This window comes from Primulina tabacum, chromosome 6 (genome assembly GCF_025594145.1).
Source record: "Primulina tabacum isolate GXHZ01 chromosome 6, ASM2559414v2, whole genome shotgun sequence".
NCBI classification, from domain to species: domain Eukaryota; kingdom Viridiplantae; phylum Streptophyta; class Magnoliopsida; order Lamiales; family Gesneriaceae; genus Primulina; species Primulina tabacum.
Genome location: NC_134555.1, coordinates 15810253 through 15872263, shown reverse-complemented (window position 1 = coordinate 15872263; position 62011 = coordinate 15810253). Strand labels below are relative to the sequence as shown.

General features: G+C 35.3%; 1 pseudogene; it reads left to right on the top strand.

The window, feature by feature from the left end:
• The first annotated feature begins 3248 nt into the window (after positions 1 to 3248).
• Positions 3249 to 42986, top strand: LOC142548314 (uncharacterized; annotated as a pseudogene).
• The last annotated feature ends 19025 nt before the right edge of the window (positions 42987 to 62011 follow it).

Below are 62011 nucleotides of genomic sequence, written 5' to 3'. Positions count from 1 at the left end.
GGGATAGATTTTATGGATCCATTTCCATTTTATTCGTTGTTGATTATATTTAAAATGGATTGAAGCAATTGCATGTAGAACTAATGATCAAAAAGTTATTATAATTTTTTTTAAAAAAAAAATTTTTGTGGGGCCCCTTGTCCGACATCTAATATTACTAATTATAAATGTAACAAACCAAACGATCTAGTAAAACACATAATCTGTGGTTCACAACTCGACATAAATATCGTCAAAATAACTTAAAGGTCTCAAATTTTTGAAATATAAGTTTTCACATGCCAAAATAACTAGCGAGCCAAAATAATCCAAACATCATCAAATAGCTCCTAAGACCCGAGAATCCTACTCTAACTCATATCTCCTCGCCTAGAGCTGGACTCTGGCATCCCAAGCCTCGCCTCACCTATCGTCAAGAACATGAAAAAAAATGTAGCCGACGTGCTGTGAGTTAAAATATGAGAATTAAAATAACAAATATTTCATATGAATTTCATAAAGATGCAATATAATAAAATGCATGATCAGAAGCTGTGGGCTATCAATAAATCTCAAGATCAAGTGAATCATCTGGTCAGAGGGTACCCAAGGGAAGAGAATCCCCCAGCAATATCCACCGACTCATCCGCTCGAGGTGGGGTGTTGTGTTTTACAATCTCAGGACTATGGTGTGCCTATAGAGAGTGTTCAGGTCATAGCAGCGACCTCCGCATACATTATGTCAACTCAACTATAGCCATATATGTCCAACAAATCAATGAATCAAGGCGACCTCCGCCATATCAAATCTGAATCGACAAGTGGATCAATATGCAATGTAATGATGCAAATCAATATCATCATCTCGATATCATAATTAACGCATCTTAAGACAACAATCATCCTCAAATCACAAGTAATTTATCGAACCATAGAATTTTAAATTTTTTAAAAAATGATAATTTTACCTCGTATGTTACCGACCGTAACATACCTTTAAAATATTACCAAAAGGAGATCAAAAGGTGTAGTTGAGAAGTTTTGAACCCCTGAAGTCTACTATGGTGTAGTTGAGAAGTCTTGAACCCCTGAAGTCTACTATAAGTCAAGAACTCAGATCATTTATCAAAACAGAGCAGTTTCTGTACAAAATTCATAATTAATTAAATACTGCTTCAAATCAAGACCTGCAAATTGGATATGCACGAAAACTCAAAGCCAAAAATTAATCTTCACAAAGTTTTGTCGAATAAAGTCATTTATCCAGTCGTTCATAATCTGAAACATACAACATAATTTCCACGAATTCTGCGTCATTGCATTTCTGGCACGTTTTAGTATTTTGAGCATAACTTTCTCAATATCCAATGGAATCATGCCAATTTTGTATCATTTCGAAGCCAAGAAAATTTTCTATAGCTTTAATTCAAACATCAGATTCAGAATCCCAAACAATAAATCCCAGAATTTGAATAAACAAAAGGCATGTACACAAATCTGCACTAACTTTGATTTCCAGACCAGTTTTACTACAAATCACATATCTCTTTCATTTATTCCTAGAATTGAGTGTTTCAAGAACCAAATCAAAGCTAACTCAATCATATACAAGTTTAATGAAAACCCTGACATCAAAAGCGAAATACAGATGGTGTAAAACTGCTTATGCATTGAAAAAGAAACCATGCTCATATCCCTTTTAAATTCAAACCAATTCAAGTACAACATCTTCAACATCTTAATATCTCAATATCAACTCAAATATCAATTCTAAATTTCAACCCATTTCCGAACTTGAATTAAAATGGGAAATACTTACATTATCTTGAAGCCCGTGATGAAATTATAAGAATTCTACCTTTATTTCATAATTTTCTTGGGCAAATCTTCCATAAAGTGAGGAAAAAAATTTCGATGATGGAGAGGAGATAGATGAGGGTTTGCGTGAAGCAGGAGGAAAATCATTTGTGGAGGTGAAAGCGTGCCTTCATATTATTTTTTGCTATAGCTCCAGTGCATAGGCGTTACTATTCTAGGCAGCGCTTGAATAGTAACTCAGCGCTTGAATAGTAACTTATGAACAATATTTTTTTAATTTTTTTTAAAATTCTGGCACGTGCGACTCATTCTTCAACCTCACCGCTGTCAAGCAGTTCTTTGCATCCACCAGGACTGAGCACATCAACATCAACTGAAATGTCGGAGGAACCAAATACATAATCTCCCAATAATTTTTTACGATTCACTAGAATTTCCTACCACCAGTTTGATAAAAGTACTAGATATTGACGAATGGAATGCTGATATCTGGAGCACTGACTTTTCTTTCCATGCAGTGTATTTCATTCCCGATGAGAAACAAAGCTTGAAGGTGCAGTACCGATTGCTGGCCAATATTATGGCCAATGCTTTATTGGTCAAACCTAGAGCATACGATAAGACCACCCATGAAAAATTCAACTACATGGGAGTGATTTCTTCTAAGATCGGTGTCAACTAGTCTTGCATACTATTTTGCACCCTCTGTAAAATGATCAAAGGGAAGGGTCACTCGGAAGGGTTCGCACTACAGATCTGTTATCTGTTTGTCTTGTTGAATGCCAAATTTGGAATTCCTGAGCAATTTCACCTAAAGAAATGGCTCAATGATGCGTCTGTTACTGAATTTCTGAAGAAGAACACTTCCGCCGCCACTGATTTGAAGCAGGTCAAGGTGGAGAAAGGTTCTGATCAAGAGTCTCGAAAGAAGAAAAAGGCACCGGCTAGAGCACCAATGAAGAGGAAGATGGTCAACATTTAGACTGATGATGAGGACAACTCTAAGGATGTTCCACTTAATCAAGTTTTTGCTAAGAATCCAACCTTTGCATCCAAATTTATCGGATGCTGAGGACCCAAAGCAGCTTGAGGATGATAAGCAGCCAAAGTTGAGAAGACAAAGCTCGTGAAGTCTTTTCTATAGTAGCTCAAGCAGAGCCAGTCCTAGAGATCCAGCCTATTCGACGGTGACTGGCATTTGCATCTTTGAAGATGATGATACTTCCACCATTTATGTTGGTCCACAGGTGGACCCCAAGGACAAAGGCAAAGTGAAGATGCAAACGAAAACAAAGCATCCTACAGTCGTCCATACGGGTGATGAAGGCTTTTCCCCGAAGGATGAATCAATATGATAGGTGGTATGAATATCGCACCTCCATCCACTTCCGGACCATCCTTCATGAACATTCTCTTGAGCAGGTGGCCACTCTTGAAGGTCGCATCCTGGAATGTCCGAGACAGATGATAATGAGGTATCTCCTGGCCGGCCGCCCTTTATTGAATTCTTGATGAAGGAAAGCCTTCTGTGACTGATCATCGCTAAAAGGAAGAACAACTTTGATCAACAAAGATGCACCGCTCCCGATGATTATACAGTCATCTTTCAATTAGAGTTTTATGCTCTAACCATCGCATCCAAGATTCAGGCCAAGAGAAGGGAGTTCAAGATGCCCGAGCAACCTCTGGCCAAAACTTTTGAGGTTAACACCAAAGAGGCTTTTGCCATTTTTAATGTGTTGTGCACGTAGGAAGAAGATGGAGAGGAAGAAAAGAGAGAAAAATGGTATGAAATATTTTCCCAAAATATTATTGGCCTTAACCGGTCGCATGAAGACATCGGACCATCGACAGATGCTGAGCAACTGGTGATCGAAGAGCCATTTTCTACCGCTGACACCAATCCAACCGATGTGCAACCCCAGCTCAAGGTATTTTTCTCTTATCATATCTCAAATAATCTTGAAATAGGTCCTCTCTCTGCTGCTAATCTAGATAATATGATAAAGTCTATGACGAACTTCGACCTCTCACATGGACACTAATGAAGATACTGGTCCAAAGATTCAATCTCCTGAGACAATCTTTGAAGAAGAATATCTGAAGTCCCCACTTCCTCAGTCAAATGCTGAAGAATCTTATATTCTTTCTCCTCCACCGATCCAGTCTGGTATTCCAAAAGATGCCTCTCAATTTCTTTTTGGTCGTGAGTTCACCACAGGAGCCGCTGACATAGAAAATGTGGAGATGGAGAACGAAAGTAAAGATGGCCAATCGGGACATAATGATAAGAAGAAGTTTCTCTTCCTTGTTCAAACCATGTTTCTCACGTGAACTCAGCTCTATTCACTTGATGTACAAGGCCTTTTTCATTAACAATTGGCATCTTTTATCTTTTCTTTCCTCACGTCAAGATTGTTGGATCTGGTTTTCTACGCACCCAAACGCAGCGAAAGTTTTAAAATTTTATTTATTTTGACAATCAAAATATGATTTGTTTGGGCGCTCGTATGATTTTATCATAAACATTCATAGGATGTCAGAAAAATTATACATTTGTGAATTAATCACGTGGCTCCAACTAATCCGGTATAAACGGATTAGCTCTTGATGAATCCCTACGAACTTTCTTCAAGAACTCCTTTCTTCTAATCAGGTCCACGACTAGATGATTTGTTATTCCTCTAATTCGCACTAGAAAATTAGAAGAAGTTTTTACGTTGGAGATTGAAAATTTGAGAGATGTCTCAAAATCTCTTTTCACTTGAAAAGTGGTCAAAATTTTTGGAGAATTTGAATGCAACTCTCGTGAGTCACCTTGGAAGAATGGGTGGTGGCTATCCTTTTTTTTATCTATATATAAAAGACAAGAGCCTTTAACCTAATTTCCATAATTATGGATTTAGGTTCCTTAATTAAATCCAATGGGCTTTGTTAATTAAATGGACTAGTCAAACTAGTTTAATTAATTATATTAAAGTCCATTAAGAACTTTAATCATTTAATATGTTGGACTTGTACTCCTACAAGCCCATTAAACATATCTCCCATCATATTTAATTTAATATTTAATAAACTCAACTTTTGAGTTTAATAAATTAAATTCATTATAAATTCAACATTTGAATTTATTATTAAAATTATAAATTCAACTCCTTGAATTTTATCACCTACAAAATTTAATATTTAATAAACCCAACTTTTGAATTTAATAAATTAAATTATCAAATTTTATAAATTCAACTCCTTGAATTTATTCTCTCCAAATTTCATAAATTCAACTTCTTGAATTTACTATATCATAAATTGAACTCCTTGAATTTATTTTCTCAAAATTTAATTATCATAAATTCAACTCCTTGAATTTACTATATCATAATATAAATTCAACTCCTTGAATTTATTCTCTCAACGGGAACAAACGACCCAGTGCTTGTGTGACCCTCAATGGTTTAGGGATACAGCTAGCCGTGGGTTCACAACTCTTTGTGATTCAGAATAATATTTATTCTTATTCGGGCTTACCCTAGTTAGCCCCATTCTTTTCATCAACACCTTGATCAAGAATGTCAGAACTCATTTCTGATTGCACCCATCGGATCATGGTAAGAGCGTCTAGTAGCATCGCCCCATGATCCCCTAGGTATCACTGATAGTACCTGCAAGAACCAGTCGATTTTTATTAACGTACAGTACGGTCCCTTCATCTCAAATATCCCGATCGAATCTGCAACCATTGGTTCATCGAGGGTTGCATATTAATTCGATAACTATGTGATAACTATAATAGTGGCATCGCGTGTACTATTGGAGAACTCCTTCTCCAACGTACATCTTATACTCTGGCCAGAGATTCCATGCACTATTATTTCATTAGATCACATAGGATATCCACACCCGCAGGTGAGCGGTGAATCCCCGACTACAATGCACTGGCTCCTATATGTGTCGCAACTATACCCAACCTCGCCACCTGATGACTCTCATGGAGCCGGTAAACGAGTCAAAGCACAGCCCTAGCATATAGAGCCTCAGTGTTGTCCCGGGTCGTAAGGACTAATGGTGTACAATCATAACCACGGACTTATCTTCTCGATGAATGATAACCACTTGAAAAGTCCGAGGGAGGGTTGTTCGGTATAATCATCATATGACTATCCATCTGTATGTTTTGACATCTCTATGCCCTTACCAAGAAACGCAGTACACAACATCACAGATGCCAGTCTCGAGCTCAAGCGGCCTTTATCCCTGATTTAGGCGGCTGAATCGACTAGGAACGAATTTAGAATATGCAGTGTTTACAAATGAGTTTCAACATCGAATTACGATTCATTTGTATTAAAGCATAATCAAGGACTTTATCTATGCTGATTGCATGGGTATACAGATAAAGTATAACGAAGACCATAAAAAGTTAAATTATATTAAAATAAAGATTGTTTATTTCACTTGAGTCAATAAATTCCCTAGCCAACCGTTGGCTTGCAGGGCATCTACTCTAACAAAGATGTCGTCGAATGACGCCAATGAACCAAAACTATGAGGATACTTTCATTTTTCCAAAATTTCAACTCCACTTGCTCGATTTCACCCAAACATCATCAAAACACATTATTATGAACTATAGACATCAATTTAACCATCAAAATATAACAACTTACTATCGATTAAATCAAATATACCTTCTCAAAATACAAACTTATCAACCCCTCAAAATTAGCATTCGATCATCCTCGAGAAATTTTTAAAATAAAATAAGATAAGTTCAAATTTTATAATATAGTGAATTAGTTTGTACACTAATTATTGTCTCAAAAATCTCGCTCACATACAAACATGAAATCTTCAAAAGATTATACAAGACATGATCTATCCAAAATCAAGAAACACATCACAAAGTCATAACGTGCGCGAGCTATTGTCAATCTCAAGTCTCATGCACACTTTATAGACCAAACAATGCAAGCCAATAACCACCAAGATCATCTACAAGTACTCCATAAGCCTATTTTTCAGACAATTCTCCAATAATGTAGTTACTTACCAAATTTAGATCAATATGTCTTTATAAGGCTCGAGTGTTGGCTTCAAAAAAAAGGATAGGGTAATAAAAAAGAATAGATCATAACATCAAATAATAAACTTTTGCACTTCTTGAGTTTTTCTCATCTTCACTTTTTTCCATCCTTGGTTCAGATTTTTTTTCTTTTAATTCACAATGATTTTCAATTTTTTCTTATGCCAGCCATTTGGAACATTTTTATTTCCATCCTTTTCTTATTCATCTCATTCATCAGTTTTTTTCAAAAAATCTCAGCAAGATATAACAATATTATGTGCATCAATGAACTCTATTATACTCCTTTAAGGTTTGGATAAAAAATTTAATTTATGTTCATCAAGTTAAGTATAATCAGTTTTTTTTAAAAAAAAATTCGAATGGAGGTCTAAAAGTACGTAATGCATACATCATTCTTTTTTAAATTAGGCTCAACATTAACACTAAGGATTAACATATAAAAAGGTAGGCTTAAAAGACTCAAATAGTTCTTGATTTATAGTCTCAAACTAGACTTCTCACCCAATTCACTTTAATGGCCAAGATAAATAGTGGTACAATATTTGATGTCACACATGTCTTCCTCAACAAATTCCCTTTTTATGGATACAAGCATCAAGCCGTTTTTTGTGTTTTCTCCTCGTAGATCTTAGCATTCTCATATGCTTGATTCCTAAATTCCTCCATCACATTATGTTACAACAACCTCTTCTTACCTGCACAATGAAAATCAAACTTTAGAAATTTTATTGACCAATATGCATGGTGTTCAAGTTCAATAGCTTGTCATATTCGCTCAGAAGGTTTTCAAATTGTTTATTGCAAAAATGTGTGTCACCTTAAGTAATGATTGCTTGAGAGGTGCCAAATCGAATAAAAATGTGCTTTTAAAAAAAATCTCACCACAACCCTAACATCATTAGTATGCTGTCTCCACCCAATTTGATACATAATTCACAATAAATATATATTTGTTGAAAAAGAACTCGGAAAGGACCCATAAAAGCTATGCCCAAGTATAAATTTTCACATTCAAAAATGTTATTTTAAAAGTTGTACATGCTTCTTAGAAATATTACATGTTCTTTATCCTTATCGACTATTGGTGTTTCGAATTTGATTAAAGATTGTTGTTTTTCTGGATTAGCATTTGAAACAGATTATAGACCGTTGAGATTGTATACTATTCAAGTCGAACCAGAATTGATTTTGAGAATCAAAGAAACACAGAGGGTTGATCAGAATGTTCAGAACTCGATTTCGATGGTCAGAGCAGGGCATCGATCAGAATATCAGGTTCATAATGATGTGTTGTATGTGAATAATCGTCTTGTTGTACCAGATGTTTAAGATTTGAAACGACAGATATTGTCAGAAGCGCACAGTAGTCGATTTAGTATTCGTCCTTGTGGCAGAAAGATGTATAATGATTTGAAAAGACAGTTTTGATGGAAACAGATGAAAGCAGATATTGCAGAGTTTGTGTCAAAATGTCTGAATTGCCAACAGGTGAAAGCAGAAAGAAAGAAACCAGGAGGTTTGTTGCACAGCTTGTCTATTCCTGAATGGAAATGGGATCACATTACTATGGATTTTGTGACGAAGCTACCACGATCCTCTCGAGGTTGTGATGCGATTTGGGTTGTGATTGACAGATTGACCAAATCATCATGCTTTATTTCGTACAAGATGACGTACAGACATGACCAGATGGCAAAGATTTATGTCAGAGAAGTGGTCAGATTGCATGGAGTACCAAAGTCGATTGTATCAGACCGTGATCCTCGGTTTACTTCGCACTTTTGGCACAGTTTGCAGCAAGCTCTAGGTACGAAGTTACATCTGAGTACCGCATATCATCTTCAGACTGACGGACAATCAGAGCGGACTATCCAGACATTGGAGGATATGCTTAGAGCTGTAGTGCTAGATTTTGGCACTAGTTGGCAAGAATCTTTGCCTCTTTTTGAATTTTTGTACAACAACAGCTATCAGACGAGTATAGAGATGGCTCCATTTAAAGCGTTGTACGGCAAAAAGTGCAGATCCCCTCTGTATTGGGATGATATCTCCGAGGTACTTGAGATTGGGTCTGATATGATTTGAGATATGACAGAGAAAGTGAAGCTGATTCGTCAGAAAATGAGAACAGCTCAAGACAGACAGGCCAAATATGCGAATATTCGACGTCGACCTCTAGTGTTTGAGGCAGGAGACAGAGTATTTCTGAAGATTTCTCCTTTCAGAGGTGTTGTCAGATTTGGCAAGAAAGGAAAGTTGTCTCCACGTTATATCGGTCCATACGAGATTCTCGAGAAGATAGGAGATCGTGCCTATCGACTCGCTTTACCTCCGTCTCTATTTCGAATACATGATGTCTTTCATGTATCTTTATTGCGGAAGTATCTTCCTGATGCATCTCATATTCTTCAGCCAGACGAGGCAGAACTTGATGAGACTCTGAGTTATTTTGAGAAGCCGATTCAGATTCTTGATCATAAAGAAAAACAACTCAGAACGAAGACTATTCCGCTTGTGAAAGTTCAGTAGAGTCGTCATGGCATTGAAGAAGCTACCTGAGAGACTGAATCAGATATGAGACATAAATTCTCAGAGTTATTTCATTGATGTAAGTTTACTGTTTAGCTTCTATTCTCCATTTCTTATTGTATCTGATTTGCTATCTGATTTGATTGCTTATGATTTTGAGGACGAAATCAGATTTTAGAGGGGGAGAATTGTAATGCCCGAGATTTTATTATTGTAATCTGAAATGAGTAATTGATAATTGATGTGATTATAGACGAAAAAGATCAGACTGGGGAAGACAAAAGAAGACATGTTATGTGCGAGGACTGAACCCCTCGCGCATATGCGCGACCAAGCAGGGCGCATAAGCGCGAGGCAGGCAGAGATCATCGCGCATATGCGCGACAGGATGCGCGCATATGCGGGAGCATGGAAGAGAACCTCGCGCATATGCGCGAGAAGAGGGCACGCTTATGCGCGAGCAGTTGCAATGAAGAATGCCGAGACAGAGTGTCTCGCGCATATGCGCCGGGGGGCCGGGGGAGGTCGCGCATATGCGCGAGACGTGCAGATTGAAGAATAAGCCACATGTCTTTGGCATGCAGGATATATATATCAAGCCTTCATTTCCATCAGAACTCCAAAGAAAGAACCGAGGAAGCCATCAAAAGTCTTCAGCTTTTCATGTGGTAGAATTGTGATTTGTGAAAAATCCGCCCGTCCGATTTTCAATCCAAGTTCAGTACCGTGTTTCTATCGACAAAGGCTTCAGAAGGACGTAAGTTTTATTACTTTCTAATATGATTTGAAAATATGATACGGAGAAAATCCTGATATGATTTATATTATCTGTTGCTGAGATTGTTATCATTGTATAATCGAAATCAGATTGAAGAACGGATACCGTTTGAAATTGTTATAATTTTTCAGATTTGATTTGATTGATATTATACAGATTTGATATCAGATTGAGTTTGTTATCGATTATGAGTGGTTGAGATTGATATATGTTGATATTTGTATTGCTGGGTATATCGAGATTGTGCAGTTATGCCGTTGAAACATAATTAGATTGAGTTCTGATTATATCCTGTAACGATTGGGTTGTATATTGATATTGTACTCATCAATATTGTCATTGTCCAGATTGAGTATTGACAGTCTTCGAATTCGAGACTTCGACTTCGTCAAATCGACAAGAGAAAGGTATAAATCAATGTTGAACCGGGAAGATACGACTCGAGTTAGATCCGACTTGAGTTTCCCAAAACCACATACTTTATTTTATTGCATTGATGTTTGCAATTCATGAGATTGATATGCTTAGTCTATTGATTTATAGCATAGAATGTATTGAGTCATGGGCTGATGTGCCTAGTCATTGGCTGAGGTGCCAAGTCTTTGGCAGAACCGCAAAAGCACTAGACTTTTGGTGTATCGATGTTGCTTAGGAGTAGATCGACTTCTATCGCTGAGATTCGATACAGAATGCCAAAGTCTGGGTTCGACCGGGATCCCTAGATTAGGAAAGAGTCGAGTCAGAGATTATGAGTCAAGAGTTTGATTTACAATTTTATATCGATTCATGTCTTTTAGATTATGATACATGTTATTGATAACTGTTTCATGCTTTTATATCTGTTATATGATTGCATGTATACTTTGTTTATACTTGGAATATATTTTTCACCGGAGTTATCCGGCTGTTGTTGTGTTTGTATGTGTGTATGACAACAGGTGGGACAGGATCAGGGTCGAGAAGAGGATGAGAGATCAAGATTAGCGTGGAGATCCGGACTTAGAAGTAGATTTGATTTTCAACACTTGATGTAGTTGTTGAACACTAGTTGATCTGAACATATGTTGTACAAAATGATAAACATAAAAATTGTACATTAATTAAATGTTTTATAATATAAATATATAGTTTTTGTTTTATTAAATGTTTAAATATTATATGTTTTATAATAAATTGTATAAAATATAAGTTGTTGTGTAATTACAAGTTTTTACTATTTTTTTTACAGGTTCGATAAAACAAGAATAAACTTGGCGTTGCAAATGAGATTAAGATGATTCTTGGACCTGTAGAAAGTTGATGTTAATATCTACAATATTGGTGGCAAGAATGAGATAAAAATCCTCTCACAATTGGGATCAAATTAAGCAACAAATAAAGTTACCAAAGGAGTGGCAGTTTTACCATGCTCTAGTATTTTGACCATATCTCTCAAATTACTTAGTCAAATGGTTTGAAAAAAATACCACAACTAGACAACTCAATTATCCACATGTTTCTTTTTATGTGAAGAAGCAAATTCGGAGAAGAAGATTTTCAAAAGTGATGTGTAATATAATATAATATCTTGGAACACCAATAAAGACTTTTGTGTAAAAAAATAATATTTTATTTGTGGTTGTCTCCCCAAATTTGGCTATAAATAGGGGTGAATTGTAATGTATTGGGATATCCCTCATTCTATGAACAAACCTTTTAGTTCATAATATTTCTCTCTATATTTTTTCTTTGTTTCTTCATTTAAATATAATTAGCATGTTAATTTCATATTCAAAGTTTTACACTTTGAATAATGAATAGCTAACTTCCTAAAGTTGAGATGAAAAGGTGAAACTCTTGGCATGATAATAAGGTTACTAAAAGGTAAGAATCTATGTTTTATATTATTTAATCATTATTTATTGTTTATGTTATATTTATTTCTTTAAGCATTTTTATACCCTACTTATAAGTGAGAGTTTTGATTTATTGTTGCTATATGTTACACTAAATTCTTGGAACCATTTAAATGTTATTTTAGTATTACCAACCATTTAAAGTAGATGCCTTGATTTATTATATATAAATATATTATAATATTAAATTTTTGGAACCATTTAAATGTTAGTTTGGTTTTAACAACCATTTAAATTGGATTCCTTGATTTATTATATATGAATATATCATAGTATTAATTTATTGGTACCATTTAAATATTTGTTTGGTTTTACCAACCATTTAAAGTGGGAACCTTGATTTAGTGTTTACAAATATATAAGCACAATAAATACTTGACAACATTTATAAGTTTTGGTATATATTATATAATTATAAGATAATAATATATGACATAATATAAATATGATTATTTAATATATTGGAACCATTTTATTAAGTGGATTTCAATAATTTTCGTTAATGTTAACTTTATTAAAATACCCAGAATGGATCCTTTAATCTCAACTACTTAAATTAAATTTGAACAATTAAAGATTCAAACAACTAAAAGAAAAAATAAATAAAAAGATATTGTAGTGGACTTGTAATTACCTTAGATTCCTCGTGGATACGATATTCGAACTCATCAAATTATACTACTTGTGGACAACCTGCTCTTGGGAGTACAACAATCAAAGTCGCAACAAGTTTTTGGCGCCGTTGCCTGGGAAGTATAATTTAATTTCAAGTCTATTTAATTTTGTTTATAGTTTATTTTTCTTTATTTAAATTTTTATTGCTTTTGTGTGTTTTTATTCTTTTGGATTTGCATTTGCATGAGCATTTGGTCACGTACACTTAGTGGTCGACTCATTCGAAATAACCCTTTATTTTTACAAAACATGGCGGAAGAACCCATCAAAGAAAATGAAGATGAAATTCAATCTCAACATGATCATGATAGACGAAGAACACTTAGAGATCACATGAATCCTACACGTTCTAGTGCACCTTCATGTCTAGTTTTTCCCCCTGATGCATCTCATTTCAATTTTAAGCCTGGTATTATCCAACTTTTACCCAATTTTCATGGCTTAGATTCTGAAAATCCATACATGCATTTATGAGAGTTTGAAGAAGTGTGCAACACATATAATGATCTAAATTGTAGCACGAACACCATTCGACTTAAGCTTTTTCCTTTTTCTTTAAAAGATAAAGCTAAAACTTGGCTACAAAATCTTAGATCGGGATCCATTCGAACTTGGGATGAATTGCAACAACAATTTTTGAAAAAGTTTTTTCCATCTCATAGAACAAATTCTTTCGAAAGGCAAATCATCACTTTCACTCAAAAATAAGGAGAAACTTTTTATCAGTATTGGGATAGATACAAAGAATTGCTTAATCTTTGTCCACATCATGGTTTTGAAATTTGGAGAGTTGTTTCTCAATTTTATGAAGGCTTAACACCTAAAGATAGGCAAATGGTTGAATTTATGTGTAATGGAACATTTGAAGATAAAGATCCAAACGAGGCAATTGAGTATCTCGATTCATTAGCTGAAAATGCTCAAAATTGGGACACTATAGGTACAATCGAACCATCAAACAAGATTCAATCTCCTACATCTGGTGGAGGTATGTACACTCTCAAAGATGAACATGATCTTCAAGCTAGATTTACCTCTTTGGCAAGAAAAGTTGAGGCACTTGAATTGAAAAAGAATGGTCAATTAAAATCTGTTCAAGAAATTGTGTGTCACATCTGTGATACAAGTGATCATTTTACAAAAGATTGTCCCATGTTGCCCTCTTTTAAAGAATGTCTCCATGAACAAGCCAATGTTTTGAACAATTTTAAAAGGCCAAATTTTGAACCTTTTTCTCAAAATTACAATCCGGGTTGGCGAAATCATCCAAATTTTAGTTGGAGGAATGATAATGCTGCACAATTTTCACAATCAAATTTCCAAAATCAACAAAATTTTCAAAATTATGCACCTTATGTTCCTCCACCTAAAAGAAATTTGGAAGATACATTGAATTCTTTCATTGCAAAGCAAGAATTTATCAATACTCAAACTGCTCAAACCATGACAGATTTGAAAGATACTCTTGCTAAATTTGCATCTGCACTTAATGTTCATGAAAAAGGTAAATTTCCTTCACAACCTCTGCCTAATCCCAAGGATCATCATTCACAAACTGGAACTTCTGGAACTCAACCGATGGATCAGGTAAAATCTGTTATTACCCTTCGAAGTGGTAAGGTTGTGGAAAAATCCATTCTTGAACCTTGTGAAGATGATGATAAATCAACTCCAAAGGGTAAGGAAGTGGAACCCATAACTTGCGAAGAGGAGGTTCAACAGACAGTGTCACCACCATTCCCTCATGCATTGAAAAATACAAAAAAATCAAATTTGAATATTGATATATATGATGTTTTTAAACAAGTAAAATTTAATATTCCTTTATTAGATTCAATAAAACAGGTACCATCATATGCCAAATTTTTGAAAGACTTGTGCACTATGAAAGAAAATTGAATGTGAAAAAGAAATCATTTTTAGCCGAACAAGTAAGTGCAATCATTCAAAATAATAATACTTCGAAATACAAAGACCCCGGTTGTCCTACTATTTCATGTATTATTGGAGAACGAAAGATGAAGAAAGCCTTGCTTGTTCTTTGAGCTAGTGTGAATTTACTTCCATATTCAGTTTATCAAGAACTCAATCTAGGCGAGTTAAAATCTACTTCGGTAACACTTTTACTTGCCGATAGATCTGTTAAAGTGCCAAGAGGTATGGTAGAAGACGTATTGGTCCAAGTTGATAACTTTGTATATCATGTCGATTTCATAGTTTTAGATACACAACCTATCGAAGCTTGTAATGCAATTCCTGTAATTCTGGGTCGTCCATTTTTAACAACTTCTAATGCTCTTATAAATTGCAGGAATGGAATAATGAAGTTGTCATTTGGTAACATGACCTTGGAGCTCAATGTTTTTAATCTTTGTAAGTAACCACATGACAAAGGAGATGAAAGTGAAGATGAAAATCTTATTGAAACTCTTGTGGAAGAAAACATTCAAGAAGGGAGTACTCGTGATCAATTAGATATTTGTTCAGTTGAAACTGTTAAAGAAAATATTGAAATTGATCTTGATGATTTTATCATGTATCACTCGTTACCAGGATCAGAGAAAGAATTTGATGCAAAATATGAGAACAAAGACGAACCACCCATATTGGAGTTAAAAGCCTTGCCAGAAGAATTGAAGTATGCATTTCTTGGAGAAGATGAAACATATCCGGTGGTAATTTCTTCCAAACTAGAAAGTGATCAAGAAGGTAAATTAGCTGATATGCTTAAAAGACATAAAAATGCAATTGGTTGGACACTAAAAGATCTCAAGGGCATTAATCCACTAATTTGCACACACAAAATTCATTTAGAAGAAAATGCTAAAACATCTCAACAACCACAAAGGAGATTAAATCCACACATGAAAGATGTTGTGAAAACTGAAGTTCTCAAACTACTTGATGTTGGGATTATCTACCCTATTTCTGATAGTAAGTGGGTAAGCCCAACACAAGTAGTTCCAAAAAAATCTGGCATCACAGTGATAAAAAATGAAAAAGGTGAATTGTTAACAAGTCGAGTCCCATCTAGTTGGCGGATGTGTATTGATTATAGAAAATTAAATGACGCCACTAGAAAAGATCATTTTTCATTACCATTTTTGGATCAAATTTTAGAAAGAGTAGCAGGTCATCCATACTACTATTTTCTTGATAGATATTCAGGTTATTATCAAATTTCCATTGCACTCGAAGATAAAGATAAAACTACATTCACATGTCCTTTCGGAACATTTGCATTTAGAAGAATGCCATTTGGATTATCCAATGCCCCAGCAACATTTCAAAGATGTATGCTAAGCATTTTTTGCGACATGGTTGAAAATTGTTTGAAATTTTCATGGATGATTTAACTGTCTTTGGGAATACATTTGATAATTGTCTTGAAAATTTGGAAAAAGGTTTAAAAAGATGCGAGGAAAAAGTTCTTATTTTAAATTGGGAAAAATGTCATTACATGATTACTTCTGGAATTGTTTTGGGACATGTCGTGTCATCTCATGGAATTGAAGTTGATAAAGTAAAAGTTGATATCATTGCCAATTTACCCTCTCCAAAAACCATTAAAGAAATTCGTTCATTTTTGGGGCATGCTGGATTTTATAGGAGGTTTATAAAGGACTTTAGTTTAATCTCTAAACCCATCTGTAACCTCTTAACAAAAGACACTGCATTTGAGTGGACTCAAGAATGTCAAAATGCTTTTGATAAAATTATTCGACATTTAACATCAGCTCCTATCATGCAACCTCCTGATTGGTCTTTACCATTTGAAATCATGTGCGATGCGAGTGATTATGCAGTCGGTGCAGTACTGGGTCAAAGAAGAAATGGTAAGCCTTATGTGATATATTATGCAAGTAGAACTTTAAACAATGCTCAAATGAATTACTCCACAACTGAAAAAGAACTACTTGCTGTAATATTTGCATTAGATAAATTTCTTTCTTATTTGATTGGATCAACGACTATTGTTTTTACTGATCATTCTGCTATTAGATATTTGTTGACCAAATAGGATGCAAAGCCACGACTGATACGATGGATTTTGTTACTCCAAGAATTTGACATTGTGATCAAAGATAAAAAAGGAACCGAGAATGTCGTAGCCGATCATTTATCGAGACTAGTAACATGATCATCTTGTGAAATGACACCAATTAACGATAATTTTCCTGATGAACATCTATTTTCAGTTACTACTACACCTTGGTTTGCTAACATAGTAAATTTTCTTGTGACAGGAAAAATGCCACCGCAATGGAGTTCCCAAGATAAAAGAAAATTTTTGAATGAGGTAAAAAACTTTTATTGGGATGATCCGTATCTGTTCAAGTATTGTCCAGATCAAATTTTTCGACGTTGCATACCCGACAATGAGGTAAGTAGTGTCATTAAATTTTGTAATTCAGAAGCATGCGGAGGACATTTTTCTTCAAAGAAAACGGCTGCAAAAATCTTGCAGTGTGGATTTTATTGGCCCACTTTGTTTAAAGACACCCACGAAATCTGCAAGATCTGTGAAAATTGTCAAAAATTGGGTGCGATTTCAAAAAGAAACATGATGCCTTTAAATCCTATCATTGAAATTGAAATCTTTGACTGTTGGGGAATTGATTTTATGGGACCTTTTCCATCGTCGTTTGGATACTTGTATATTTTAGTTGCAGTTGATTATGTTTCCAAATGGATAGAGGTAATTCCATGTCGAAAAAATGATCATAAAATCGTCATTAAATTTTTAAAAGAAAATATTTTTAGTAGATTTGGAATTCCTCGAGCCATGATAAGTGATGGGGGAACTCACTTTGTTAATAAACCATTTGCTTCATTAATGAAAAAATATGGTATTACTCTTAAAGTAACTACTCCTTATCATCCTCAAACAAATGGACAAGTTGAATTAGCTAATAGGGAGATAAAGCAAATTTTGGAAAAAACTGTTAACTCAAATAGAAAAGATTTGTCTCTGCGACTTAATGATGCACTTTGGGCATATCGAACAACTTTTAAAACATCATTGAATATGTCTCCCTATAGGTTGGTTTATGGAAAACATTGTCATTTGCCTGTGGAATTGGAACATAAAGCTTATTGGACGATCAAAACTTTAAATTCAAGCATTGATGATGCCAACAAATTGCGTAAATTGCAACTTAATGAACTTGATGAACTCAGAAATGACGCGTATGAGAATTTCAAGGATTTATAAAGCAAAAATCAAATCATTTCATGATAAAACAGTTCTTAGAAAATCTTTTGAGATTGGTAAAAAAGTTTTGCTTTATAATTCTCGCTTCACATATTCCCAGGAAAATTACGATCAAGATGGACAGGCCCATATGTTGTAAAGCATGTGTATACTTATGGAGCTGTGGATATTGAAAATCCTAAAAATGGTGATATTTTTAAAGTAAATGGACAAAGGCTTAAACCATTTTTAGAAAATGAAATCTTTCAAAAAGAGTTTATTTCCCTTTCTGATCCTTGATTTTTTTTTTGTGTTGCATTTTAGTTTGTTTGTTTTTATTTCAGGTTTTCTTAATATTTTTATTTTCCCGCTTAAATGGTGGATAACGGTACTCCGTGACTCTCATAGTCGGTTAAATCAGTTTCCCACAATTGCTGATACAAAAATAAAAAAAATTATTTCTTTTCTTTTCAAAATGGATGAAATTCTCTCAAAAATTTGTAAATATTTTCCCTCTGTTTCTGAAAATGTTCTAAGAAAAATTTATGCAGGAAGGTGTGAAAGATTGAGATTGCTAATGCAAAAAAGAATTCCAGAAGATATTTGTCTTGTAATAGAAGTTAAGGTCCGATTTGGAGGAGAAGTTCCACAATCATTGCTCATTCGGTATTTGCCTGGATTAGGAAAAAGCACTTATGCAAAAAAACGAAGGGCCAAAAGTTTAGGAGTTTGTCATAAGTGTGCAAGATGGACTTGTGACAAACGATGCAGATCTTTGGGATGTGTTTCCAATAACAGAGAAGATAAAATTGGTTTCATTAAGAGTGAGCTGAGTAAGGAGTCTTTAGATAACATCTTATTGACTCTTGAGACGCATTCTAGTGGACATGTGCATATTGAACTTCTCCGTTTATGGAAACAATTCCAAGATGAGCGTCATAGTCTTGGGAATCCGACTAAAAAATACCCTGTTTGCCAATTTATAAGAAAATTGGATGGGAAGCATATCCTCGACTCATAGATGGCGTTGAAGCCGTTTCTGGACGTAAAACCAGAGGAAAATTGTGAGCCACAATCACACTACTGTTTATATGCATGTGTGTCATTATTGTTTTTACTATTTATTCTGTTTACAGCTGTGACCCATAGTTTTGTCATTATAACATATTACCCCTATAAAATCTCTCATCTTTTTTTCTATTTTCACAGAAGAAAAAGAAAGTAAAAACATGGCTGGATCCTCTGCACAAACATTGAAAATATTTGTGTATTTTGTGGGTCGAGTCCTGGAAAAAATGAAGTGTTTGTAGAAGCAGCGAATAATCTTGGAAAGATATTGGCTGAGAGAAAAATTCACTTGGTATATGGGGGAGGTAATATTGGGTTAATGGGATCTGTTTCAACATCTGCTCATCTTGGAGGTAGTCAGCTTTTGGGTATTATTCAACTAGCTTTAGCTGAAGGAAATATTACAGGTGTTACGATTGGGGAGGAATTAAAAGTTTCTTCTATGTATGAAAGAATCACTCAAATGATTGAAAATTCTGATGCTTTTATCGCACTACCAGGTAGGTTTTGGTACATTAGAAGAAATTTTTCACACTGTTTCTTGGGCACAACTTAATATCCATAATAAACATGTGGGCTTGTTGAATATCAATAATTATTTTGACAGTTTGTTGACATTTCTTGATAAAGCTATGGAACAGAATTTCATTTCAGAAAATTCACGACGGATGCTCATCTGTGCTTCGACTGCCGACCAATTAATTGATGATTTGGAAGCTTTTGTTCATAAGCTTGATCCGATTATAACAAAGATCAATTGGTCGCAATCAAGCAGTAAGAAAAGGAAGTTGGATCATTGATTCAAAAGTCGTGGATTGGTTTGCGTTTGTTTCAGTTTGTTATCTTCAATAAAATTCCAGGTGATATCTCTTTCCAGGTGATATCTCTTTCATTATGTACTCTTTATTAATAGTTATTTTGACATTAGGGACAATGTCATATTCTGATTGGGGGGAGAACAAATTTATAAAAAAAAAATAATGTATATTATTTTAAAATAAAATTATGTTTATTGTTTGTATCTTAGTAATTTTTGCAAAAATGTCATACATTACATGTTTGAAAGATTTAAATTAGAACATGCATTAATCTATTTAAGAATGTTTAAATTTTTATTTGAAAAAAAAGTCAATTTTAATATTCTGATCAATATAAAAATATGATTTATGAAATCTTTTTGAGTGATTAACCATTGTGATAAAATCAGGTATTAAAGTATATGGCCCAAGATATATCTTTTAAGAGTGCCTATAATTTTAAACTCACACATATTTTGTGAGTGAGTGGAGAGAACTGAGAAAACAGCTTTCGAGCCTTTATTGATCATGAGAGAGACTATCTATTGTTTAGATCTTGAGTTCTTATTTTGAAGAAAAAAAATGATATTTCCTGAAAAAAAAGGAGAAAAATACAAACAAAAGATATTGAAGATCTATATAATTTTTAAGTTATATGCTACGACCCATATATCTCTCATAAAAAAAAAAACAAAAAACAAAAAAGAGAGAGAAATTTATTGTACAAATTAAATAAATATGTGGTCAAGAAGCATAAACTTAGTCTGATTCCATGATGTTATGCAAAAAAAAAATATCAGGAAAAAATATATAATAAGAACAACTAGATTTTGAATCAATGGATTTTCTATCTTTTGATTAGTTTGGCTCGTTTGTCTGTCTGCATTCTGTAAACCATTTTTCTGAGCATTTATCTATATTCCAACTCCATGAGAGAAATCGTTGCCATAAATTGAAACATTTATTAACCTGTGAGGATATGGAGTTGAGACTCTTACTAGGAATTTCTGAAGGCCGTGTACATTTAACTACCTGAAATAAGCTTTGAATTGATCATCTCAAATTATTTCATAAATTATAATTATGATGATCTTAATATAACTTTGACAGTTTTCAAATTTAATTTAAACACTTAGATAGTTTTGATTACATTTCTATTTAAATTAATCAATATATTTTGTATTGCTATTAACGCTTAAATTGCTAGAGACTAGCAATAAGCTGGTTGGGAGGTGTGATAAACATAAAAATTGTACATTAATTAAATGTTTTATAATATAAATATATAGTTTTTGTTTTATTAAATGTTTAAATATTATATGTTTTATAATAAATTGTATAAAATATAAGTTGTTGTGTAATTACAAGTTTTTACTATTTTTTTTACAGGTTCGATAAAACAAGAATAAACTTGGCATTGCAAATGAGATTAAGATGATTCTTGGACCTGTAGAAAGTTGATGTTAATATCTACAATATTGGTGGCAAGCATGAGATAAAAATCCTCTCACAATTGGGATCAAATTAAGCAACAAATAAAGTTACCAAAGGAGTGGCAGTTTTACCATGCTCTAGTATTTTGACCATATCTCTCAAATTACTTGGTCAAATGGTTTGAAAAAAATACCACAACTAGACAACTCAATTATCCACATGTTTCTTTTTATGTGAAGAAGCAAATTCGGAGAAGAAGATTTTCAAAAGTGATGTGTAATATAATATAATATCTTGGAACACTAATGAAGACTTTTGTGTAAAAAAATAATATTTTATTTGTGGTTGTCTCCCCAAATTTGGCTATAAATAGGGGTGAATTGTAATGTATTGGGATATCCCTCATTCTATGAACAAAACTTTGAGTTCATAATATTTCTCTCTATATTTTTTCTTTATTTCTTCATTTAAATATAATTAGCATGTTAATTTCATATTCAAAGTTTTACACTTTGAATAATGAATAGCTAACTTCCTAAAGTTGAGATGAAAATGTGAAAATCTTGGCATGATAATAAGGTTACTAAAAGGTAAGAATCTATGTTTTATATTATTTAATCATTATTTATTGTTTATGTTATATTTATTTCTTTAAGCATTTTTATACCCTACTTATAAGTGAGAGTTTTGATTTATTGTTGCTATATGTTACACTAAATTCTTGGAGCCATTTAAATGTTAGTTTGATATTACCAACCATTTAAAGTGGATGCCTTGATTTATTATATATAAATATATTATAATATTAAATTCTTGGAACCATTTAAATGTTAGTTTGGTTTTACCAACCATTTAAATTGGATTCCTTGATTTATTATATATGAATATATCATAGTATTAATTTATTGGTACCATTTAAATGTTTGTTTAATTTGACCAACCTATTTAAAGTGGGAACCTTGATTTAGTGTTTACAAATATATATAGCACAATAAATACTTGACAACATTTTTAAGTTTTGGTATATATTATATACTTATAAGATAATAATATATAACATAATATAAATATGATTATTTAATATATTGGAACCATTTTATTAAGTGGATTTCAATAATGTTCGTTAATGTTAACTTTATTAAAATACCAAGAGTGGATCCTTTAATCTCAACCACTTAAATTAAAATTTGAACAATTAAAAATTACCAATTAAAGATTCAAACAACTAAAAGAAAAAATAAATAAAAAGACATTGTAGTGGACTTGTAATTACCTTAGCTTCCTCGTGGATACGATATTCGAACTCATCGAATTATACTACTTGTGGACAACCTGCTCTTGGGAGTGCAACAATCAAAGTCGCAACACAAAACTTATACTTTACTTTCGATGTTTATATCAGATTGAACATCATATATTGTGCACTCATGTACTTAAAAAAATAAAACAAAATTTAGACCCAGATTAATTAATTGATCCTAATGATGATTAAGAAAATGAATTAGGTTCGGGTCCCCACAATTATATTCCACTAATAATTGATTTTACCCTTTAAAAACTCAAATTTGATAATAATTAAATGAAAGAATATTGATACATATAATGAATGTGAAACGTCTGCTATTCGTTTTTCTTTAAAATGTACTATTTTTTTTTCCTCCTAATCTCCATAATTCAAAATATGCATATATATACTTTAAAATACCTTGACATCATTTCAAAATAAAACAACCAACTACAATTTGAAATTCCAAAGAAAAATAGTTCAAATCGTAACATCGTCAAACGTTTTACCAAACCTAAAAACATTATTTGAAAAGTAAAGCCTATGCTATAACCTCTCAAAAACTCTCATAAAAAGTCATAAAATATCTTTAACATAACTTAAAATCATAAATCATAACTAGTGCAGAAAACTAGCGTCGGTCCTTGGGTTATGTGCACCTTCAGTCTAGCAAAGTCAACCCTCAAGACCTCCATTAACATTATTATCATAATCACCTGCATCAATCACACCTAGTGAGTCTAAAGACTCAACACATCATAATTTTGATAACAAGTAATACATATATAGATCACATACAACAGAAAAAATATTTCTACTTAAAATATCGTTTTTGTGAAGATGCATAACTTTAAACATGAACATTTTCGTAAACATTTTCATATCATCACAAACATATTCATATGAACATGATAACTTAAACATCAACATTTTCCTTTTTAACCTTTCATATCATATATCCTTTCATCATGAGCATTTACATTTTTCTTTTTATTTAATTCAGATAATTAATTGTGACTTTCCTTTTCCTCATAAAATCGATGGATCCATCTACATGTAACCATAATACTGAGCGCCGGAGACATCAGCGACACTCTCACCCGTCAACTAGGCCTTGGCCTATCCTCATCGAATAGAAATACAATCGTCGGCCTCCCTCTGGAACTTTCTCCCATAGACGGGCTCCCTCTGGGGCCTTCTCCCACGAATGGGCTCTCTCTGGGCCTTCTCCCGTAAATTGGCTCCCTCTGGGGCTTTTTCCTTCCAGACATCCCCATTCATATCCTCTTATCCTCAATAGTCACAATTACTTCACCTTCTCCAATATTTCACATTTTCATCAGTTTATAAAATCATGCATTTTAATATCATTTTCCTTTTAGAACAAGCATGCATCATATCTTTTAACGTTATCGTTTTATCATAATTCCGTTTTTGACTTTTACTTAATTCCGTCAACCCTAGACTATCTCAAATAATTATTTAAGCTTACATAAATTTTCTCAAGCTTTTATTTAGCTTAAATCGAGGAATTTTAAATTAATCTTTAAACATAACATATTAATGCGTTTTAAATCCCGAATTAAACCAAACCTTAATATAAAATTTTCAAATTAAAAAATTAGACTTTTAATAACTATTTGAGCTTAAATAAAATTTTTCATAATTTTATAAAGCTTAAAAATAGGCTTTTTAATTAATTCATTAATTAATGTTTCGTGCGGCGATTAAATCTCGGTTAAATCCAAAACTCAATATTTTGATCTCAAATTTTAAACATATTATTTTATTTATTTATTCTACCCTTGTGATCTATGAATCACACCCGTGGACCCATGGTTCAAATTTTAGTTCTTTAATTTTCGTTTTTGACCCTTAACTGATCAATCTGAGCCATCTCCTATTTTAGTCGAGCCACGCCCAAGCCACCTCAAGCCAAACCCTAGCTAACCCACCTAGGCACCCTCCTAGCCAACCCCAGCCCATAGAACCAGCCCTGGCCCGACCAAAAACCCCTTTCCCATAAGACCTAATTGCATGCATGTGTGTATGAGTGTCCCCTAGCATATCTAGGACTCCTACCCCAACCAGGACACTTCCAGCCGAGCCACCACCGAGCCCACCTGACCTTAACCATCCCTAGACTACGCCCAGACCCAGCCAAGACTAGCGGAATCCCTAGAACCCAGCAGCAAGCCACCTCAATCCAGAAGCACAACCTGCGCACATGCTGCCTCCATAGTGCCTCCCTCACGTTTTCTGTGTTTGGCTCAAGCTGCGTCAAGCCACCCTGCACCAACTCATGACCAGCCCCTCTAGGAACTCTCCTAGACCATTAGAACCCATAGGACTTGACCTTGGCCCCAAAACCGAAGCCACATCTCAGCACCTGTCATGGCCGAGAAACCCACATGCACTATAACAATTTTTTCTTGCTTAGCCACTTACCCAACGAGCCAGACCTTGAACCAGACCCTCATGCACCCTCCTAGGACCCTAATGAGTCGACCTAGCCCAGCCTGAAGTTCCCTCGGTCGAGCCCCTTAACCCTGCACAAAATGAACATCTGCGCAGCCCCTTGATCACCTCTCGGGTGGGAGTCCTAGCTTGCTAGGACTCCTCCCAGCCTCTGGTGCTCAAGTCCTAGCGTGACTAGGACTCCACCCCTGACTCATAAATGACCCTGGCTAGCCTTGGTCGCAAGACAAACCCATGCCAAGCCACAAAACATAAAAGCCGAGCCCCTAAGATCACAACCAAACAGTTTTGGTTCCAGTTATGTTAGTTCATGATGTGCACTGTTTCAGTTGTTTTCTATGACTCTAAAACTTGTGTAAATCATCCTTGATCATATTCTAATCATGGCAGCCCCATTAACAACATAATAAACATTGTTTTGGATGAAAATACAAGTTTTAAAAATTACATAAGATGTCTATACGAAAATATGACATGATGCACTTGTTTTTCATGCAAAACGTTTTTAAATTAATATTATGGTGTGATAGATGTTTGAAAGAAAGAATCTGGCGTGCTTTTGCGTAATTTACGCATGAATATCCATTGACGATTGAAGAACGACGACGAGGAGTCGACGGTTTCAAAAATTCTAGCAATTCGATGCTTTTCCTTCTATTTTTTATGTGTGTGACGTGACTTTGTGTTGAGAGGAGAGTTTTAATTGAGTTTGGGAAGGGGGCCGTGGGGTTTGAATGCATGGGGTAGGGTTTTAGCATTTTTAATATTAATAAAAATCCTAATCAAACTATAATTGCTAGCTTAGGCCCATTGACCATGTTAATTAGGATAATTTAGCCCATTAGCGTTTAATTAAAATTTTAAAAATTATTTTTTTAATAAAGTTTGTGAATTTATTAGGCGAGTTTCCCAAAACATTCGTATTTTTGTTGAAAATCCAACACCAATAGAAATTACATCCCGACGTATAAAAATCGCCTCGAAACTCTTTATTTTCAAAAATAAGATAAAGCATCAACCATATTTTAAATAATTAAAAACAACTATTTAATAAAAATATTTTCTATTTTTACCCAACGGTCTCTGTTCCTCGATCTCAACTCGAATAACCTTGAAAAATACATTTTAATGCAATAATGTAGAAAATTATATTTTAAACATGTCAATATGCACCACATAATTAATTTATGAAATTAAAACAATTAATTTAAATACACAATGAATTTAATAACTTGTATGCATGTGGTTCGCCTTGAACTTCTAATTTTCGGGATTTTACAGAATGATTACCAATAAATATTATGAATGAATACTAATGAGGATGATATCAAATGAAGTATTGCTTTGTCATTTAATGAATACCAACAAGCATTGTGAATGAATATTAATGATATTGTAAATTAATATAAAGAAGTATTATGTCAAATAAGTATAATTTGAATATAAAAAAGTATTGTAAATTAATATTGATTAGTATTTTATAAATTATTAATCCAAGAATAGATATGCTTAAAGTGCAAACTTCAAGCTCATTTACGAACTATGTTCATAATGCATATCCAAATTAGTCCATGATGAGTAATGAACTATGTTTATCTATTTAAATGACATGAATAAGTATCCTAATGAATTTTTCATTGAAAGATTGCCTATTCGAATATCCAATATTTTAATGCATATTGTGAATATCTCATTTATAAAATCAAATATTTGCAAACTCAAATTAGGTACTTCTCAAGTAAAACTAATTACTTTAAAATTTTCATGCTTATTTGAGATTTTTTCCAAATTTTTTTTTAAATAAGATGAATATGTAATCCAAATGCATCTTCCATTGAAAGACCAATACTTGGTTAACTTACGTTGCATATTCGAATATCCAGTAGTCTATTACATATTATGAGTATCTCGTGTACCAAATCAAGTATTTGCAATATGAAATTAGGTACTTCTCAAGTAAAATTAAGTACTTTTAAATATTCATTCTTTTGTGGGAATTTTTTTTAAATATTAAATTATATGAATATATCATCCAAATGCATCTTCCATAGAAAGACCAACACTTGAAGAACTTACGTTGCATAATCGAATATTCAGTATTCTATTACATATTATGAGTATCTAATGTACCAAATCAAGTATTTGCAAAATGAAATTATGTACTTCTCAAGTAAAACTAAATACTTTAAAATTTTCAAGCTTATTTGGGAATTTGTATTTTTTTAAATAAAAAATATATTAAATGAGATAAATATGTCATCCAAACGAATCTTCTATTGAAAGCCAACACTTGGTAAACTTACATTGCATATTCAAATATCCAGTATTATATTACATATTATGAGTATCTCCTGTACCAAAACAAGTATTTGCAAACTCAAATTAGGTACTTCTCATCCAAATGCATATTCCATGGAAATATCAACACTTGAAGAATTTATGTTGCCTATTTGATTATCCAGTATTTTTATACATATTGTGAATATCTCATTTACGAAATCAAGTATTTTTCAACTCAAATTAGGTACTTCTCAAGTAAAACTAAGTACTTTAAAATTTTCATGCTTATTTGGGAATTGTTTTTTTACAAAAAATATATTTAATGAGATGAATATGTTATCCAAATGTATCATCCATAAAAAGCCAACACTTGCTAAACTTACGTTACATATTCGAATATCCAGTATTCTATTACATATTATGAGTATCTCCTAAATCAAATCAAGTATTTACAAATTCAAATTAGGTACTTCTCATCCAAATGCATATTCTATGAAAATACCAACACTTGGAGAACTTACGTTGCCTATTCGAATATCAAATATTTTAATACATATTGTGAGTATCTCATTTACGAAATCAAGTATTTGCCAACTTAAATTAGTTACTTCTCAAGTAAAACTAAGTGCTTTAAAATTTTCATGGTTATTTGGTAATTTCTTTTTTTTTTTTACAAAAAAATATATTAAATGAGATGAATAAGTCATCCAAATGCATTTTCCATTGAAATATCAATACTTGGTGAATTTACGTTGTTTATTCGAATATCACATATTTTAATACATATTGTGAGTATTTTATTTACGAAATCAAGTGTTTGCAAACTCAAAATAGATATTTCTCAAGTAAAACTAAATACTTTAAAATTTACATGCTTAGTTGGGAATTTGATTTTTTTTACAAAAAATATTAAATGAGATGAATTTGTCATCCAAATACAATTTTCATGAAAAACTCAACAATGACTGAATTTATGGGGATCATTCGAAGATCCAGTATGTTTTTAAACATTTGGAATATTTAAATAGCCAAATCAAATATCTAGAACTTCAAAATAGATACTTTATATGTCAAAGTAAGTACTTAATCTTATTTTATGATGAGTGAGAAACTATATTTTTAAAAAAATAAAATGACATGAATAAGTCATCATAATGCATTTTTAATGAAAAACCAACAATGACTGAATTTATGATGATTGTTGGAAAATATAGTGTTTTTTTATATATTTGAAGTATTCAAATAGAAAATCAAGTATCTGAATCTCATAACAGGTACTAATATTTTGGTAGATGGAAAACACACAATTAATTTGATAGATAAAATTATTTATTTATTTAAATAATAAAAGGGAAAAAATGTAAATTTATCTTTATAGGGAATTAAAACTATATTTGTAGTGTTTTCAGGTATTGATTTGTAAAAGAAATCATCTAGGTATTTAATCTTAAATCAAAGATGTACAAATGTAATTTTTTCAAATTTGCCCTTAAAATATGGGCAACTTATTTAAAAATACCCAATTCCCTTTTCAACTTTTTTTTACTACACATCCCTTCAAAACTTAGTTTTAACTATCCCATTTTTTGAAAATTCAAAGAATACCGTTATTCCTTTAAATTTGGTACGTGACATTGTTATACATATCGAGTCTGTTCCTAAATGCATATAGCCCCAAGACATGCAGCTACGCAAGATTTTCAGCCAATATAGTATACTCAAATGATCGAATTTTTTTAAAATTAATGGTCCATCAAGCTTCTGTATAATAAATTGAACAGTTTACCTCTTTGACCAACGTGCCATCGGGTTATATCCACCGAGTTTTACAGACTACTCCTCACAACCTAACTACGCAGTCGCAACAGATTGTTCCTGACACAATTCCTTCAACAGCACTTAGCACAACCCTATTTCGTTTCCTACCTCAGTGTGTATAGTAAAGTAGTTCAATTTGAAACTAATACATGAGAGGGGCAAAAGCCTTGGTTGTTTTATTCAAGCTATTATTACATAGTAACCTCTTGTAGAGGAGGAGAAACTTGTTTAACTACTAATAGTAGCTGAACTTACATCACACATAAACTTGAAAGAGAAAATATTACAAATATTTTGAAGAAAAACGAAGAGGTTGAGTGATGCCTTCATCTTCCTTCTGCCTTCTTATTTATAGAAGCCCTTTGCAGATTTGAATCCCAGACTTCAATTCTTGGCATAACTTTTCTTTAATGCCTTCCAGCTGTGGTTGGCACTATCTCTTGAGTGGGTCGAGTGAGTGGTTGAGTTGTCACTCCACTTGAGTTGTCTTCTTCCTAGATTATTAATCTAGAAATAGCTCGTTCTTCAGATCTTATCTCGTGGCATAACCAGTTGATATGTGTCTGAATTATATCAGCTGATATCTCATTTCCTACTTCTTTTAGCCTTTTGTGGTAGGCTTTGAAATTCTTCAGCTGTTCTCTGATTTTCTTGATGCGTCTTTTAAAACCTTCAAAAATGTATAATACATTTTCTTTAGGTTTCGACTTTGTGTATTTTATTAGTTCCCAAATTCTTGCTCTTTTTGGTTTGGGCATTGGGCAGATCTGCTCTGACCATCTTCCGACATGAGCCACATTGCAGAATTTCCGACGAGTTTCTTTACTCCCAGGCAGCTTGCTATTCCACAGAAGATTTCTTTTCTTTTCGAATATATCTTCTGCAAAACTTTTGGTTTTTCTTGTCATAGTATTTAACAGAAATGATCCGTTTACCGAATTATGATAAAATTTAAACGGAAACTTGAATTTTTCCATCTCAGTAAGACAGACCCATAGACCCCATGCTCTTCTGGTGGAAATGTCATATTCAGTTATTGAAGCAACACGGGGTGTTTTTTCTGACAGAAGATCTTTGATAAATTTCTGAGTATTTGTATCTGACCTCTTTAGCTTGACAAAATGAAAGGTTTCATGTGAGACTTTTCCTGTTGGTTCTGGGGATGTACTCAAGAAGTGTAACTCCAGAATATCTCCTCTGGACAAATAATCATTATTTGCCCAAGTTTCATGAACAGTTTCCTGGATCCATTTCGGTAATCTTGAAATTTTTGGGAAGCTGGGCGATGTGGTATAAACTGAGGTAAGAGTCCCGAATTCATACCAAGCTTTGACCTCCTTTGAATATTAATTTGGTTTCATCTATACCCTAGGATATTTTTCTGAAACTTCAATCTTGATAGTAGATGGGTTAATGCCTACTCTTATTTTTAATTTTACCCAATTTTGTTGGTAAACCTGAAATGGAGAAATTGCTGCTTCATTAGTATCAACCTTAGATTTCCCCTTGTCAGTATTAGGTATAAGGTTGATATTATACTCTTCAATGCCCGAGGTGAAGGATTGACTTGAGGACTCGAGATAAGGATCTGAAGTCTCAATTTTTGTTTCAGCTGACTCTTCTAGAGATGTACCCGACTTAACACTTGTGCTAGGGTTATTTTAATCCCCTGCTCCAGTTATGGAGTCCTGTACTAAAAAATTCTCTATTTGGGAAACCAATGGCTTCTCAATGCCTTGGAGAATATGCCTTTGCATTACAGACCATAATTGAGTATATGCATGTAAACATCATGTTATTCGATCAAATACAATTCTCTTATCAGCTTGTTGTAACCTTCCCTCAACTTCTTCGTTTAACACCATCTTGTTGAACTCGGTTTGAAGCATTTTAAGGTGTTCCCTCAAATGCCTCTGAATTTTTATGATGACATCAATATCACCAGTGTCCATCTCTTGTTAAAAAATCTATAAGAATATTTTTATGAGATTTAATTATCACAATATAAAAAATATAATTCTGACATAATTCTTGTCATCTTAATAATCTAGCTTTTTCAGGTTTAGATTCTATTATATTCCTTAAGAAAGCTTTCACCTGTGTATTATCAACTTTTAAAGTGAATTTCTTTGCGAGTAAGAATAATGGCCATTTTTCAAAAACTCTTTTTACTGCATATAATTCCTTTTCGTTGATATGCCATCTTATGGCTTCTGCATCCGAGAAAAGACCAATGCAATATCTGCATGGCTGTTCTCCTTCTGGTGTGAGCTTGGTTAATACTGCCGCCCACCAATGATCACTAGAATCTGTATACAATACCAGATCATCTTCATCCTGAGGAATAGCCATTTTCGGAAGATTCTTACAAACCTCCTTTAGTTGACTAAGTCCCTGTGTGTTCTTTTGTCCATATAAATTTGAATTTTTTTCAATAATGAATTGAACACTTTCCTATATTTTGCTAGATTTTTAATAAACATCCTAGCGAAATTAACAAATCCCAAAAAGCTTTGATGTTGTTTCTTTTCTTTTTGTTCGTTTGGAAAATTTTGCACTTTTTCTATTATATGATCTTGCAAACTTATTTCAGACTCATCGATTTCTATTCCTATAAATTCAATCTTTCTTGTGGCAATGACTGCTTTCTTTTCTGATAGAACCAGTCCTTCATTTTTACAAACATCAGAGAAAATCTCTAGATGCTTAATATGTTCTTCCATATTTTTAGATGCGATCAACACATGGTCAATATAGACAAACATATATTTCAAATAATCTTTAAATAGATTATCCATTTTTCACTGAAATATTTTTGGTGAATTAACCAATCCCATTGGTAATACCTCCCAGATATAGTGTCCTTGTGGTGAAGAGAAAGATGTGAATTTATTGCTTTATTTCTGCATTCGAATCTGATAAAAACCAGACTTACAATCAAACTTTGATAATATCTTTGCATTGCGTATGCAACTAATTAGATGTTCTCTGCTATATATGAAATACCCATCAAACTCCATTATCTTATTAATCTCCCGATAATTAATAACCAGTCTGGGTTTGCTCTTTTTTATTTCACCATGATTTCTCACCAGGAATCCTGGGCTGCTGTATGGTGAAATTCCTACTTTGATCAAACGAAGGTCCAAATGTTCCTTGATTATAATTTGCATATCCCTTTGATCAATTATGTTCATTGGGATAGGCTTGCAATGGACAAATTCATACTCTTTGCTTTCCTTAATTTTAAGACAAGCTCTGAGTTGATTTCTTTTCCACCATGCCAAGGGATCTACATTGTAATTTTATTTAATCCTTTTCTTCACATCTTCTAAAGATACCTTAAATTCAAACTCTACCTCATTTTTATGTAGAGCTATCTTGAGACAATCTATTTCTTCTAGTTGAAGCTCTTTACCTGCTCTTAGTTGGAGCATTGTTTATCAAAACCGTCAAGAATCCTTCATTTTTTGGTTCAGAAGTTTTCCTTCACAACCACGCTTTTTGCGAAACTGGATTGGCAATTTTCTGTTAAATGTCTCTCTTAGTCCCTGGACTATGATTTTGTGATCACAAGGTGTTGTAAACACTAATCTTCTAGTCTCATTTTCTTGCGTATAGGACTTAAACATTTGTAGGAAATTGTTTCCTAGAAAAATGTCAGCTCCTGTATCATGAAAATAAATTAGGTGGTTTTTTTTACTTTATACCAAGGTGTTTGTCCAGCACCTGTCAATTACGATTTCAGTCATCTTATTCCCTTTGCATAAGATTAAGATTCTTCTAGAAAAATATCTTCCAGCAATCTTTGGTAATTCTTATTCCAAATTATTTGGAAAAAACTCCTCTTTGTTGTATAGATTCCAGCCCCTGAATCAATATAAGCAGCGAAATATTCTGCCTTGTAATGTTCGTATAACATTCATACTGTAATATATATCGAGAATGGGCTTGAGGTCATTGGATTTTCCACATCCTATCGTCTGCCATAAACTCCATTACATACTCTAGACATTTCCAAGGTTTATATTCCTCGAGAAACTCTAGTCCAAGAATCAATCGATCTGGTTCTTTCCCTGGAATTCCTTTGATATGAACTTCCAATTCTCCGATATTGATCGTTCCTTTGTAAGTTCTTATCATAGGTTGTTCTAAATAGTATATGGTATTACAAGGAAATTGATTCATTTGTTTCGTAATATCAAATACTATTTCTACTTCCTTCCACCCTTCTGGGCATCTAAGCTTTCCTATTGTGGAAAAGCTTTTTGGATCCTGTTGAGTTTCTTGGATATGTTTTTTTCCCCACCTGTAACTTGTAATTCTATTCCCTTGAAAATATAGTCTTCTTGATTCCAATCTAAGACTTTGATTCCTCTGTAGAAGCGGTTTGTCTTGTATTTGGATATATGTTTCCTGTATTAAAAGAAAATCAACTCTTTATGGATAAATTGCCTGAGCAACTTTTCCAAATATTTCAGGTACTTCAATGAACTCATTTCTAATAAACAATTCAGAATGATATATATTAGATAGAGGATATGAAATCTGATAAGTAATAGAATATGGCCTATTACCTTCTTTCATCAGTCTTTTTTCTTTGAAATTATGATGTAATTTCAAGATTCGACTGAAATCTCGATCTGCTAAGTTTTAGGCAATTCTAGGATAAATTACTCCTACAATCTCTCCTGCGCAGAGATTTCCTGAGATAGTTCCTAGTACTGAATCTTGAAGGTTCCCCATTCTTTTATCGCATATAGCAATATCAATTGGTGAATCTATTCCTTCTTTGAAAGTAGCTTTTATCATAATTTGGATTGCTCCAATATAAATCCAGGACATGTTACGTGCTACTCATATCTTGAGTTTTTGTAATTCCTCCTTAATTTCTTCAGAAGGAATTAGCTGCATCTCCATTCAATTTCCTGTAAGTTCCATAGAAATTGCGTCATTTCCCTTCTAGAAACTTTATAGATTAGATGATGTTTTCTGTTTCTTAGGTCAAGACTTCCTAAAAACTTTCCTACCTATCCTGCAGATGATCCTTGATATCTCTGTAGACTAGGATTTTCTCTCATATTTCTTTGAACTATGTTATGGAGATATTGTTGTCTGGCTAAAGAAACCAGATAAATCTTCATGTGTCTCGTGTCGAAACATCTCGTCTTCAGTCAGATTCTGATTCAGTTCCATCAAATTCTTCCTGACTTAAAACTTCTTCTTCTTCATTTATACTTTCTTCTGAGGCGATATCCTCAAACTGGTATACTTGAATAAGATCCTTGTAATAAACTGCTTCTTCAATATCCGGGGTTGGATCGAATCATTTTATTCCTCATTTTTAATTTTCTGGACAATTGGTCAAAATATGACCTCTTGATCCATATGTCCAGCAATTACAATCCTTAAAACTTTCATTAGCTCGATCGATCGAGTATTAGCTCTTCTGAAAGTTTTCTTTGTAGGTGTTCTTTCTGTGCTTCGAGATGTACTCGATACTTGAGATGATATCCTACTTCTTGATGGCCCACTTCTTTGTCCAGATTTGTAAGATCTGGATTTCTGTCGAGACCATACTATTCTTGGTTTCCAAGAACTTCTTCCACTTCTAGCGTAAGGATGAGATCTAAAATTCTTACTTTTATGCCTTTGTGGTTTACTTTCAATGATGGTTGGAAGATTATATTCTTTACGACTAAGGATGAGATCTAAAATTCTTACTTTTATGCCTTTGTGGTTTACTTTCAATGATGGTTGGAAGATTATATTCTTTACGACACAAAGGAGTTCTGTAATTGATACCCCTTAATCATTTGTAATTCTTTTGTAATGTTGTCATATGACACCATTCTGCCAATTTTCCTTTTAGAAAATAGGTTCTTCGTGCCAACGTATCTGGATTGTCTGGGACATATTCCCTTATAAGCATTTCTCTCCAGGGACTTGGCATTTTGGCGAAGAAAAGCTGCATGGCTATATTTTCTTCGATCCTTGAATTCCATCTATATTTAGTGAATAACATAATATATTCATCCACTAAACATATATCATGTAATTCAAGTCTATACAGAGCTTGAGTATATTTGTTCCTCTTCTCTGTATCATGACTGTTAAAATAGTCTACCCCTATAAACTGAGCTTTAAATAGGGTAGCCATTTTTTCAGCTATTTCAATAAGAGATTCTCCAGCTAGAACTGACTCTTTAGTTTCTAATGAACTCATTTCCCAAACAATTTTAACTGATCCCATAAGACTCATTTCTAAAAGTTTAAAGAATCCTTCTTTGTTGAGATCATGTTTTCTTGCAGCAATTCTCATAGCAGATGTCCAGTCATCTATGAGATCTTCTATGTTTTTGAAATCTAGTACATCAATGTTAAGTATAACCCCATAAGGATGTATAGGTTGTAAAACAGTTTTCCCATAGGGTGTTTGGTGCAAGGAATTTGGACTTCTCATTGTCCTTGTTCCCGGTGGGTGTGATTCTCCACCAGTATGGAAATTGGGTTGCGATTATCTCATATTTATATTCTGAGATCTCACATTTTTTCCCGGTGGTTCCTGAGAAGATGACCAGGTTATAGAAGGTTGTTCACCTCCCGTTGTGTTAATCTTCAGATCTACGACCTTGAGATTTCAAATGATTCAAAGAGTTGTTGTAAATCCTCGAGACCAATCCTTTCTAAAGTTGTAATCAGATTAATTTTTTTTCTGAGAGAAATTTAATTAGATTGATCATTTTCTCTTCTTCAGTCAAAGATTTTGGCACTAATTTGGCCTTCCCTTGTTGGTGTAACAAGGGTTCAGTACCAAATGATGGTGATAACCTTCTTTCTGAAGTTCTCTTACTAGAGCTGGGTTGTTGTTCTAGGACTTGAATTCTTGTTCGAATATCCTTTAATATTCCAAGAATTTCTTCTTGGTTTTTAAGGATTTTCTCGAAATTTTGTGGTACATAATACAACATATTGCCATAATTCAGTACAATTTTTTGAATTTCTCTAAGATCTCCAGAGAGTTTAGAGGAATCCGGTACAATTTATAAGAACCTGTTATTTTGAATCATAAGTTTACCTTAGGATTCTGATAAGTTCCTTCTTGATATCTAACCTTGGTTAGATCTTCCTGTTTCAAATATTTCAAAGTTCTGGAATAAATCCTGTAAATAAATAATCTCGAACCTGGGTTCGGATTCATGCAATTTGAAAAAATTATCCTCCTCAATCATTTAACTACTTCATAATAATAAATTCGTATTTTGGTATAATTTTATCTCGGCTCTGATACCATTTTCGGCCCGAAAATCAACTATTTGAACTTTTCACATTTAAGTATAAATAAGGGTATTTTTGTCTTTTTAAACTCTTTTTAGGTAGTGGAACCAAAGTTTTTAGCGTGGGTATTAAATTTAAAGTTTAGTTTGGTTTGAGTATTTTTTCACAATTTACCCTTAAAATATAGCCTATTAAGTCTTGATAAAATGTGATATTGGTTTATGTAATATGGAAATATTCATGATAAATAATTTTTAAAAACCTTGCACACAAAGTAAAATAAGATTGATGCATAATATTCTCAAAATATATGTATTGATTCGAGAACCATGATTGGCATGCAATAAAAACATTTCATTAACTTAATTAACCCAATTTAATTAACTAAATGAATGATTAGTATTAAAATAAATAATTTTTATCCTTATTAAAGAGCATGCATTCGGTTGGAATAAAAGGAATGAGAAGAGGACCGAAGCTTTGAGAAGAAAAGAAAAGAAAAGAAAAATTCGATCGGCTATTCTTGCTCTCAAAAGCGTTTAAACCAATTTGTTTTCTTGATCTCAAATACAAAAAATTTACTATAGTTTCTAATGCAAGTTAAAAGAGGAACAAATATTTCAGTCGTGGACCTGATTCGGAGATAGAAGAAAGTTCGTAGGGAAATTCGATAAGAGCTATGTCCGCTAATACCAGAATAGTTGGAGTCGAGTGAATTAATTCACTAAAGCTATAACTTCTAACATCTTATGAATATTTATGTTTAATTAAAACCATACGAGTGTCTAAATATTTTGATAGTCAAAATAAAGAAAAAATTAAACTTCCGCTGCGATTTAGACACGAGAAAAAACGAGATCCCAACAGATGACACTAACAATATAATTTGCAAAATCAATGTACCAAGGCAGTGCAAAAACTTGAAACAAATTCTCATCGACAAATTTCTCATTATTCTAATCTACATCTGTATCTATATCATGCTCATAGGTTAATTTTTCTATCCTAGATAAATTATCAGCCACTACATATTCTATACCCTTTTTATATCTAATATCCATTTTATATACTTTCAACAACAAAATCCATCTAATCAAACGAGGTTTAGCATTTTTCTTTGCCAAAGGTATTTAAGTGCAAAATGATAAGTGTAAACAATAACTTTAGCCAAAAAAGGTAAGAATCAAATTTATCAAATGAAAACAATTGTAGCTAGAAACTCTTTCTCAGTGGTAGCATAATTCTATTGCGCCTCATTCAAAGTACGACTAGCATAGTAAATGATGTGAAGTTCTTTATTCTTCCTTTGGCCAAGAATCGTACCTATCACTATGTCACTAGCATATCACATGATTTCGAATGGAAGCTCAAAGTCTGTTGCTACCAAAATGTTACTGTGATCAGCTTCTTTTTTATCGTTTCGAATGTGTGCGCACAACGAGAAATAAAATTGGATGGTGCATCTTTAGCTAAAAAACTAAATAGGGGCTTAATTATAAAACTTAGAAAAATCTTTAGAAATGATTCTACGATGAAAACCAGTATGTCCTTTAAAAACTCCAAACTCCCTTCACTGATACTTGTGGATGTAATTATTTTATCACATGAATTTTTGCTTGGTCAGCTTCAATATATTTTTGGGATATTTTATGTCCCAAGACTATATCTTCCTGAACCATAACGTGACATTTTTCTCAATTAAGAACCAAATTAGTCTCCTTAGACCTTGTCAAAACAAGATCCATATTATTCTAACACACATAAAAAGGTGCACCAAATACCGAGAAATCATCCATCAAAATTTCTAAAACATCCTCTATCATATCATGAAAAATAGACATAATGAATCGTTGAAAAGTTACATGTGCATTACATAAACTGAAAAGAATTCTCCTAATGAAAATGTGCTATAAGGACAAGTTAATGTGATATTCTCTTGGTCCTTAGGTACAATTTCTATCTGATTATACCCATAATAAACATCCAAAAAACAATAAAAATCATATCTTGCATGCTTTTCTACTATTTGATCAATAGAGGGAAGATGAAAGTGGTCCTTACGTGTAGCATCAATCAATCTCCTATAATCTATACACAATCTCCATCTAGTGATTGTCCTAGTACGAATCAGTTGGTTAGTTACATTAGGAACAATAGACATACCTTTCTTCTTTGGCACACATCAGACTGGACTTGCCCACAAACTATAAGAGAGGATAGATAATACTTGCGTCCAATATCTTGATGACTTAAGCTTTTATCATTTCTTGCATCTTTGGATTGAGGAGTATTTGTTCTTGAACCAAGAGATTTTATTTTTCCTTTACCAAAATTTTATGCATGCAAATCAAAGCATTAATCCCTTGATGTCTACTATCTGTTAGAGCAGATGCCCTGTAAGCCAACTGTTGGCTAGGGATTTTATTGACTCAGTTGTAATAAACAATCTTTATTTTAATATAATTCATTATTTCATGGTTTGTTATTTCTTTATCTGTATACTCATGTGAACAACATAGATAAATACCTTGATTATACTTTAATACAAATGAATCGTAATACAATGTTGAAACTCATTTGTAAACACTGTATGATCTAAATTCGTTCCTAGTCGATTCATCCGCCTAAAACATGGATAAAGATCGCTTGAGTTTGAGACTAGCATATGTGATGTTGTGTACCGCGTTTCTTGGTAAGGGCATAGAGATGTCCAAACATGCAGATGGGTAGTCATATGATGATTATGTCGAACAACCAGCCCTCGGAATTTCCAAGTGGTTATCATTCATCGAGAGGATAAGTATGTGGTTATGATTGTACACCATTAGTCCTTACGACTCGGGACAACATTGAGGCTCTATATGCTAGGGCTGTGCTTTGACTTTTTTACCGACTCCAGGAGAGTCATCAGGTGGCGAGATTGGGTACAATTGCGACACATGTAGGAGCCAATGCATTGTAGTTGGGAATCCACCGCTCACCTACGGGTATGGATATCCTATGTGATATGATGAAATAATAGTGCATTGAATCTCTGGCCAGAGTATGAAATGTACGTTCGAGAAGGAGTTCTCGAATGGTACATGCGATGCCATTCGATCGAAATATATGAGATGAAGGGACCGTACTGTACGTTAATAATAATCGACTTGTTCTTGTAGGCACTATTAATGATACCTAGGTAATCATAGGGCGATGCTAATAGACGCTCTTACCATGATTCAATGGGTTTAATTAGAAATATGATTTCTGACATTCTAATGATCAATTGTTGATACATAGAATGTGACAAATTAGGGTAAGCCGAAATAAAGGATTATGTCCTGTATCACAATGAGTTGTGAACCCACGGCTAGCTGTATCCCTGAACCATTGAGGGTCACACAAGCACTGGATCATTTGTTCCCGTAGAGAGAAAATAAATTCAAGGAGTTGAATTTATATTATGTTATAGTAAATTCAAGGATTTGAAATTATGACAATTAAATTTTGAGAAAAAATATTCATGGAGTTGAATTTATGAGATAGTAAATTCAAGAAGTTGAATTTATGAAATTTGGAGATAATAAATTCAAGGAGTTAAGTTTATAAAATTTGAGGATTTAATTTATTAAACTCAAAAGTTGAGTTTATTAAATATTAAATTTAATATAGTAGAAAATATGTTTAATGGGCTTGTAGGAGTACAAGTCAAATATACTAAATAATTAAAGTTCTTAATAGACTTTGATTAATTAATTAAATTAGTTGGACTAGTCCAATTAATTAATCAAATCCGTTAATGTTAATTATGATTATTAGGTCATGGCTTGATTAAAAATAGTGGAAAAAGCCATAACCCTAGCCACCAAGCAAGCCTCCACTCCCCTCCATATTTTCGAAAAATCCCTTTCCCAAAGCCTCAAAATTTTCCGCCATTCACTTTGCAAAAGGAGATTGTGCCGCCTCTCGAATTTTGATCTTCTATGTTGAAACTTCTTTCAAATACTCTATTGCTATTTGGAAGAGGAACAAACTATCTAGTCGTGGACTTGATAGGATGATTAAATAAATGAGATTTGAAGAAGGTTTGTAGGGAATTCATCAAGAGTTATTTATCTCCGCTAACCCCGGAATAGTTGGAGCCGTGTGAATCTTTTACCAAAGGTATAAAAGTTAAACTCCCTATGAATGTATAATCATAAAGACCATACGAGTGCTAAAAAATATCTTGAATGTCAAGATCTAAAAAATTTTAAACTTCCTCTGTTTTGGGCATGAGAAAACCGAGATCCGACGGTGGTATCAGAGCCAGTCTTTTCTAAATCGTATGGTTTTTTGATATTGAAGAATTTGTTTCTAACCACGCAAGAAATTTTTCTCAGAAAATTGTAGCACCATAAAAATTTTTATTTTCATCAGAAAAAAATTTCGGATCTGTTCCGGGCATACCTACACGCGTAGGGCTACGTGCGCAGCGCCCTACGCACAGTTGGGCGCGCCACGCGCACCTGTGCATGCCTTGCGTGCACAGGACTCCTGTCACTGTCCGAAACGTTCGGGCCTCTTCCTGGGAGTGTCTCGGGAACCGTGCTGGATAATGGGCTTGAATTGTTTGGGCCTAAGGTGCGATTTTATGATTTTTCAAAACTATAGGTTTATGAAAATTAGTTCAATTTTTTTTAGAAAAATTAATTTTTGGAAAATTAATAATTTTCTTGTAAAATAAATTATTAGAATATGATTTTAATTATTTATTGTGAAAATGAGTTTTACAAGAAATCAATTATTATTGAATTAATTGAAAATTAAATAAAGGTGTTTATTTAATTTATTAAATTTTTTAATAATTGTGGTGATTAGTAATAAAATTATTAGATACATGATTTATCAATTAATTACATTTTTTTAACTAAATTGATGTTAATATTTGATATTAAATGCATGAAGATGATCGAGAGCCTTGACCAATGTGTTAAGTGTATGTTAGGATATTTAACTGTTTTATTCATTCCGTTAATATTTAATATTATCAAAGCGGGCCTGGTTTATGGCCCGTTCCCATTCCATGAGATGTATCTCTTATGTGCCATGAATATTTAAATGTAAATATTAGAAATAGTGGGAGATCAAGACTGGAAGATGGTGGGCCCGATGCACAAGATGAAGACATGTAAAATATCGGAAGCACTTGTAATAGTTGCATTTGCATCCCTGCATTCACCTGTGTTTTGGGCCTAAATCCATGTCAGGCTCATATGGATCTAATAGTGTTGGCGACCGATCATCCTTATTTATTGTTGAATGTCATATTATGATATATATGTTATATATAGTAGTATGCATGTATGTATATTATTAAATAACATAGTTGCATGAATCTGGCAAACATACAAACTCGTGGCACGCGATTTTAAATTAAAATGATGAGACAATTTTAAAATTAAAATCCCTCATTTTGAATAAGATTCAAAATTTTTATCAAATCGAAAAATTAAAAATTAAAAGAGTTTAATTTTTTCCTTGCCTTCCATCAATCGTAGTTGCATGTTGATCGCTACCCGCAGACAGTGTATGGATCATATTATTGGAGAGGCCTGGATGACGGAAAGTTTTGACTTCCACCGGACATATGATGTGAATTGAGTGGAACTCCCATGACTTCGCTCATATTATTGGGGGAACTCGTGGCGAACGTCCACTACAATTCAATATTGATGGGTCGGTTTGACACATGAAAATAAACGGCGTCATATTATTGGGTCCTTATTAAACGTGAGGCGAAACACGCGGAGGTTGCATAGGGATGCAATTGGAATGGTGAGACATGGTGAGACCATGATCTTCAAGCTAAGAGATAAATGTTGGCTTCTATGTCGAATGAACTTCAGAGAAGATTCGAGGAGGCGGTGAATGCTGCTGACATTCACCTTCATTTGAAAGAATTATATTCGGTACAAACTCGTTCAGAGAGACATGCTACTGTGAAAGAACTCATGACTACACACTTGAGAGACGAGGCTTCGGTCCATGGGCATGGTGTTAGGATGATTGGGCTCATCGAAAAGTTGGTGGGACTTGACGTGGTTGTTCCTAGTGAGCTCTCGACTGATATTCTCTTGATGTCTTTGCCTGCCTCGTTCGATGGATTTGTGGTTAATTTTAATATGAACAAGCTTGAGGCCACCCTTGAAGAGTTGGTCAAAATGCTTACTAATTATGAGGCCACAATGAAAAAGGAAAAGCCTGTTCTTCTAGTGGGTTCTTCGTCTGGTACGAAAAAGGAGCCCCAAATAAAGGCAAGAAGCGTTCTGCCCCTCTGAAGAAGAACAAGCCCAACAAGAAACCAACTCCGGGGCCAACAAAGCCTGACAAGTCAGAACAAGTCTGTTTCCACTACAACAAGCCTGAACATTTTGGAGGCGTAATTGCATGGAGTATCTTGCCCAGAAGCGTTCTGGCCATGATATGTTTTATATTGAAGTTAATATTTCTATTAATTCCTTTTCTTGGGTATTGGATATCGGATGTGGTTTTCATCTATGCAATGATTTGTAGGTGATAGGAAGAAGCAAGAGGCTTAGAGATGGTGAGACATTTCTAAGACTAGGAAATTGAGCGAGGGTTGCTGCCACTGTCATTGGAGACGTTACTTTAATTTTGGACAATGATTTTAAGTTATTTTTGAGAGACTTTTTATATGTTCTCGAATTGGTTAAAAACATTACTTCTATTTCTATGTTTAATAGGGATGATTATTCTTGTGTTTTTGATAAAGGTGTTTGCAATTTATACAAGAATATGAATGTTTGATTGGAACCAGCGAATTAACAAAAGATCTATATAACTTAAAATTAAAATATATTCCGTTAAGCAATATCCAAGCGCATACGAAAAGAACAAAAAACAAAAGAAAAATTAAAGATCCAAATCCCGCACAAATATGACACGCTAGAGTAGGTCATATTTCCCAAAGAAGGATGCACAAGCTAGTGGGAGAAGGCATGTTTCACTTGTCAGACATAAATTCTCTACCTACTTGTGAATCCTATCTAAAAGGAAAAATGACAAAGACTCCATTCAATGTAAACGTGGAACGTTCGCATGGTCTACTGGATTTGATCCACAGGAACATTTGTGGTCCGCTAAGCGTTAGCACAAAATTTGGGCATTCCTACTTCATTACCATTACTGATGACCATTCGAGGTATGGGTACGTTTATTTGATGAAACACAAATCTGAAGCATTTGAAAAGTTCAAAGAATTCAGATATGAAGTAGAAACCAGCTAGAAAGAAGTATTAAGGCACTTCGATCTGATCGAGGTGGAGAATACTTGTGTGCTTAATTTTGGGTTATCTAAAAGAGAATGATATTCTCTCACAGTGGACTCAACCAGCAACACCACAATTGGATGGTATTTCTGAACGTCAAAATAGAACCTTGATGGACATGGTTCGATCCATGATGTGATTCACTGAATTGCCTACATCGTTTTGGAGCTTTGCGCTTGAAACTGTGAAAATGTTGTTGAATAATGTCCATACTAAAGCAGTGGATAAAACATCATATGAGATATGGATGGGAAAAACTCCCAAATATTCTTACATGAGAATAAGAGGATGTCCTGCTTACGTGAAGCAGACAGTGGAAGACAAATTGGATAGTAGATCCACTTTGTGCTACTTTGTAGGATATCCAAAGAATTCTGTTGGATATTATTTCTATCATCCCAATGAAGCAAAAAGTGTTTGTTTCAAGAAATACCACCTTTTTGGAAAATGAATTTCTATTAGATAGAAAATGCAAGTTGATAGAACTTGAAGAAATTCAAGATACTCCCTCAACTATAGAAGTTGAACCCTATCCCCAACAACAAGTAGTTGAAGTACAAGCTCGTAGAAGGTCTGATTGGGTTATTAGACCACCTGCAAGATATACGCTTCTTCATAAACAAAGCCATGATGAGGTTTGTGTTGGATGTGATCCAATGAATTTCAAAGAAGCAATATCTGATATTGATTCAACCAAATGGCTTGAAGCCATGCAGTCTGAAATGGAATCTATGTATTAAAACCAATTTTGGACATTGGTGGATCCACCTGAGGGAATCGTTCCCATAGGATGCAAATGGAACTAAAAAATAAAGCTTGGGGCAGATGGGAAGGTATTGACCTTCAAAGTAAGATTGGTTGCAAAAGGTTATACTCAAAGGCAAGGAATTGACTATGAAGAAAATTTTTCACCAGTTGCTATGTTTAAGTCCATTAGAATACTACTAGCCATAGAAGCATGGTATGAATATGAGATATGACAAATGGATGTAAAGACTTCATTACCATTGGAGACATCAAAGAAGAAATTTATATGTCTCAACCTGAGGGATACATATCAGTAGGAAGTGAGCATAAGGTATGCAAACTTCAGAGATCAATATATGGTCTCAAGCAGGCGTCAAGGAGTTGGAACCTCAGATTTGATAGTACTATGCGTGTACAGGAAAGTTAGTTGGAGTGCAGTAACATTCCTAGTACTTTATGCTGATGACTTCCTACTCATTGGGAATGATGTAGGATTACTGCAATCAATTAAAGTATGGTTAGCAAGTAAATTCTCAATGAAAGACATGAGTGAAGCATCATATGTATTGGGAATACAAATCTATAGAGATAGATCAAAGAGGATGCTGGGACTGACCCAAGCTACTTATATCAATACCATTCTGAAGGGATTCTCTATGGAAGAGTCCAAGAGAGGATACTTACCAATGTGTCATGGTGTTACTCTATCTAAAGTTATGTGTCCCAAAATTGATGAAGAGATAGAGATGATGATACGTATTCCATATGTGTCAGCCATTGGTAGTATCATGTATGGTATGATATCGACACGTCCCGATGTTGCTTATGCTCTGAGTGTTACAAGCAGATATCAGGCGAACCCTGGTCCAATGCATTGGAAGGCCGTGAAAGATATTCTTAAGTACTTGAGAAGGACTAAGAACTTGTTCATTGTCTGTGGGGGTGGAGAATTGAAATTGAAAAGCTACACTGATTCTAGCTTCCAATGTTACGTAGATGATTCGAAATCGGCCTCTGGCTTTGTATTCATGCTTAATGGTGCGGCTGTCTCTTGGAAAAGTTCCAAGCAAGACACCGTTGCAATTCCACCACTGAAGCTGAATACAATGCTGCATCTGCTGCAGCCAAAGAGGCAGTTTGGATGATGAAATTTGTCCAAGAGTTGGGCATTATTACTAATGGAGTTGATCCAGTCCCAATGTACTGCAACAACACTGGTGCCGTTGCGCAAGCAAAGGAACTAAGGTCTCATCAGCGATCCAAACATGTATTGAGGAAATTTCACATCATTCGGGAGATTGTGGGAAGAAGAGATATATCAGTCGAAAGAGTCCCCTCTGTAGATAATGTTGCCTATCCACTTACAAAGCCCTTGCCAGGACCATTGTTTGAGAAGCATCGCGAAGCAATGTGATTAAATTTAATGGGTAGTTGGCTCTAGGACAAGTGAGAGATTGTTAGAGTAGATGTCTTGTAAGCCAAGCTTTAGCAGGGATGGAGACAAGTATGAAGGGGGATCTTTTCATGGAGATCGATCCTCCGTTCAAGGAAAGTCCCGCTACCGTCGAGGACTGGCAAAAGGTCCTCAACAAAGTGGTCCCAGCAGTCGTCGTACTCCGCACCAATGCCTGCCGTGCCTTTGATACCGAGTCCGTCGGTGCCTCTTATGCGACCGGGTTTGTTGTCTACAAGAGCCGTGGTATCATCCTTACCAATCCCCACGTTGTTAAGCCAGATTTGAAAATTCACGATTCTTTAGTCTCTGTCTGTTTGTTGCCCCTGAAAATGGTTTTAAGTTCAGTTTCTGAGATAGTCGTTGTTGCCGTTTTTTGTTGAAGGTCCGGTGGCTGAAGCGATGTTTGTGAACCATGAAGAAGTTCCGGTTTATCTCATTTATTGAGACCCCGTGAGTTGTGATTAATTATTTTAGTTTATGAATGATCTTGTATATTTCTCAAAAATAAAATATAGGTATTGATGAACATTGTAGCTCGGGTTTATCCAACTTATGACTTGGATGTCCTAGGTTCACGATTTTGGCTTCTTCCATTATGACCCTTCTGCTATAAAAATCTTGAGCTATGCAGGAGATTCCTCTTGCACCTGAGGAGATTCCTCTTGAGCTATGAGGAGATTTTTCTTGCACCTGATGACAACCACGAATTTTAGAGGGCTTCTCTGGTATTTAATGAGCTGGGCAATAGGCTGGAAGGAAATTTTATGCGGCATAAATCCATGATATGGATTTTTTTCCGAGGGATGTTATAATCATTTGCAAAAAATGTTAACAGAATGTGTGCTAGATGATCAGTTCTTTTTTTGCATGACTCTTTGAGTTCTTGTCTTGTTGTAGTTGCTAAATTATCTTTGAGGATTACCTTCTTTGTTATCTATATTCAAGGAAGACCAGCATTTGCCATCACATTTGACTTTGAGTTGACCATATGTGCAGGGATGGCTACAATGACTTCAATACATTTTACATCCAAGTAAGCGTTGTGATTTTTGATGATTTTTAATTGCACTATGCTTGATACTCTTTGGGACCATGAAGTTTTCTTAGCGTCTCATTGTGATCCTGAATATTTTCCTGTTTCTCGTTTGATATAATCACGTTTGGAATGATTTGTTATTGTTGCATGGCTTTCTAGAATGATATACTTGATTGTAAGTGTGAAATAACCAGATCTCGATAGAAATTGTAATGAGAACTCGTGAAAGTATCCGCGGCACGCACTTTCATGCGGCGCACATGCGCATGCCGCAGATAATAGTATTAACGACGTGCGCATGTGCACCATGGATAACAGTATCCACGGTGCTCATGTGTACGCCGCAGATATTATTATTAACGGCGTGTGTTATATGCCGTGGATAATAATATTAATAGCGTGCACATGCGCACCATGGATAATAGTACCCACACGACGCGCACCCGCACGGCGCGGATAATCTTGAACTTTTAACTGCTTGCAGTTGTGCAGCGTGCAATGTGCGCCACGGAAAAGGAATTTACACGCTACGAAAAGTCATTTTTGTTGTAGCGATAGTTTGATATTATTTTGGGTATGGACTGGCTTTCCTTGAATGGAGCTATCATATATTTCCGACAGAGATCAGCATCTTGACCGCCCAGCGGTAAGCCATTTATTTTTTAGGCAGCCAGACATAGCAGATGTCACACATCATTACCTACATGTGTGCGAGGAAGCTGATAAGTGCAATTTATTGCACTTTTATATACTTGTATTTAACTTGGAATTTTGTGATTATTGAGCAGGTTTTATGCGATTTGTTGTTGTTTTTGTTGTTGTAGTTCGGAAGCTTTTGATGAGAGTTTGGAGTATTAAAATGTTGAATTAGAAAGTACAAAAAGATGCAAAAATACAGAAGCTACAGCGCACCCGCGCTTATACATACACCGCACCCGCGCTAGAAAGCATATCGCACCCGCGCTCACACACCAGTAGAAGCACGGCACCCGCGATGACTTCTTAACCGCACCCGCGGTCCTTGCACGACAGAATCCGAAAATCTGTATTCTGGTGTGCTACGTATGGAAGTCCAAGATTTTGGTGTGCTGCGGATTGAGGCTTGTCCTGGGACTATAAAATACATCATTTACTTACCATCTAGGGTATTGGGGAGCCAAGGGAAGAGTGGAAGCTGCTGCTAGAAGATTGAAGACTCAAGTTCATCAAGTTTTTGGGAAATATTTTGCACAACTCCGGGGACGGAATCAACACTTCAAACTCTTGTTCTAAGTTCTTCTTTCTTTTATTTTTCATTTGATATGTCTGGTTTTAGAACCTTGTTTTGTTGTTTTGCTTGTGTTATTATGAACTAAATTTTATTTCTAGAGGAAAGAGGGAACAAAACTAGAAAACATGTGTTAGAATCTATGAACTAAGCTATTTAAGTTCTTCACATTGTTCATTTACGTTGTTTTAAGCTTAATGCTTTCAATTTATTGGCCATAATTTGAATGATTTAAATGTTTACAATTTATCACTCAGAAGAGGAAATTATAAACAAGAAATGAGAAAATACATCAATGGTATTTATAGAGTTCGGGAGGGCCTATAATGCTATCGAAGCCCATAGAGAATCTAGTGCTTGATGTGTTATTTATTTGTAGATTGTTGATGGGAACGTTGCAATCCATTTTTAGATAACTAATATCTACTTAAAATTTGGGAGAGGAGAGTAGATAATTATAGGATTCTTGGCTAATGAATAAGAAGGATTTTTATAACATAGCTGCAAGGAATTACACATGGTGGACAGTTGCGTGAAATCGGACCTCTAGATCTTTTATTCCATTGTTATTTGTTACAATTTAGTGTTACATTTAAATCTATTTTCAATTTAGTTATTCTTGCAACCAAATCTTTGAATTGATTTTTCTAAATAAAATCGAGATTATTTTAATCACAACCATTAATATACATTTAGATACATACTCATCGTGGAATCGACACTTGTACTTAAAATTACATTTTACTATAACTTGACGTCGTGCGCTTGCGAGCAATTAAGAAAACACGCAACAAGTTTTTGGCGCCGTTGCCGGGGAGTGTTTATTTTAAGTTTATATTAGTATTTTTACCAATTAGTCTAGATTTTAATTTAGAGCTGCTTTTATTGTACTACATTAAACATTGATTTGTTTCTTTTCTTTGTTTGATAGTGCATGCGAAGATCGCAAAATCTTGACTTGCTTATCTTTAATCCCGAGATCAAAAGAACCACAAGAAGATTAAAAAAGGCAAGAAGAGAAGCGATTCAAGCAATGGCTGACAACAGAGATAACGAAAATCCACCCCCTACAATACCCATCAGAAATCAGTTTAGGCCAGTACGAAATGCTCATTATTCGGACATAGCACGAGGGACTATTAATGCAAACAACTTTGAGCTAAAGCCCCCGCATTGATAAACATGGTTCAACAGAACCAGTTTGGGGGAGCCGTTACTGCATATCCTCATCTACATCTTAGAACATTCCTTGAAATCACTGACACGTTAAAAATAAATGGTGTTTCTGATGATATAATTCGATTGCGCTTGTTCCCCTTTTCGCTTAGGGACCAAGCAAGAGGATGGCTTCAATCGCTTCCTTTGGGGAGTATCACTACATGGCAGGAGTTAGCAACCAAGTTCCTTGCTAAATATTTTTCACCTGCGAAGTCTGCACAGTTGAAGATTGAGATAAGTACTTTTAGGCAGACTGACTTTGAGCAATTGTATGAGGCATGAGAATGGTATAAGGAGTTGTTGAGGAGGTGTCCAAACCATGGTTTTGAAGATTGGATACAGATTGAATTGTTTTACAATGGTTTGAATGGACAAACAAGAGGCACTGTGGATGCAGCAGCTGGTGGCACGATATTTGCCAAATCACCTGATCAAGCATATGATTTGCTTGAACATATGACCATTAACAGTTATCAGTCGCCGTCTGAGAGGTCGGGAGTAAAGAAGCCAGCTGGAATTTATGCCGTATATCTTATTACGTCACTCACCGCACAAGTTTCAGCTTTAACAACTCAAATTGCAGCTATGAATAAAGCTAGTACATCAGAGGTTGAAAATGTATCAGTTGTTATTGAAGAACCACATATTCCTGATGAGGCTCATTATATCAACAATAGGAATTTTGGTGGCTACGAAGGATATCGAGGTAACCCTCCCCCTAACACTTATCATCCTGGTTTGAGAAATCATGAGAATTTTTCATATGCTAATAATAAGAATGTGTTGAATCCTCCACCGTGGTTCAATACATCGTAGGGGGAAGGAAAACCTTCACTTGAGGATCTAGTTGGGACATTTGTTGCTGAATCTAGTAAAAGGATCGCTAGAATTGAATCTCGTCTTGACGGCATGGAAACTCACATGGGAAATATGGGTGCCACAATGAAATCATTGGAGACACAGATTGGACAGTTGGCTAATGCATTGAGAGATCAAAATAGAGGTCAATTCCCAAGTGAAGTGAATCCAAAGGAGCTATGCAAAGCTGTAGCTTTGAGAAGTGGAAGAGAACATTGAGGTTAAAAAATCCAAAGAGAATGAGGAAAATGAGAAGAGAGTTGAAGAAGATGACTGTGAAAATGGAAAGGAGAACAAGGTTGAGGAGTCTCGGATTGAAACTGAAGTTGAATGGATTCCTACACTGAAACCGACTCTTCCATACCCATAGAGATTTAGGAAGAAGATTATTAATGATCAATTTGGAAAATTTTTGGAGATTTTCAAGAAGATTCACATCAACATTCCATTTGCTGATGCTTTAGAGCAAATGCCGAACTATGCGAAGTTCATCAAAGATGTGATGTCAAAGAAGAGGAAGTTGCAAGAGTTCGAGACAGTGAAGTTGACCGAAGAGTGCAACGCCATTCTCCAAAAAAAATTACCACAAAAACTAAAAGATCCAGTGAGTTTTACTCTTTCTTGTATTATTGGTGGTACTCATGTTAATAAAGCTTTATGTGATCTTGGAGCGAGTATTAATCTTATGCCATTTTTTATTTATAGGGACTTGGAGCTTGGGGAGGTAAAACCAACCACTATAACTTTGCAACTTGCAGATAGGTCACTCACCTATCCTCGTGGAATTGTTGAAGATGTTTTGATAAAAGTTGACAAGTTTATCTTCCCTGCTGATTTTGTAATACTTGATATGGAGGAAGATCAAGATGCTCCATTGATTTTTTGGGCGACCCTTCTTAGCCACTGGAAAAGCATTGATAGATGTACACAAAAGAGAACTCACCTTGAGAGTTGGTGGGGAAGCTGTGATATTCAACATCTATAAGGCTATTAAAGGTAACGACAAGGTGAGTATTTGTAAAAGTATTGATATAATTGACTCTTGTGTTGCTGAGATTGGTATAGGTCATACAGTAGAAGATCCATTAGAAAGATGCATTTCTAGTACTGTCAGTAGAGTTGATGATGATGATTGGGAATTGAAAGAGCAACTTTTAGCTCTTGAAGAGTTGCCAAATGTGAAGAAAGCCGCACAGGAGAAGTTGGAAGAAGAAAAATGTTCTGAGATAATACATTCATCCCCTGTTTTGAAGGAATTGCCAAACTATCTTTGCTATGCTTTCTTGGGTGAGAAGTCGACATATCCGATAATTATCTCTTCCTCTCTTACTTTAGATGAAAAAGAGAAATTGTTGAGAGTGTTGAGGAAATTTAAAACTGCATTTGGGTGGTCGATTTCTGATATCAAGGGGATTAGTCCCACCATATGCATGCATATGATTTTAATGGAGGAGTCATACGCTCCTTATGTGGATCATCAGAGAAGGCTAAATCCAGCCATGAAGGAGGTAGTGAAAAATGAAGTGTTGAAATTGTTTAATGCTGAAGTTATATATGCTATTTCTGACAGCAGTTGGGTGTCTCCTGTGCAAGTAGTGCCTAAAAAGGGTGGAATGACTGTGGTAAAGAATGAAAATGATGAACTAATATCTACTCGTACTGTGACTGGATGGCCAGTATGTATTGATTATAAGAAGTTGAACAATGCCACACGTAAAGATCAATTTCCATTACATTTTATTGATCAAATGCTTGATAGACTTGCTGGTTATTGTCACTACTATTTTTTAGATGGTTATTCAGGTTATAACCAGATTGCTATAGCACCAGAGGATCAAGATAAGACAACATTCACGTGCCCCTATGGAACGTTTGCTTTTAGTAGGATGCCTTTTGGACTATGAAATGCACCTGCTACTTTTCAGAGGTGTATGATGGCCATATTTGCAGACATGGTGGAAGACATCATGGAAGTCTTCATGGATGATTTCTCGTTATTTGGCTCTTCATTTGATCACTGTTTACATAACCTTTCCCTCGTTTTGTAGAGATATCAAGAAATGAACTTAGTTCTTAATTGGAAGAAGTGTCATTTTATGGTCCAAGAGGGTATTTTTCTTGGACATAAAGTGTCTTATAAGGGATTAGAGGTAGATAGAGCCAAAGTGGTAGCAATTGAAAAGCTTCCTCCACCAAAGAACATCAATGGGATAAGGAGTTTCTTAGGACACGCTGGGTTTTATCGTATATTTATCAAAGATTTTTCTAAGATTACTAAACCTTTGTGTAATTTACTTGAATAAGAATCCACTTTTATTTTTGATGATAATTGTCTGCAGGCATTTGAGAAGATCAAGAAGGCATTGGTGACAATACCAATCATGATAGTACCAAATTGGAAGGAGCCCTTCGAGTTGATGTGCGATGCTAGTGATTATGCAGTAGGTGTGGTGTTGGGCCAAAGGCGTGATAAATTTTTTAGATCAAGCTACTATGCAAGTCGAACCATGGATGCTGCCCAACAAAATTACACAATTACTGAAAAGGAGATGCTTGCAGTAGTGTTTGCATTTGACAAGTTTAGATCCTACTTGGTCGGCACAAAGGTAATTGTTTTCACTGACCATGCAGCCTATTCGATACCTATTTGCCAAGAACGATGCAAAACCACGCTTGATAAGGTGGATTTTATTGCTCCAAGAGTTTGATTTTGAAGTGAAGGATAGGAAGGGGTGTGAAAATCAAGTGGCTGACCACTTGTCACGACTCGAACTTGAAGATAAAATAGATGAAGGAACAATAAAAGAAGCATTCCCTGATGAACAGCTGTTTGAGGTAAATTCTATACTCCCTTGGTTTGCTGATATAGCTAATTTCTTGTCATCGTGGTACTCTCCCTCCAGATTTGAGTTATCACCAAAAGAAGAAATTCTTTCACGATGCAAAGTTTTACCTATGGGATGATCCATACGTCTTCAAGAGATGTGCTGATCAGATGATTAGAAGATGCGTAGCAGAGGAAGAAGCGAAAGTTATTCTTGAACAATGCCACTCTTCACCATATGGCGGCCACTTTGGAGCATCAAGAACAACAACAAAGGTATTACAATCTGGTTTTTATTGGCCTACTTTGTTCAAAGATAGTTATACCTTAGCCAAGTCATGTGACAGATGCCGAAGGGTTGGCAATATTTCTAGACGCAATGAGTTCCCATTGACCAATATTTTGGAAGTTGAACTTTTTGATGTTTGGGGTATTGACTTCATGGGACCATTCTCATCTTCTTTTGGTCAATCTTATATTTTGCATGCTGTGGATTATGTGTCAAAATGGGTGGAAGCAATTGCCACCAACACTAATGATGCTCGAGTGGTTGCTAAGTTTGTTCACAGGAACATCTTCACAAGATTTGGGACAACAAGAGCCATAATTAGTGATGAAGGTACACATTTTTGTAATAAAATCTTTAACTCACTTTTGGCTAAATATTATGTGAAGCATAAGGTGACCTTGGCATACCACCCACAAGAAAATGGAAAAGCGGAAGTATCCAATCGGGAGATTAAGCAAATATTGGAGAAAACGGTGAAGACAAACCGGAAGGATTGGGCACTGAAATTGGATGATGATTTATGGGCGTACAGAACTGCATACAATACACCTATTGGGATGTTACCCTATAGGTTGGTCTTGGTAAGGCCTGTCACTTACCACTGGAATTGGAACAAAGAGCTTTTTGGGCCGTGAAAAAGCTCAACTTTGACATGGACGCATCTGGTGAGCAGCGGCTATTGCAATTGAATGAGATGGAGGAGTTCAGAAATGAGGCTTATGAGAACGCAAAGATCTACAAGGAGAATACCAAGAAGTGGCGCGACAACCATATCTTGCACAAAAATTTCGAGCCCGAACAACAAGTACTGTTGTTCAATTCACGCCTCAAACTATTTCTTGGTAAGCTAAAATCAAGATGGTCGGGGCCCTTTACAATATAATCAGTCCAACCATATGGAGCCATTGAGCTAAAGTGCAACGACGGAAGAACGTTTAAAGTAAATAGACAACGTATCAAGCATTATTATGGGACTGAAGTACGGATCTTGACAACATTCCTTTGGGCGGATCAACTTGATGTTGACTGTTGGTAGTTGGGCTGACGACGTTAAACCAAGAGCTTATTGGGAGGCAACCCAAATATTTGTTTCTTTATTGCATTTCGTTTTCGATTTTGCTTCTACTTTGTATTCTTATTTTTTGTTGTGATTTTTTGGTTTAGTGTGTTCTTGTTTTCTCCCAAATCTTATGCATCCCAATTGTGTTTTTCTGGACTAACAATAGAGGAGAAAACAATTTCAAAGAGTGCACCCGCGCTGGAAATATACCGCGCCAGCGGTCGTTGAAGACAGAAAATAAAAAAATTTCCAGTAGCCATACCGCACACTACAAACTAGACCGCGGGTGCGCTTTCCCGCGGTACTTTATTGAGTGCACCCGCAGTGTTTGCTGAATGAAAACTGAAAAATTCCAGTAGGCAAAGCGCACCCGCGGTCTAGTTTGTAGTGCACCTGCGATATGTTTTCAGAACCAACACCGCACCCGCGGTAGCTGAAGGTCGAAAATTCAAAAATTTCCAAAACCAACACCGCACCCGTGGTAGAATACTCACCGCACCCGCGGTCGATGATTTTAAAAACAGAAAGGGGCAGAAATTAAGCATCAACGAAGAACACATCTCCAAAATTCTCCTTCAATTCGAAATACCTTCTCAGAAAACACATTCCACACTCAAATTTTGTTCATCCAAGCACACATTTCCCACTCCACACCTACATAACTTCACTCATTCCATCCAAAATCCATCTTCATTCCACAAAATCAATACCAAACCTAGGGTTTGAAAGGGGGCTCGAAAATTTTACACCAAGGATTGATTGGAGCTTCGATTTTGTTCTTCTAAGAAACATTTCAACACTCAAGGTGAGCAAATCCATACTAAATTTGCTTTGAAATTTGAAATTATTGGTGCTATTGGCTTTGGAAGAAAATTAAATTTTAGTGGAGTACATCCTTTACATTGTTGATTGGATTGGTGTGTATATTGTTGAGGTGTAGTTATTTTGATTAATAAGTTTGGGGGAGTGAAAGAATCATCAAATTTAGTGAATTGGATTGAAGGGGAAGTTAGTGCTTTGAAAGTGTTTGAAAAAATGCCTCCAAGAAAAAAACAATCAAAGATTGCATCCTCATCTGCGAATTATGATGCACACAAGTGCTGGCACGAGAAGACGGAGGAAAATTATGGTAAAATTCTGAACAAGAGCATTGTGAAAGAGAGGGGATTTGACCTGAGCTTCCCACGAACCGAGATCGGATTAATGCTTACCGCTAGGCATTAGGAGGAGTTTGGCAAGCCACCACAGGTTGCGATCATTTCGTTGGTAGGAGAATTTTATGCTAACCTTAAGGTTAAGCATGATCACTTGAAAGTTTTGGTGAGAGGAAAGATGATAGCTTTTGATGCTCATACCATCAACAGGATGTATGGTATCCCTCCAGTCATGCATGATGAATATGAAAAATATCGGACCGAGGAAGTTGATTATAATAATATTCTTCAGACTATATGCATTGAGGGAGCGGAGTGGCGAATGAGAGAATATGTTCATTTAAGCCTAGCCAAATCTGATCTAAAAAATGTTGCCAAATATTGGTATTCCTTCATTTCGGCTAGGATTAAGCCTACTAACCATACTACCACCGTCATCAAGGAGAGGGACAATCCTGATTTTTTGCATCATAACGGGAAAGACAATTGATTTAGGTCAATTTCATTCAGAGCTCGATGTTAGATTATGCAAAAGGTAACTCTCCTAGTGGACTCCTCCACCCTTCTTGTAACGGCCCATTACAGGCCCACTGGACCGCCCATACGGCCCACTGCCCCGATCGACCCAAGGTTATCCCGATCTTGGGCTCCCTCAAAGGGATCTTTTCCCTCACGGGCTTTCCATAGGCGTCGTACGGGTTACTCAGATCTCCCCCTCCCTACCAAGGGGTTTCTTTCGCTTCCCCAGGACTCGATCCCATGACCTATAGGATAAGTACATTAGCTCAATTGGTACCAGGACTCTTGGTATCAATGTACTTATCCTATAGGTCATGGGATCGAGTCCTGGGGAGGCTAAAGAAACCCCTTGGTAGGGAGGGGAAGATCCTATGAGTAACCCTGTACGACGCCTATAGAAAGCCCGTGAGGGAAAAGGCCCCTTTGAGGGAGTCCAAGATCGGGATAGCCTTGGGTCGATCGGGGCAGTGGGCCGTATGGGCGGTCCACTGGGCCTGTAATGGGTCGTTACAATAAAAGGCGCGCCTTTTATTGTAACGACCCATTACAGGCCCAGTGGACCGCCCATACGGCCCACTGCCCCGATCGTCCCATGACAATTAATTTAAATAAATAACATACGCGGAAGCATTATAATTTAAAGGAAAGAATACTATTTGCACCAAAAACATTTCAAACTTTTAACCATAACCATTAATAAAACCATCTTCATCATATTTTCAAAAATCACCCCACATTTTCTCACAAGATTCAAGTTACCAAATACATGATATTTTAAACTTTCAATGTTAACCAAAATAATGGTTACATAACAAAAGTTCAAAAGTCTTTCCCTTCAACTTACTATATGACTTCTCCCTCCCTCGGACAATCCACTTCAATCCTTTTTATCACCTGCATCACATGACATTAACTGGAATGAGATAAAACTCAGTAAGCAGAAAGCTGTACATAACAAATACATATACATGGCTTGGCTTGAAACATGGCTTGGCTTGAAACATGGCTATGGAAATGGCAATGAAAATCGAACAATACCATCTTCAATGAACAATACAAAATCAAGGCAACATAGATGGTATAACATGGCATGAATTAAAGGAAAGAAAATGATAGTTCTGTGACCTGTGACCTGTGACCTGTGGATAGTATCTCTTTGATATATAAATATATCAAAAATGTGAGAGATACTCATAATCATGTGATTGTCCAATGACATGCATGAATTACTATCATTCCTTGGCTTTAATCATAGGAAACTTTATTGGGACATTTTAGCAAACACTTGGTAAGCAACAATAGAGTACTAGCTCCTTATCAATGAATTCAATGATATTCTTGGCTCAATGAACAAATAACAATACATACATCAATAATCTAACAATGGAAGGAGCTAGACATCAATAAACATGACTTATATACATATATATCATGTGAGCATTAGAAGGAAAAGCTTCTACTTACAACCAATCAACAATATGGTTACTATGATGATCTCAAAGGATTCCTACAACAATAAACACAATAATAACTATGAATCATTAACATTAATCCAAAGAATCCATCAATTCAACTTAACCCTTCACATAACCTTAATATTAAAAATCCTTCCAACTGCAATACTATAATCCTTACCTTGTAGCTTGGAGGAAAAAGTGGAAACCACTAAGAATACAACTAAAATCCTTGACTTGGAGTGGAAGATATAATTTGGAGAGAAAACTTTGAAGGTAAAAGAAGTAAGAACCGATGCAAGGGAATGGGAGGAAGATAGATTATGATAGAAGCCTCTAGAATCAAGTTATAAGCCATCAAAATCCATCAAAAACGTGTTTTCTATGCCATAGACATGGACCCCGTGCCCCCCTCCGTGTATAGGTCCGTGTAAACTCGGGAAATCACTCATTTTGCATGGCCAGACCTGGACCCCGTGTAGAGGTCGTGTGGGGTCCGTGTACCCTCTCAATTGGTACCAGGACTCTTGGTATCAATGTACTTATCCTATAGGTCATGGGATCGAGTCCTGGGGAGGCGAAAGAAACCCCTTGGTAGGGAGGGGGAGATCCTATGAGTAACCCGTACGACGCCTATGGAAAGCCCGTGAGGGAAAAGGCCCCTTTAAAGGAGCCCAAGATCAGGATAGCCTTGGGTTGATCAGGGCAGTGGGCCGTATGGGCGGTCCGCTGGGCCTGTAATGGGTCGTTACACTTCTCTTATCACAGACCTATGCCAGAATGCGGGAGTTAATTGGGCAGCACATGAAGAATTGTTAAAACCAAAAAATTCCATTGTGGTAATTCAACCACATAGGTCACTGACATCTGATCAACATGATGCACGTCAAGCTCAGAGAGAATTCAATAGAAGAGCTGCAGAAAGACGTGTCCATGTTCAGGCCCCACAACAACAAACACAACCGCAACCAAGAAATGTGCGAGATCGATTAACCCCTTTCGAAGAAGAGATGCTGTGGGGACCCGGGCTCTAACTCAATTCTTTTTGGGATTAATTGGATCTTTATTCAATATGTGGGTCAAATTTTCGCTTTTTAACATTAATTCAAATGTACATACTAAGCATAATATCTTTCTTTATTTAATTACAACAAATATAATATACATGTCATGTTTTACTACCAACACATCACTAGGGTTTAATACAAACCATAAACTACAAGTAGTACAAATCTAGTACAACATCACTATTGATCTTCTGCGCCCGTAGTCACCACGCTATCTTGATCTCTCATCTCTGTCGCGACCCTGATCCTGCCCCACCTGTGAGAACAAATCCCAGTATAAAACATGTATACATGCTGATACGAAATCATAAATCATGCATGAAAGCAATAACAATGGCTCCATAGTCTATGAAACCGATCTATCTAAACATGCAACTCCAATCAAATCATGTCTTGACTCGAATCGACTCTACTCTAGGGATCCCAGTGTGAATAAGACGTCACTGTCTGTCACCTACCCTCCCTATCGGGGTAACTGTACGTCTTATTCCTAGACTTCAGTCAAGTCTGTATCGAATGTCTACAATCGAAGTGAATCTGATCCGAAGCGTCGATACCACCGAACATCTAGAAGCTTGGAAAATCTGCCAATGACTCTCCTATCTCAAATGCATGAATATAAATTTATAAATGCATAATCATATCAAAAGATTTGAATAAAATCCATAAACAAATCATAATCATGTCAAAAGACAAGCAACTAATCTAGTATGTGGTTTTGTTGGGAAACTCAAATTGAATCTTATTTGAGTGGTGTCTTCCCCAAACAAAACATGCATTATACCTTTCGTCGCACAATGTCTGTCGATGTCGAAGTCTCGATGACGAATCTGTCACTATCAAATCTGAAATGACAATGTTGAGATGCACAATATCAAATAACAACTCAAACTAATACTAGTACGGTTCAATATCAAATCTTGATACAATTCGACGGTATAATGGCATAGTTTCTTGATACCGATCAATTCAAATCTTAACATATATATCCTCAACTCATAGTCAATACCATACCCATTTCAAACTCTGAAAATCTGCATAATCTCATGCACATGTAAGCTGGAATTCCATACAAATTGCATACGAAATCTAATAACCGATCCGTTTACGATTCTACGACATCTATAATCTCAAGAACATATAATCACAAACATATCTGAATTTCCTCCACATGTTAACTTCAAAACATGCTGAAAAGATATAGAAAGTATACCCTTTTGGAGCCCTTGTCAAGAGGAACAAGAATCTCAACTTGGATTAAAGTTTGGATATGTAATTCTTTCAAAATCACAACCTTAAAGCATAAGGAGTTGAAACTTCTCCCCACTCTCTCACGTTTTCAGCTGATGGAAATGGTGAAAGTGAAGACTCAGCACAATTTTATATATATATATATGCCATGTGTCTTCATGGAGTTCGAAGGTGGATTTCTCGCATGCAGCACCGCGGGTGCGGTCACTCTTCACCGCGGGTGCGCTGTGCCCACGGCATGCCTTTCATTTTCTGAAATTCGACGACCGCGGGTGCGGTACATATAAGACCGCGGGTGCGGTGACATTACCACGGGTGCGGTTACTTTAGCACCGCGGGTGCGGTGTCATTTCTGTAATTAATTCTCAACTCTCTGTCCATAAACCGCGGGTGCACTCTGTCTTGGACCGCTGGTGCGGTGACCCTACTGTAAAATGACCAATTTTCTATCCATGCACCGCGGGTGCAGCATCAGAAGGGGCGCGGGTGCGGTCTCTTCCTTCCAGCAACACTTCATCTTTTCATTTTATCCACATACAATCTAGGGCATTATATTTCTCCCCCTCTTAGATATTAGTTCGTCCTCGAACGTGAAATCAATTAATCAAAGTATGTACGAACAGCAGTAAAGTCAAAAGCTGAATCAATACTCACATCATGAGAATAACTCGGGATATTTCTGTTTCATATCTGCTTCTGTCTCCCAAGTCGCTTCTTCGGTGCCATGACGACTCCACTGGACTTTCACTAGGGGAATAGTCTTCGTTCTGAGCTGTTTCTCTTTCCGATAAAGAATCTGTATCGGTTGTTCAACATAACTCAATGTCTGATCCAGCTCAGCTTCGTCAGGCCGAATGACATGAGAACAATCTGGCATGTATCTACGCAGCATCGATACATGAAAAACGTCATGTATCTCGGATAGAGAAGGAGGAAGAGCTAGTCGATATGCTCGATCGCCAATTTTTTCAAGAATCTCGTATGGGACCGATGTATCTAGGAGACAATTTCCCACGCTTGCCAAATCTGACAATGCCTCTGAAGGGAGAAATTTTCAAGAATACTCTGTCTCCCTGTTCAAATACTAATGATCTACGTCTGATATTGGCATACTTGGCCTGTCTATCCTGTGCCGTCTTCATTCTTTTCTGGATTATCTTCACTTTCTCAGTCATATCACGAATCATATCAGGCCCAAGTTCTGGTACTTCAGATATATCATCCCAATATAAAGGAGATCTGCACTTCTTGCCATACAATGCCTCAAACGGTGCCATCTCTATACTCGTTTGATAGCTGTTGTTGTACGAGAATTCACATAACGGTAGTGAATCTTGCCAACTAGTGCCAAAGTCTAGCGCTACAGCTCTCAACATGTCCTCTAAAGTCTGGATAGTCCGCTCTGACTGTTCGTCTGTCTGGGGATGATAAGCAGTGCTCAGGTGCAATGTCGTACCTAAAGCCTGCTGCAGACTGTGCCAAAAGTGAGAAGTGAATCGTGGATCACGATCTGATACGATAGACTTCGGCACACCATGCAATCTAACTACCTCTCTGACATACAACTCTGCCATCTGATCGTGTTGATATGTAATTTTGTATGGAATAAAACACACTGATTTGGTCAATCTGTCAATAATGACCCAAATCGCATCACAGCCCCGAGATGATCGAGGTAATTTCGTCACGAAATCCATGGAAATGTGATCCAATTTCCATTCAGGAATAGACAAACTCTGAAGTAAACCTCCGGGCTTCTTTCTTTCGGCCTTCACCTGTTGGCAATTTAAGCACTTAGACACATATTCGGCAATATCTGATTTCATTTGTTTCCACCAGAACTGTGTCTTCAAGTCGTTGTACATCTTTCTGCCGCCAGGGTGAATGCTGAACCGACTACAGTGCGCTGCTGACAATATTTGTTGTTTCAACTCTGAAACATCTGGCACTACAATACGGTTATTCACATACAGGACAAAATCACGTACCTGATATTCAGACTGATGTCCTGATCTGACCATCTGAATTGACTGCTGTATATTCTGATATGTTCTTTGAGCTTCTTTGATTTTCATAATCAAATCTGGCTCAACATGAATCGTGGCAAGT